Source organism: Eriocheir sinensis, unplaced genomic scaffold (assembly GCF_024679095.1).
Source record: "Eriocheir sinensis breed Jianghai 21 unplaced genomic scaffold, ASM2467909v1 Scaffold1175, whole genome shotgun sequence".
In the NCBI taxonomy this organism is placed as follows: domain Eukaryota; kingdom Metazoa; phylum Arthropoda; class Malacostraca; order Decapoda; family Varunidae; genus Eriocheir; species Eriocheir sinensis.
In genome coordinates this window covers 1-55000 of record NW_026110491.1, presented here as the reverse complement: position 1 = coordinate 55000, position 55000 = coordinate 1, and the positions used below count along the sequence as shown (strand labels likewise).

Here is a 55000-nt window from a genome sequence, read left to right as displayed (position 1 = left end):
GGGAAGAGAAACTAGGGTTTGAAAATATCTCTTCACGGAAACACACTCTAAGCGACGCTTCGACGAAGAGGGAAGAGCTTCACTGAAAATTCCGCCGTTAGACCCTTCTTTTCTTGTATTAAATCAACTCTTTTATCACTCATTAATTACTCCATAAATGATCTCACCGTCTCGTATCCCTGGTAGCGTGATCCGGCTTAAGTTGTTATTGGAGACTGGTGTTCGGGGATAAACAAGGGAAAAAGAAAATATACATTTATTTAAAATTAAATGAAAGTAATTGCCTTACGCAATATTCTATGCTCAGACGATCATAACACTGGCATATTCAGCAATGGATGCAACATATGACAAACGACATGTCTTAAACATAATACTACAATATGTGCTCAGTTGTTGCCAATAATAATAACATTCGTCGTTCCACACGCAGTGGTTTGTATCTCTCTGCTTACATCACAATCATTATGTACTCTCTTCACAAAATCCTACTACACATTCCTATAGTATAATCTACTACAAGTCACGGAAGCACCAAATACCACACCCAGTGGTTTAACTTTGCTTTACATCGCAAACAAATAATCACAATCCTGTCCCACTCACAATCCTACTTCACATCTCCTACATTATAATCTCCAGGACAATACAGTCGGTTTCCTTAGATTCTCAATTTCTACTCACGACTAAGATCACAACAGCCATTCTCGGCTGAGTGAGTAGCAGGTCTGCTTGAGGCGAGAACCAAGCTCGGTCTACCCATACCACTGATTTCTAGGCCACATTTTTCTTTGCTTTAGGCGGACTTACATCCTTGACACGCCCTTAATTTTCTACATAACCAATGGCCAATACTTCCTGTCACACCCATCTGCTCGCTCATTATGTTGTATTGTTTTACTTCTCCTGCTATTCGTGAGTCAGTCTTAAGACACTCCCTCAATGATTTTTCTGTTAAATTATTGGCTCATAACATGTCGCCACAACTGACGTCACGGGTCAGAGTCTTTTTCAATGGTTGTTCACACTTTCTGACCACGCCCACTGGGCATCTGTTTTCTGTACCTGAGTCTGGGTATCTGTTTTCCTTTACCCTCGTTGTTTCCCCTCTTTGGTACTTGAGATGTTTACACTTATATATATATATATATATATATATATATATATATATATATATATATATATATATATATATATATATATATATATATATATATATGTGTCACCCTTTTTGTTAGTGTTTGTCCTGTCACATGTTTACAGAGTTGTATACCTGGCTTTCCTCTCTGGGTATCTGTTTTCCTTTACCATCGTGGTTTCACCTCTGTTGTACTTGAGATGTTTACACTTATATATATGTCACCCTTTTTGTTAGTGTTTGTCCTGTCAGATGTTTACACAGTTGTATATCTCACTCCTCTGTTTCCTCGTCTTCTGGGTCCTGACAGAGGAGGAGGAGGAGGAGGAAGAACACTAAAGAACACAAAGAAAGAATAAACAACAGCAGACCTGGTCGTCTTTAAGAGGCAATTTGTGACAAGCTACACTAACTATCTAATCAAAAGTGGAAGATGAAGGACAGCAAAGGCGAAGGCTCCTTCCCACCCCCCCATCCCTCCAGCCAAAGCTGGCAGGAAAGGTAAAAGAACCATGCAGCATGAAAAAACTGCATGGAAATTATGTAGAAAAGAGGAAAAAACTATACATTCATTTAATACCCTGCATATTATAAATCTGAAATTAGTGGGCAGCTAACAGAAGTTTTCAGGAAGTCACTAGACACAGGGATGGTGCCTGTTTCCTGGAGGCAGGCACACGTTACTCCAATATTTAAGAAGGGAGACAAATCTTCTATGGAAATTATAGGCCGATTAGTTCGACGCCAGTTATAGGTAAAATGCTTGAGTTAATAATAGCTGATAGTATTAGGGACCATATTGACAGACAATTTAATTCACGACTCACAGCATGGGTTTATTAAGGAAAGTCGTGCCTCACTAATCTTTTATCCTTTTACAATAGAGTCAACGAGGCAGCTGACAATGATGAGAGTTACGATGTAGTTTATCTTGATTTTAGTAAGGCCTTCGATAAGGTACCTCACCAGAGACTGTTAAATAAAGTCAGGGCTCATGGAATAGGAGGGAATGTTTATGATTGGACTAGGGCGTGGATTAGCGACAGGAAACAGAGGGTTACCATTAACGGTAAAAAAATCAGAATGGGGTAATATTATCAGTGGGGTTCCTCAAGGTTCAGTTTTAGGCCGGCTTTTATTTATTATCTACATCAGTGACATAAACAATGGGATAACTAGTGACATAGGTAAATTTGCAGATGACACCAAAATAGGACGCGCTATTAGGACAGGGGAGGATGCTAGAGCGCTGCAGGAGGATCTCAACAAACTGTCAGCTTGGTCAGAGACATGGCAGATGAATTTTAACATCATCAAGTGGAGCGTGCTGAGTGGAGGAACACGCAACCCATTACACGGGTATATTTAGACTCCACAGCGATAGGCAGATCAGAGTGTGAAAGGAATTTGGAGAGAGAGAGAGAGAGGAGAGAGAGAGAGAGAGAGAGAGAGAGAGAGAGAGAGAGAGAGAGAGAGAGAGAGAGAGAGAGAGAGAGAGAGAGAGAGAGAGAGAGAGAGAGAGAGAGAGAGAGAGAGAGAGAGAGAGAGAGAGAGAGAGAGAGAGAGAGAGAGAGAGAGAGAGAGGCGAGGGGACGAGGACATTCCAGACGCAGAACAAAACAATGCAGGAGCGCGGCGCCTAACAAGTTTCCTGGGGCAGCGGGCGGCCAGCTGACATTTATCGCGAGGGACTGGGTGACGCCTGCAAATCTAAAGGTTCGTACAGTGTCCCCTTACTGGAGCAATCACGAGAGCGAGGCGGGAAGAGAGAGAGGACAAGAGAACAACAACAACCGGGAGACCATCAAATGTAGGACAGGTTAAGCTAACGTTGCTGTTAAGCGGATTAGCGCGTTGCTGGGCTCACCATCACTTTTGGCGTTGTGAAATTAGCTTGTAGAGCAAAATCAGTGGATTCATATTCTCAAGCATTCAGATTTCATTAGGCTTTCATAGAGGTTGTGGGTAGTTTCAAAAGCTTTTTGGCAGTTCAACAAGACTTTAGGCGTTGTGAATTTAAAATGTAGCTGAAAATAGATGTTCTGGATCCTTATCCTCAAACATTCACATTTAATAAGGCTTTCATAGCGGTTGTGGGTGCTTCTATGGGTAGTGATAATGATAGTTTGAGGAGGCTTCTGCACCGTGAATGTGAAAAACACTTTCGAATACTTCAGACGATGGAAATAAACGCAAATGTAAAATAATTTACTTCGACCTAAAACAAAAGCACCGCCTGAGAAGATTTGAGCAGAAGAAAATAATCACTCATTTGCACCGTGTTATAAATATGGTTCCTTGAGTTAACGTAACACGCTCTTGACTGATTGGTGTTAGCGTGGTGATGAATCCATTAGCACCACCACCACTACCACCACCACCACCACCACCATTTCCTATTTTCACTATATACCATCACCACAACCACCAAAAACAACCACCATTTCCTATCTCCGCCACCACCACTACCACCGAAGTCAACAGTTAAATACTATTATTCTCTTCGTTTCCCCGTCAAAATGATTTTTCCTTCACTCTATCGACGCGGCCATTCACGGGTGAGGGAAAGGTAGGCCGATAAATAGCCCGCTCGAAACTGTGTACACAATTACACATTTTGCCCCCGCCGCCGTCGAAAGCTTTGTTGATGTTGAATCCAGAAACTGCTCAAATATTAGCCGGGAGAGAGCGGCGAGGCGGGGCGCGGGGTAGTTACGGAGGCGGAGAAGTACAGGCTGGCAGAGTCGCCGCCGAGTTTGGGATTTTCTTTTTTGAAGGCTGTTATTACTGTTATTATTGTTATTATTATTGTTCCGTCCTTTTAGAAGAGTGTGGCGGAGGTGGGGACAGTGTGTGTGTGTGTGTGTGTGTGTGTGTCGCCTCCCGAGGTGTCATTAGAGTTCAAAGGCTGCAGCTGTGTCACGCCATCAACATACACAGTCACTGGACGCCCCGGGACACTCCGAGATGCCCGTGTCAGCTGACCATCGCCGGAGCGACGCCGGGGCGCGGCGAGCACTGCACACCCTGCGGGGCTCCATCACGCTGTTTCGCCTCGCACTGTAAAATGGCCGCAACACAAGTGCCCCGCCATGCCAGGGGCTCTCACAAGCTTACCGCTCCTCCGTCATCTTCATGCTGATGTTTTTTTTTTTTAAACACAACACCCACTAGGAGGAGTGCCAAAAGAATGCAGCCACAAGAAAGCCGTCCACGCTAGTGTATCCCCGTGAATGAGGCACAGCGTAGCAGCCATCACGTCACGGGCTGCCGCTGCGCAGTCGCCCCGCCCTCCGCCACCGCCGCCACACAGCCCCGGCCCTCCGCTGCCCTGCCCGTCCTCCGCTGCTGCCCGGCGGGGTGCCACCATTGGCCTAAAGCTCACATTACCTCGTCTCGGTGTGACAGGCGCCAGTACCGGCACAGTAATGGGTGAGAGATAAAGCGCAAAGTGGCCTCTGGTGACCTGCCCACCGCCGGGCGACACCAGTCGGTCACCCTCGCCCCGCGCCCCGCTCCATGCCTCTCAGTCTCCGGCCCTGGCCTCCTCTGGCCCTCGTCAGTGCCCTGGGGACACAGTAACAGTCACTTACGGCTGCTGGCAGCTCGTCTGCGCATAAAGGGAGGCAGTAAAAGTGACGCTAAAGTCAGAACACAACGCCGGGGTCGCCCGCGAGTGGACCAATCAAATCACACGGGGTGTTGTGCTCCCTCAGAGCAGAGAGCGGGGAGGGAGTGGAGGGGGGGAGGGCTTGGCGACGCGGAACATAGCCGCCACGCGCTGGGACCCATATAGCCTTATACAAGGAGACTATAGAACAGGAGAGGGGGCCTCTATGGGAGACCGTGGGCGGGTGGTGGTGTATGTCGGTTGCAACAGATGGCGCAGGAGCAGCTTTGTTTACATTCAGGCGCCTCCCCCCCTCCAGACCCACCCCCAGCCCACAGAACCCATCGGCAGTGTTGCTACATGGGATCAAGCAGCAAATGTTGCTACTTTTTTTCTTCAGTCTGGTTATTTACCATTTTAAATAAAAAAAAATAAAGGTAGATAAATATCAAAATGAACATTAGGAACTATGTATATATTTACTAGGTTGACTGCATGTCATGAGTAATGCTATTATTGTTATATTATTATACCGCAATTATATTACTTTCCTACCTCCTCATCCATTCATCCATCCATCTCTAGATTTGTCCCTCCGTGGAGGGACCATAGACCATTGTCGGGTGACAGCTAGCCCATGAGTTGGGCTGCAAATATGGCAAGACAGTCTTAATTTTCCCTATTCCTTCCTTCCGTCCTTCGTTGTCTTTTTTTTTTTATAACAGACAGAACGAAGGACGAAAGGAAGGAATAGGGAAAATTAAGACTGTATTGCCATATTTGCAGCCCAACTCAACAAATCTAGAGATGGATGGATGAATGGATGAGGAGGTAGGAAGATGAAGGAGGAGGGAGGTCTGGCAATCCCCCGGCCGGGTGTTGCCATACCGCCCACACTTATCATATACCTCTCAAAGGGTGTATATATCATCATTTTATAAAGAAATGGGCTTCCTCTACTCGCAAGTCGCAAAGTTATATTTCAAGTTAAAAAACGCGATTCTTTTTTCTTTTTTTACAACAAAGGAGGCAGCTCAAGGGCACAAAAAAAAACAATAATTAAAAAAAGCCCGCTAATTGCTGCTCCCATAAAAGAATCAGAAGAGGCGGGCAAAAGCAAGGTTAGATTCGGGAGGAGAGGTGTCCTGATACCCTCCTCTTGAAAGAGTTCAAGTCGTAGGCAGGAGGAAATACAGATGAAGGAAGATTGTTCCAAAGTTTACCAGCGTGAGGAATGAAAGAGTGAAGATGCTGGTTAACTCTTGCATAAGGGGTTTAAACAGTATAGGGATGAGCATGAGTAGAAAGTCGTGTGCAGCGGGGCCGCGGGAGGGGGGGAGGCATGCAGTTAGCAAGTTCAGAAGAACAGTCAGCGTGGAAATATCGATAGAAGATAGAAAGAGAGGCAACATTGCGGCGGAATTTAAGAGGTAGAAGACTATCAGTAGGAGGAGGAGAGGTGATGAGACGAAGAGCCTTAGCCTCCACTCTGTCCAGAAGAGCTGTGTGGGTGGAGCCCCCCCACACGTGAGATGCATACTCCATATGAGGGCGGACAAGGCCCCTGTATATGGATAGCAACTACGCGGGGGAGAAGAACTGGCGGAGGCGGAGACGTAAATATGATAATATTGTTTGCGTTTACTACACCCCCGAGACAGTAGTTATTTAACAACAAATTTAGCGTCACACAGAGCGCGGTAACCGTTTGTAAATCCGCGCCCTAACCCCTGACATCATCGATTAGTTTGTAGTTATTACTGCGCGAGCTTTGTGAATCTCAATGTTTTCAAAACTACGCACTAGGGGACCCATACTTATAAAGCTAACACTTCGTCTCAGGCTCGTCTTAAGAGCCCAAACCGGCGCTGTTGAGTCCTATATCCTGGGTGTTAATCTGAGACGCTGGGCGAGTAGCAAAAGTTGGTCCCAGGCGGGCATAAGTCCTGGGTCTTCATCTGAGGCAGCGACCTTCAAATGTAAACATTACCGGGTGTTGCCAGACAGCCAGCGTGCCTCATCAAATCGTTTTACATTCAAACGCTCACTATAGTCATACAAAACCTTATTATTATGGATATGATGTACTTCTATTCAATACTTTCACCATTTTAAGGAATCTTACCCATTAATTTTCATATGAGATAACTGATCTCGCCGTTGTTGGCAACTTTACTTTCCCCACTACCCGTGGCGGCTGGAGCCCCAGCTAGGGTACACACTCACCTCTGAGACGAGACATAAGTCAAACGCCTTACTTCTTTATAAGTATGGGCCCAGGACCCGCGGACGCCAGCGCGGACCCCGAACACGAGTTATTATATTCACAGGCAAGAGCAGTTTGGTAGTGCGATATAACAAGAGGTGTTCAGTTAGTTTTCCCTTATGTTCCCTTATTTTAGCCCCATTTATTACCCTGTTTTACCCTATTTAATCTGATTCTACCCTATTTTACCCGATTTTCCAAATTTAATGCTATTTTACACTATTTTCCTTTAATTTAGCCCCATTTATTACTCTATTTTAGCCTATGTTACCCTATTTTAGACCGTTGTACCACATTTCCCCTATTCTAAGCTATTTTCCATTATTTTTACTATGCTATAGAGTGAAAAAGCGTATAAATTTGACCGACACCGTCACCAATAGAGACACCAAGACTTCCCGTCACTAACCATTACTATGTATGTTTTCACGTCTCTAATGAACTCACTAAACAAACAACTCCATCTTTAGCGTAGCCTCAACACACAAGACTTCCCCCTCAGGGTTCTAATGGGTGTTTTTCTAGGTTCATGGTACAGAAGAAGGGTTAAGCTCTTATACCAGGGCCACAAATTACCAATGGAAATGCTTAAAACTTCTACGGAAGCCTTGTCAAATATTTGTGTTTGGGCGCCGAAATGTTTAATATGACGCACGCACGGCGCTGGCCTCGTCTCTACCGCAGCGAGTCTTTGTTTAACACTATTAGGAGACTTCCGAGTCGTCTAATGAATGGGAGAGATCTGTGCTTGCTTCTTTTTTGGGTCCTTCTCATTTTTTTCCAGCCCCGAGTGGCGTTAGTTGGCAGTTCTTTGCTTTTTCTTGTTGCCGTTTCGTCCGTGGGCTCCTTGACGAGAGCTTCCGATTTTGTGTCAGGACGAGGGCTGCTTTCACATCAATTTTTTGTCTCTCCGTCTCTCTGTCTCTTTCTGTCTCTTTGCCGCAGAGAGAGAGAGAGAGAGAGAGAGAGAGAGAGAGAGAGAGAGAGAGAGAGAGAGATGAATGTAGGTAACAGACTTGCACAACACACACACACACACACACACACACACACACACACACACACACACACACACACACACACACACACACATTGATAGCTTCATTTCACCTTCTTCAAACTAAAACATAAATGGTCATAATCGTCTCCGTGGTGGTCGCGCAATGGTCGTGGAAATAGTCGTAATTGTAGTCGTAATCGGAGTCGTGGGAATGATCGAGGTGGTCGTGGCGGTGGTCGCAGGGTCTTGTGAGTCGTCCACTTCATGAGAGCACAAAAGAATGACGGGATCGATTCCAGCTAATTTGGCAAAGTTTGGGCAGCACGAACCCTTGACACGGGGCTTGAGCCGACGCTTGGAAGGGAATATTTCTTCGTCTTCCTTTTCTTCCTTTCTTTCTTTTCCCTTCCTTTCCTTCTATTCTGGTTTCTTTACATCTATAGCTTTTAAAGAGAGAGCTATAGGTGAGGTTGTAGTCGTAGTCGTAGTCGTAGTCGTTTTAGAAGTAGTAGTAGTAGTAGTAGTAGTAGTAGTAGTAGTAGTAGGAGGAGGAGGAGGAGGAGGAAGAGGAGGAGGAGGAAACATGGAAACATGGACTAGCAGGCAGCAGAAAGCCTGTTGGTTCTTTACTAGGCTGCCTGCTTTCAGTGATTTACTCAATCCGTTTGCCATAGGAGTGGCTTGCAGGGAAGGATTAAAGCACTTGTGTACCTACTCTTGGATACGTTCAGTTCACTCCCGATGCAGCAAAGTGCCGATCAATGCGTTTCTTGAAGGAGTTGATGGTCTCTGCGCTAACCACTTCTGCAGGAAGGCTGTTCCAGTGGCGAATAACTATTCGAGAAATAACTCCTGCCGATGTCGGCATTGTATCGCTTTGCTTGAATTGTTTTTCCGTTGTTTATTGTTCTCAGGCTAGTTTGTAGCGTGAAGAGTTTGGAGTGATCAACGTTGCTGAGCTTGTTCAGGTACTTAAAGACTTGTATCATGTCTCCCCGCAGTCGTCTCTTTTCCAACGTGAAGAGGTTAAGTCGCTCGAGTCGCTCTTCATAGGGCTTTGTCCTCAGTGATGGTATCATCTTCGTGGCGCGGCGCTGTACTCTCTCAAGTAATTCAATATCTTTCCTGTAATTTGGAGACCAGAAATGCACGTCGTATTCCAGGTGGGGTCTTACCAGCGAATTATACAAGGATAACATAACTCCCGGCGTCTTGTATTCGAAGTTCCTCGCTATGAACCCAAGCATTGTATTGGCTTTCTTACAGGCGGACTTGCAGTGTTTTGTTTGTTTCAAGTCACTGCTGATGGTGACCCCGAAGTCTCTTTCCTTTTGCACTATATGTAGTGGTTCGCCACCCATGTGGTATGTGTGGTTGCTGTTTCTGGATCCGATATGCATTACTTTACATTTGGTAATGTTGAAGGACATCTGCCATTTTTCTGACCCCCGAGTGATCTGGTCCAGGTCCCTCTGGATAATTTCGCAGTCTGCTGTCGTGAGGGCCTTCCCACCCACCTTTGTGTCGTTGGCAAATTTTGAGAGATTGGATTTTAATCCTAGTTCTAGGTCGTTGATATATATGATGAAGAGTATGGGTCCCAGCACTGACCCCTGTAGCACTCCACTTGTGACCGGGAGCCACTCGGAGGCCTGTCCGTTGAGTACAACTCGTTGTTTTCTTCCAGTGAGCTAGTCTTTGATCCACGCTGTCAGATTGTCGACTAACCCCGCCGAATTAAGTTCCTTGAGGAGTCTTTCGTGTGGCACTTTGTCTGATAGTCTAGATATATAACATCATTGGGGATATGATTATCCCAGTTTTCATAGATAGCTTGGAAGAACTCCAATAAATTGGTTAAGCATGAGCTCTTATTCTTGAAACCGTGCTGAGCATCGGAAATAATGTTGTTATCTTCAAGGAACCTAACGAGTTTGTCTCTGATGATCTTCTCGAGAATTTTTCCCGCCACTGAGGTCAAGCTGATTGGTCTGTAGTTTAGAGCCACGCTTTTGTCTCCCTTTTTGTAGATCGGTGTTACGTTCGTTTGTTTCCAGTCTTTTGGGACTTTGTTTTGTTGTAGTGACAGATTGTAGATGGCGGTGAGTGGCTTGAGGATTTGCTGCTTGAGTTCCTTGAGCAGCCTGGGCGACAAGTCGTCGGGTCCGGTGGACTTGTTTGTCTCGAGGTTGTGCCAATTTCTAGGGATGTGATTCCCATCGGCGGGGTAGGGCTCTCGGGTACGGACTGGGTGTTCTCGACCGTGAACACAGACGCGAAGTTTTTGTTTAGGATCTCGACCATTTGTTTGCTGTCCTGTGTTAGTACGTCACTTTCATCTTTTAGGGGACCGATATTGCTTTTTGTCTTCTTTTTGGTTCTTATATAAGTGAAGAACTTTTTCGGGTTGGACTTGGCTTCGCGTGCAATTTGCTTTTCATAGTCGCGTTTACGCTGGTGAATGAGAGTTCTGCAAGCTCTAAGGCTTTGATGGTACTGTTCGCGTGCCTCGTCAGTGGTGTTTTCCTTTAGCAAGTTGTATTTTCTCTTCTTTAATTAATCGCCCGTCGAACTTGGGTAGTCATCCATGGTGGGCTTATGGCATTATTTGTTCTTCTAGTCTTCATGGGAACAGTTGTTCTCTACGTCCAGGAGTTTGTTCTTGAAGCCGTTCCAGCGCCGCCCAAAGGAGTGAGGTTCATGGGCTCCCAAGTTGTCTGGGTTAGCAGCTCACGAGCGAGATTAAAATTGGCTCTTTTGTAGTTTGGAATCTTGGACGTGTTTTCGGTGAGTTAGGAGGAAACATTGAAACATGGAAATGCAGGCAACAGAAAGCCTATTGGCTCATTACGAGGTTGCCCGCTTTGGTGATTTAATCTGCTCGACAGCCACTTGGGGCCTGGGGAGCAGAAGAAAGCACCTCGACATTGAGGAGCAGATGAAAAGCACCTCGATATTGAGGAGCAGATGAAAGCACCTCAATATTCAGTTCACTCCTGACGCAGCGAAGTGACGGTCGATTCTATATTTGAAGGAGTTGATGGTATTCGCATTTACTACTTCTGAAGGAAGATTGTTCCAGTGACGAATGACTCGGTTTGAAAAGAAACTCCTTCCGATGTCTGTGTTACATCGACTCGACTGAATGGGTAAGCCGTTTTTTCTAGTTCTTAGGTTGGTTTGCAGTTCAAAGAATTTGGAGTAATCGACGTTATTGAAGTTTTTCAGATATGTACTTGAAGACTTGAATCGTATCCCCTCGCAGGCGTCTTTTCTCCAATGTAAAGAGATTAAGTCGCTTGATTCGTTCCTCGTATGGTTGAGCCTTTAAGGTTGAAATCATCTTTGTGGCGCGTCGTTGAAGCCTTTCCAATAAATCGATGTCCTTTCTGCAATTAGGAGACCAGAACTGTACTGCATACTCGAGGTGCGGTCTTACCATGGAATTATACAAGGAGGAGGAGGAGGAGGAGCAGCAGTAGTAGTAGTAGTAGTAGTAGTAGTAGTAGTAGTAGCAGTAGTATTAGTATTAGTGGTAGTAGTTCCGTTCTAAGTCATGAAACTCATTTTTGTACTACATTTTCATAGGTTTTTCTCTAGTAATATAATTGATTTTCTATAGCTAGTTATTTTTAGTCAATTTTTAGGTTTCACCAAAATCAGGCAACTCTAATTTTACATGTTTATTTTTCTTTTGTCAAGTAATGGGATTAGTTTTTCTCTATACCGGCTTATTTCGCTGTTTCTTTTTGTTTTGTTTTGTTTTCCTGCGCGATGCAACTCCAGTTTTTAATACATTTTCTTTTTCACTACATTTTCTTTTCTTTCCTCGAGGAAGATAATTAATTTTCAATACCGGGTTATTTTCATTATTTCTCATTCCCACATATTATTTAACTGTTCTCATCCTATTTTGTCTTTATTTCTTAATATACATAAGAACATAAGAACGTAAGGAGTCTGCAAGAGGACGGTTGGCCTATACAAGGCAGCTCCTGTACACTCAACCCCACCCTACCTCACCATCCATGGCTTTATCTAACCTCTTCTTGAATGTATCTACGGTATTGGCACCCACAACATGGCCCCCAAGCCTGTTCCATTCGTCCACCACTCTATTGGTGAAGTAATTCTTGCCTATGTCTTTATTAAACCTGAATTTGTCTAACTTGAAACCATTGCTACGCGTCCTACCTGGCTCTTTTACTATCAAAATCTTATTGACATCCCCTTTATTAAAGCCCTTCATCCATTTATAGACCTCGATCATTTCTCCTCGCAACCTTCGCCTTTCTAGCGAGTGTAGATTTAACTGCTTCAGCCTGTCTTCATAAGACAAGTTTCTCACCCCCTGAATCATCTTTGTCATCCTCCTCTGTTCAGATTCTAACATCTTGATATCCTTTCTATAGTAGGGGGACCAGAACTGAACTGCATAATCGAGATGAGGTTCAACTAGTGCTAAGTAAAGTTTGAGTATGACTTCAGCGCTCCTATTGCTTACGCTCCTTGAGATGAAACCACGTAGTCTAAGTACTCTGTTTACCCGATTTTTAGCCTGAATGCATTGAGCCCTAGGACGGAGGTCAGCGCTCACTAGGACTCCTAAGTCTCTCTCACGCCCAGACCTACTTAGAGGAGTGCCATTTAAGGAGTAATTGTGTGAGGGGTTATTCCTACCTACACTCAGAATGCTACACTTCCCGACATTTAATTCCATCTGCCACTTCCCCGCCCAATCATATAGTCTGTCAAGCTCATCCTGGAGAACGCTAGCGTCCCTGTCTGATTGGACTACTCTACCGATCTTGGTATCATCTGCGAACTTACTGACATCCCTACTAACTCTTGTGTCCAAGTCATTGATGTAAATAATAAAGAGCAGAGGACCCAGCACCGACCCTTGTGGGACGCCACTCGTAACACTGCCCCATTCAGATTTTTTACCATTAATTTGCACTCTCTGCTTCCTATCATTAAGGCACGCCCTGATCCAGTTCAAAACTTTCCCATCTATGCCGTGAGCCTGTAATTTTAGCAATAGCCGGTGATGGGGAACTTTGTCGAACGCTTTACTGAAATCTAAATACTACAATGTGTCATAATTTTCATCTTGGCAACCGCTTCGATTACTTTAGTGTAGAAGGACAACAGGTTAGTAAAGCAAGACCAACCCTTTGCGAATCCATGCTGTGAATCATGAATTAAACTATGCTTTTCTAGATAGTCCCGTATGCTCCTGGCTATAAATGACTCCATCATCTTTCCTACAACTGATGTTAAGCTAATTGGGCGATAATTTGAGGTGGCTGACTTGTCTCCCTTTTTGAAAATCGGCGTCACATTAGCTACTTTCCATTGATTGGGCACATACCCAGAATTTACCGACATCGATATCGGTAAGCGGGCCACTGAGGACCTCCTTGCACTCTTTCAGCACCCTTGGGAATACTTCGTCTGGGCCCGGCGATTTGTTTTTCTTCAACCTACCAATCTCATCCTGGACTACTTGCCTAGTGATGATCACATCCCTCAACTTGTCGTTCCCTTAGCCCTCATATACCTGAACTCTCTCCGGAATGGTTGTTAGATTTACTTGCGTGAAAACTGAGAGGAAATAGTCATTCATCATTTGGCTCATATCTTCTCCATTCTCGACGAGGTCACTTGTGTTTGTTTTCAACGGTCCAATTTTGTCCCTTGTTTTCGTTCTGTACAATTTGAAGAAGCCCTTGGGATCGCTCTTGGCCTCGTTGGCTACCCTAATTTCATAACTTCTTTTGCTAGGCGGGAGTTCCTCTTCACCAACCTGGTTAGCTCAACATACCTACCCCTGAGGTGGGTCTCTCCGTTCTTTATTTTCCTATAAATTCCTCTCTTTAAACCTATCTCATGCTTGAGTCTGCGGGTCATCCATTTGGGGTTGTTATTTTCCTTCCTACGTGCTTGGTAAGGGATATGCTATCTCTGACCCTCTGCAATTACTCTAACTAAATTATTGTAGGTCATTTCTACATGACTCCCCTGTCTTTCCGGCTCCAGCCCTGAGATCTGGCCCTCATCCAGCCCTAAGGTTCCCCAATTTACCTCCTCAAGGTGTCTTCTAAACCCCTCATAATCAGCTTTTCTAAAGTCAGGCACCAACACAGGGTTGAGTTCATGGGTCACCGCCCAGTCAAATTTAAACCTAATTTCCTTGTGATCACTGCCACCTAATTCTCCCCCAACATCTAGCTCACTGATCATATTCTCGTTGTTAGTCAGGACTAAGTCTAAAATGTTATTTCCTATGGTGGGCTCATTTACTGCCTGATTGAGAAAATTATCATGTATTATTTTCAGAAAATCCTCAGATTCTAGATCACCCACCACGCCTTCCTAATCTATATTCCTATAGTTAAAATCCCCCATTATGCAGAAATTTTTGCTCCTGCTCGCCCTGCCTACCTCTTGCAGTAATATATCAGTGTCCTGCCTGTTAAGGTTGGGTGGCCTGTAAAGAACAACTAGAATTAGTTTGTCTTCCCCTTTGTGGACGTCCACCCAAACTGATTCTGAGTCGCCATTTGTTTGAACAGAGCTGTTAGCGGAATATTTAGGTGTGTCTTTAACATAAAGTGTAAACCCCCTCCCCTTCTTCCCTTTCTATCTTTGTGAAACATCTGATAACCATCTATTTCATAGGCGGTGGCTGAACAGATAGCGAGACGGCCCCGCGTTCAGGAGGAGGTTCAATCCCCGACCGGTGCCACCAAGCTGGGATTTTTCAGCCGCCGCCGAGTGGCTTAAAACTATCCACATGCTGTCCAGAAGACCACCTATCAACCCAGACTCTAGATTCTAGGATTAAAGATGAGCTCCGGGAGGGCAGCATGAGCCAATGCAAGATGACGCCACTATAAACATTCGACTGCGCCAGAACGGGCTGGGCCGACCATCAGAACCCACCGAGAAGAAGCCTTGGACCGACCATCAGGATCCACCGGGAAGAAGCCTGCCGGCGCAATAGGCCAAGACGTTAAAAAAAAAAAATCCGACATGAAGTTTTTGTTTGCAGTATCCACCCATGTTTCCGTGATAGCTATAATGTCGAATTTCTCGACACATGCTTTCCCCTTCAGTAGATCTATCTTGTTCCTGAGACTCCTACTGTTGGTGTAATAACCCGTTCGCCCGTCCTTTCTTACATCCTTTCGATCGCCCCTGCGCCCCCTAGTCCCCCCTCGCCTACTCTAAAAAAATCCTGTAGGGTGCTAAGTGATCGCTCGAGGGAGTCTGTGAGAACCTTCACCCCCTGAAGCGACAGGTGCACTCCATCCTTGGCATACAAGGTGCCTTTATCGTAGAAGAGGTCCCAATTATCCAGGAAAAGCCAACCATTTCGCTTACAGTGGGCCGCCAGCATGCTGTTTACTGCTAAGGCTCTGGAAACCCATCCCTCACCCACCCCCTCCTCGGCAACACACCACAAACGGCTGGCACCCCCCCCTCCCCCCGAAGTCTCTCACTTTGGCGAACGATTCCCTGAAGCGCCGAAATATCTCTTCGCTACCCACTCTACCAATGTCAATACCCCCGAAACTGCAGAAGACGATAGGCTGTGTCCCCTCCCCTGCTAAAATTTCCTCCATTCTGTCAGAGACGTGCTGGATGCCCGCCCCGGGAAAGCACACTCGTAGCCTATTTTCCTTATCCCTTGAACAAAAGTACCTGTCAATGAACCTGACTTGAGAGTCCCCAACCATCAGGACTCTTCTCTTAAAAACTGTCAGTAGACGGAACGGAAGCCGCTACAGGTGGAGATGGAGCGGCGGAAGAGGAGGAGGAGGAAGGGGAGGAGGAGGAGGAGGAGGAGGAGGAGGAGGAGGAGGAGGAGGAGGAGGAGGAGGAGGAGGAGGAGGAGGAACACAAAGAAACACAAAGGAAGAACAAACAACAGCAGACCTGCTGGTCCTTACGAGGCTGTTTGTGACAAGCTACACTATCTAATCAAAGGTGGAAGATGAAGGACAGCAAAGGCGAAGGCTCCTCCCCACCCCCCCAACCCTCCAGCCAAAGCTGGCAGGAAAGGAAAAAGAACCATGCAGCATGGAAAAACTGCATGGAAATTATGTAGGAAAGAGGAAAGAACTACCATTACTACTACCACTAACCGGGCGATAAAAGCGGACAAGGACACCAGTATTCGAAAGAACTTAACGTTATTACGACAATGAGTAATATCTTAGTTGCTGGTTGGATTCAAAACACTTGTCTAATCTATTCTTGAAGGCCGTAACTGTTGTACTATCAACGACATCACAGGGTAGAGAGTTCCAAACATTAACAACTCGATTGAAGAAGAAGTGTTTAGCTTCGTGCGACGAGAATCTTTTACCACTTATCTTCAAATTGTGATTTCTTCTTGTTCTATTTGATCGATCAATTGTAAAGTAATCTTCCGCATTAATATTACTGAATCCTTTGAACATTTTAAACACTTCTATTAGATCGCCTCGCATTCTTCGTTTTGATAGGCTGAATAAATTTACTTCTTTAAGCCTTTGTTCATATGACAAATTTCTCAACCTAGGAATCATCTTTGTTAATCTTCGTTGAACCCGTTCCAACTTTTCTATGTCTTTTCTGTAGTAGGGAGACCAAAACTGTACACAGTACTCTAGACGAGGTCGAACCAACGAATTATACAGTTTTAATATTACTTTTTCCGATTTATTATTAAAGACTCGTCCGATGAAGCCAACCAATTTGTTTGCAGTTTTAACTACCTCTGAACAATGCTGACCGGGCTTTAAATCGCTTGATATAGTGATTCCAAGATCCTTTTCTTTTCTTACTGCAGAAAGTTGTTGGCCATTCATTACGTACCGAACGCGACTGTTATTTTTTCCGATGTGCAACACTTTACATTTGTCAACGTTAAATTTCATTTGCCATTGATTGTCCCAACGTGCAAGTCGATCTAGATCTGATTGTAAAGCTTCTTGGAGGGTGGAAGAGGCGAGGAGGAAAGGAGGAGAGGAGGAGAGGGTCGAGGGAGGGCAAGATGTGGACGGGAGGAAAAGCACTAATGTAGACCCCCGCTACAATCAGGGGTGGATCAAATACAATTGTATTTGTATTTTAATTGTATTTAAATACAATTTTAATGTATTTGTATTTGTATTTGTATTTTGACATCCAGAGAAAAAAGTATTTTGTATTTGTATTTGTATTTTGGCACCCAGAAAAAAAGTATTTTGTATTTGTATTTGTATTTTGGTACCCAGAAAAAAAGTATTTTGTTTTTATATTTGTATTTTGGCACTCAGAAAAAAAGTATTTTGTATTTGTATTTGTATTTTGGTACCCAGAAAAAAAGTATTTTGTATTTGTATTTTGGCACCCAGAAAAAAAGTATTTTGTATTTGTATTTGTATTTTGGTACCCAGAAAAAAAGTATTTTGTATTTGTATTTGTATTTTGGCACTCAGAAAAAAAAGTATTTTGTATTTGTATTTATATTTCAAGTCAAAACCATTTGAGGAGGATAAATACTGTTAAGGAAATAGAAAAAGAAATAATGTTAAGCCGCGTTAAGGCGGAGGAGGAAACAGATGAAGGTTGAAGGCGAAGGAGGAAAGGATTAGCGTCAGATCACGGGGAAAGCGGAGTAAGGAGAAGAGAAAAATAGAGGAACAGACGACTAAAGAGAAGTGGCAGCCCAGTACAAATGTTAGAAAACTTTAGTGGGCCGTCCTCGTGAGTCAACACGCTCACTGGTGTTCTCCCTCAGCAGGTGTGTGAATGCAATGTACCTGAAAGACGTTAATTGGTGAACCAATTCTTACTATGTAAAATCAATCAATCAGTCAATCAGAGAAAGAAAATATAATTAAAAAGAAAAATTGGAAGTAAGAAAGAAAAGGGAAAAGGATGCTGCGCCGGAAGCCGCGGCGAGGATTCCTTATGATGCTTGTGCGCGTCCCCGAGGCCCATCGGTCCTTCATCCAAGAACCGATAAACGCGGTGACCGGCGCCTTCACGGCATTTATGATTAATTTTATAATCCAGTCTGGTAGTTTTAAGAAGCGAGTTCTTGCATCCGCCCTATTCGAATCGGCGGGGCGGTGGAGCGCCAGCGAGCCCAAGGTCTCCCAGGCGCCCGGCAGGGCGCCTCGGCGTCCATCGGGACCCCAACGGAGGTGCCGGAGATCTTTCGGCTACAACGCCGGGCAGGTGGGGCTCGTTAGCCGTGGTAGGCAATTCACCTAGGAGAGCAAACTCCGAACAATAAACCCGGGCAGGTGAGGTTCGTTAGCCATGGTAGGCAATTCACCTAGGAGAGCAAACTCCGAACAATAAACCCGGGCAGGTTGGGCTCGTGAGCCGTCATAGGTAATACACCTAGGAGAGCAAACTCCGAACAATAAACCCGGGCAGGTGGAGCTCGTTAGCGAAAGCAGTTCATCTAGGAGAGCAAACTCTGATTACAAACCCGGGCAGGTGGAGGTCGTTAGCGTGAGCAGTTCACCTTGGAGAGCAAACTCCGATTACAAACCCGGGCAGGTGGAGGTCGTTAGCGAAAGCAATTCATCTAGGAGAGCAAACTCCGATTACAAACCCGGGCAGGTGGAGGTCGTTAGCGAAAGCAGTTCACCTAGGAGAGCAAACTCCGATTACAAACCCGGGCAGGTGAGGTTCGTTAGCCGTGGTAGGCAATTCACCTAGGAGAGCAAACTCCGAACACTAAACCCGGGCAGGTTGGGCTCGTGAGCCGTCATAGGCAATACACCTAGGAGAGCAAACTCCGAACAATAAACCCGGGCAGGTTGGGCTCGTGAGCCGTCATAGGTAATACACCTAGGAGAGCAAACTTCGAACAATAAACCCGGGCAGGTTGGGCTCGTGAGCCGTCATAGGTAATACACCTAGGAGAGCAAACTCCGATCATAAAACCCGGGCAGGTTGGGCTCGTGAGCCGTCATAGGTAATACACCTAGGAGAGCAAACTCCGAACAATAAACCGGGGCAGGTGGAGCTCGTCAGCCGTGGTAGGCAGTCTGCCTAGGAGAGCAAACTCCGAACAATAAACCCGGGCAGGTGGAGCTCGTCAGCCGTGGTAGGCAGTCTGCCTAGGAGAGCAAACTGAACAATAAACCCGGGCAGGTGGAGCCTCGTCAGCCGTGGTAGGCAGTCTGCCTAGGAGAGCAAACTCCGAACAATAAACCCGGGCAGGTGGAGCTCGTCAGCCGTGGTAGGCAGTCTGCCTAGGAGAGCAAACTCCGAACAATAAACCCGGGCAGGTGGAGCTCGTCAGCCGTGGTAGGCAGTCTGCCTAGGAGAGCAAACTCCGAACAATAAACCCGGGCAGGTGGAGCTCGTCAGCCGTGGTAGGCAGTCTGCCTAGGAGAGCAAACTCCGAACAATAAACCCGGGCAGGTGGAGCTCGTCAGCCGTGGTAGGCAGTCTGCCTAGGAGAGCAAACTCCGAACAATAAACCGGGGCTTGTGGTGCTCGTTAGATGTCGTAGACAATCCACGTGATGGGAACACCAAAGAGAAGGAAAATAAAAAGGAACATCTGAAAAAGGAAAATATAGTAACAAAACATCAAGAAAATAAAATAAAAAATACAGATCATCCACCTTCAGGCCCTAACATCTCTAAAATTATGGGTGAGTCTTTTCTGGGGAGAAAGAGGCTCATCCAGACCAAGGAACATCAAAAAGGGATGATATAGAAAGGAACACCAAAAAAATGGGAAAAAGAGAACAAAACATCGCAAAAGAAAATTAACAGCAATAACAGAACAACGTCAAGAAAAGTAACATACAAAGAAACATCATCCACCATTCGGCCCCAAACTAACATCACCAAAATTATGGGTGGGTCTCTTCTGGGAGGAAAGCGGCTCACCCAGACCAACGAAGAACATCAACAAGAGGATGATATGAAATAAAAGAACATTAAAAACACGAAGAAAAGAAATAAGAAGAAAAAGAACAGAAAAAAAACATCGGAAAAGAAAAACAAGAAGAAAACACATCAAGAGAAGAAAAATATAAGAAACATCATCCACCTTTCGGCCCCTAACTAACATCACCAAAATTATGGGTGGGTCTCTTCTGGGAGGAAAGCGGCTCACCCAGACCAATGAACATCAACAAGAGGATGATATGAAATAAAAGAACATCAAAAAAGAAAAACAACAGCAAGAAAACAAAGAAAAAGATAAAGAAAAGAAAAGGAAAAAGAAACAAAAAGAAAAAGAAAAACACCAAAATAAAATAAAACAAAAACAAAAAAATAATCCAAATAAATAAATAAATAAACAAATACAGAATACAGTAAAATTAACGAACTAACTAACTAATTCAAACTGTCTAACTATTAAACTACCTATCTAACTACCTATCTAACTAAGGGTACTATACAAGGGTACTATTGGACTACCTATTAACTAACTAACTATCAAATCATCTAACGATCGAACAAGTATTTGTCTGACTCTTTATCTATTTATCTGCATGGCTATCTATCATTATGTTTATCTATCCATCGTTTTTTTTCTTTTTGCAGTTAAGGAAGCAGCTCAAGGGCAAAAGTAGATAAATAAATAAAAAATCCGCATAAATAAAAATAAGTTCTATCTCTATATCCTTTATTTGTTTATTTGTTTATCTTATTTGTTCACCTTATTTATTTGTTTACTTATCTACTCCGTCATCAGTCATGGTCAGTTCTACCTACACGTTTTCCTGCCACAATTTTTTTTTCATTGTGTAGTCCTTAGTTCCGGTCCGACCTTGAGCTGGAAGGGAAGGACGGGGGCAGGGAGACAAGAAGAGGGAGGGAGGGAGGGGGGAGGTAGGACAGAGTAATAGGAAGAATTTGGATTACAATGGTTCCCCCCCCCATCCCCTTCTGCAGCCAAAAAATAAAACGAAGAAAAGCGTCTAGTAAAAAAAAAAATAATAACAAATGGTAGCTAACAATGATAAAAGAGTTTGCTAAAAAAAAAAAAGGAAATCGATGAGGTAAAGACTTGGCAGTTTTATTTATTTATTCATTTTTTTTCAACACAGAAGACAGAAAGCTCAAGGGCCAAAATAAGAGGATACAGAAAAAAAAAGATCGCTACGTCGCTGCTCCCCAATCTTTATCCTTTTGATTATCTGTGTCTTGAATGTGGCAGAGTAAGAGACTTTGTATAACTACTGATATTTGTACTCTTCCGGGAATACCCCATTCACGGTGCTCAATAATGATGATAACAGTATAGCAGCAAGTAGTACGCAGTAGCTAACGAGGCGGCACCTTTTAGCACTTCAGTTTCCGTCACAACCTTACGGCACATTTCTTAAACTTCGTCGAGCGTTTAAAACTCATTCTCCGCTCTCTATTGTTACGTACTTTACAGAGAGAGAGAGAGAGAGAGAGAGAGAGAGAGAGAGAGAGAGAGAGAGAGAATAGCAGGGGTGAGGAAAGAGTGGGAATACGCGTTTCAGTCCTGATTAAGTGTGTGTGTGTGTGTGTGTGTGTGTGTGTGTGTGTGTGTGTCCTTGAAAAAAACCTGAACCTTTTTTTTCAGTCAAGTTCAGCCTTAACACAGAGGCGGCCATTTCGATGACTACGCAGAAGACGTTTAAAAAAAAAAAAATAACGACCAGTTTCAGTGATCACTTGACTCGGGTCTCCAAGCGCTGCAAGACCTTGGCGAGAGAGAGAGAGAGAGAGAGAGAGAGAGAGAGAGAGAGAGAGAGAGAGAGAGAGAGAGAGAGAGAGAGAGAGAGAGAGAGAGAGAGAGAGAGAGAGAGAGAGAGAGAGAGAGAGAGAGAGAGAGAGTATATGTGTTAACCATTGCACTTAGCCATGACGCCAAAGGAAGACAACTGAAGGTAAAGTTAAAGGCTGGTGCATACGCTATTCTTCTCACGCTATCTTCTCACGTAGTTGACTGCTCTTTCGGCCACCTCTTCGGATTCTTACAGGAGAAGCGAGAAGCGGACTTTTTTATTGTTGTTTCCTTTTTGTGTGCCCTTGTGCTGTCTCCTTTGCTGTAAAAAAAAAAAAATAGCTGTGTGTGGCTGCGGTAGGTACTCATCTCACACATACACACACATACACACACACACACATTCCTGGAGGCCGAGATTTCTGAAGGGTGAAAGCAAGCAAGAAGTGTCGAGGGAGAGCAAGACGCGGTAGAGTGTAGACCCATACCACAAGCACACACACACACACACACACACACACACACACACACACACACACACACACATACATACACACACATACAAGTACATACACACACTTCTGGGAGCCAAGACTTGTTAGCGGTGAAAGGTGAGGAAGAGAACGGAATCGAGGGAATGCAAGATGTGACGGAACGGAAATGTAATAAAACATACATACATACATACATACATACATACATACACACATACACACATACATACATGCATACACACATACATACATACATACATACATACACACATACACAAAAGCACTGAGAAGCGTAATGGCCGTATTCTTAAACACTGCGGCGCCCTCAAGACACAAATTTTTCTAAGGCTTTCGTAGTAGGCGTTTTGGGCATTTGCAGAGGACGTTTAATGACCCTGGTGGTAGTTTGACCTTCCTCTGAACCATGAACCTAAGCATCACATTTGACAAAGAATTCATATACGTTTTGGGAATTTCAAGGGGTAGTTTAATGACCCTGGTGGTAGTTTGACCCTTCTTCTGTACTATGAACGTAAGCATCACATTTGACGAGGTTTATAGGCGTTCTGGGCATTTCCAGGGGTAGTTTAATGACCCTGGTGGTAATTTGACCCTTCCTCTGTACAGTGAACCTAAGCAACACGTATGACAAAGCTTTCGTAGGCGTTTTGGGCATTCCCAGGGGTAGTTTAATGACCCAGGTGGTAATTTGATCCTTCCTCTGTACCATGAACCTAAGAAACACATTTGACAAAGCTTCTATTGGCGTTTTGGGCATTTCTAGGGGCAGTTTAATGACCCTGGTGGCTTGACCCTTCCTCTGTACCATGAACCTAAGAAACGTATTTGACAAGACTTTCGTAGTAGGCGTTTTGGGCATTTCTAGGGGTAGCTTAATGACCCTGGTGGTAGTTTGACCCTTCCTCTGTACCATGAACCTAAGAAAAACATTTGACAAGACTTTCGTAGTAGGCGTTTAGAGCATTTCTAGGGGTAGCTTAATGACCCTGGTGGTAGTTTGACCCTTCTTCTGAACCTTGAACGTGAAAAAAACACTCATTTGTACCCGATTAATCTCCTTTTCGACCTCTGGAAATAATTGATGTGATAGGTGGAAGCGTCTGAGAATACCGACCTCAGAATCACGGGATGGAATTTAGGGAACATTTTCACTCGGTCGACTTTTGTGTAAATAGTTGTTGTGAAAAGGACGTAAAAGGCGGCTTTGTCATCTGTCTTTGAGGTGGAGGCTGCCTTTCCTGATGACCGAGGAGGAGGAGGAGGAGGACGAGGAGGAGGAGGAGGAGAAGGAGGAGGATGATGATGATGATGATGATGATGATGATAATGATGGTGATGATGATGATGATGATGAGGAGGAGGAGGAGGAGGAGGTGGGGGAATATAGAAAGGAAGAGAAGGTTGAGGAGAAGGACGAGAAAATGGAAGACGGCAAAAAAGAGAAAGTTTACGAGGAAAAGGAGGAGGAGGAGGAGGAGGAGGAGGAGGAGGAAGAGGAAGAGGAGGAAGATGCTTTATACACTTTAATCGCTGTTATGTGTGTGTGTGTGTGTGTGTGTGTGTGTGTGTGTGTGTGTGTGTGTGTCTGCAGGAGTGGGCGGGCGTGGTTTCCTTCCCTCACACACGCACGCCTAGTTAGTGTTTCCCGCTATGGACTATTGGTTTCCGATGATTGTGTAAACAGTAAGGCGGGGCGGGGAAGGCCATGAGGAGGAGGAGGTGCCGGGCGAGCAATGATCCCCGCCCGACCTGTTCTGTCACCGAGGCCAAGATGATTGACCAGGACTGCCTCTCTCACTCCCGCGCGACGCCTGGGAACACCATTGCGCCTTGGACGAAAGAATATGAAGGTAGGAAAAGGTATAAAACGTTCAAATTAATCCTTATTCTATCTTTTCTGTCACCGAGACCAAGATTATTAACCAGGACCGCTTCCCTCAGTCCTGCGCGACGCCTCAGAACATCATCGCACCTTGGACGAAAAAAATACTTGGCCTAATACAATGAGAGTGAACAAAGGTGAAAAACATGAAGTTAATGTTTACAGTTCACAGTAATTAACACGGTGGATCTTTTTCTCGCATTTTTACGTAAAATTCCAGGAAATACTAGATGAGTTATATTTCCAGGTATTAGAGAATTTTCGGAGTAGCGATGTAGAATTAGCTCGCTGCCGTGAACCAACAAAGAGGGAAGGGAGGAGAACGGTTCTCCGAAGATGGCAAGGTGATGTTAGCCAAACGAGGACCGCTTCCACTCCTATCTATAGTTGCAAAGCAAGCGAGTGGCTGAGTGGTCAGCGTGCTGGCGCGGCGTTCAAGAAGACGCAGGTTCGCGTCCCGCCCGCCGCGACAAATAAGCTGGTCATTTTTTAGTCACCGCCGAGTGGCCGAGGACTACCCACATGCTGTCCTGAAGACCATCTCTCAATCCGGACTCTAGATTCTTTCGAAAAGATGAGCTCCAAGCATGAATCGAGCAAGATGGCGCCACTATAAACACTTGCCTACGCCACAACGGGCTGGGGGAGACCACCAGGCTCCACCAAGAAAGCCTACCGGCGCCTTAGGCCAAACGTAAAAATAAATAAATAAATAAGTAGTTAAATAAATACTATTGGATTTTACCGTTCGGTGAGGGTACGGCAATGTTTAGAGCCATACGAATGAGCGGCCAGTGTATACATGCCAGACGTGACACCAGTGACGCACACCAAACCCTCCACGCGCCGGTGAGTCAGGACGGAACAACACCGCCGCCAGGAATATAATTATGTGGAGTCCCGGAAGAAAATTATCCGTCTTTAGTTCCCTAATTACTTTTAATGAACCTAATTTGTGAATTTATCGAAGACAATAGATGTTTTACAGTTAATTGACTAATTTGTTAATTAAACTATTCTAATGAAGGGAGGGAGAGCAGGCGCGCGGACACGCTCTCTCTCTCTCTCTCTCTCTCTCTCTCTCTCTCTCTCTCTCTCTCTCTCTCTCTCTCTCTCTCTCTCTCTCTCTCTCTCTCTCTCTCTCTCTCTCTCTCTCTCTCTCTCTCTCTCTCTTATATACTCTTTTTTTATGGTGTCAAGGCTTCTGGAGGATGGACCTTCCCCCTTTTCCTAATTTTCTTTCTTTGCTTTCTCTTTATTTCTATTTGCTTTTTATACTCTTATCCTTCTTCTCTCCCCCTTTCTTCTCCTTATCTTAATATTTCTCTTCACATCATTTTCTTACTCCATTTCTTTTCCTCAATTTTCTCCTGCATACCTTTTTTTTCTTGCTCTCTTGCTATCATTTTTAACCTTGATCCCTTTTCCTCCTTTTCTTAATCTCCTTTGGTCTTCCCGTTTAATTCAAGGCTGTCGTACCATCTCCAAGACGTCGCTATATATCCGTCATAACACTACATCCACCACGACGGAGACCGAAGGAACACACTCCTCACTCGGCTGCCACTCAGTGTTCCGCCGAAATAAAAAAAACGGTACATGATTTAATAAATGACAACACAGCAGCAGCCAATTAGCCAAGATGTCGCTATATATCCGTCATAACACTACATCCACCACGACAGAGACCGATGGAACACACTCCTCGGCTGCCACCCAGAGTTCCGCCGAAATTAAAAACGGTACATGAATTAATGAACTTATGGCAACACACAGCATCAGCCAGTTAGTCAGCCAACACTGTAGTCAACACGGCATCCTGTGGTAATTATAGAGACCAGCGTTCGTACAGTTCACATGTACATCCTTTCACAAGCAAAATAGTGAACTGCCAACAAAATACGTCCTGGGCCATATTCTCAAACCTTTCGGCGGCCCAGCACACATACTTGACAAGGCTTTCATAGGAGTTTTGGGCATTTCCAGGGATAGTTTAATGGCCCTGGTGGTAGTTTGACCCCTTTTCTGTACCATGAACCTAAAAAACACTCATGAGAACCCACTTAATCTCCTTTTTGACCTCTGAAAGTAGTTGATGTGCGGGGTGGAAGCGTCTGAGAATACAGCCCCTGCAGTCTCCTCGGTGGCGGGAACAGACGGGGACACTTGAGCCGAGCGTGGCGGGAATATGGTCAAAACGAGTGCCTTCCCTCCTCCTCCGTTTAATGTTTCGGGCTTCACCTTTTCTTCTCCTACTTGTCCTCCTCATTCCCCACCCCCCCTCCCCTCCTCCTTCTCATTTCCCACCTCCTCCTCCTTCTTCTCCTCCTCGTGTTTGTCCTGAGCCAGCGCTAAACAAAACACTACAGCCCGTATTTTTAAACATATCAGCGCCTCAGTTCCCCTGTTTGAAAAGCCTCACGTAGTAGAAGTTGCTGGGATAAAGGTCAGTGCGATTTTTATTTAGTTAATCATCTTTTCACACTGTCTACTGGTGCAGGAAGGTTGTTGCAGTGGCGGAAAACAATTCGAAAAAGAACTCCCGCCGATGTCTGTATTCATGGACTATTTCGTGATGCTGGGGATAGTTTTACGCGGCTTATGGATCTTAAAACGGAAAAAAAACACCCATGAAAACCCGGTCACTCTTCTCCGTGGCCTTGGGAAATAGTCGAAAAGGGAGACGGATACGCTTCAGAATATGGACCTGTTGGCGGCAGTGAGTGTTCTAAGCGCTAATTGGTTCACGGATAGAGAGGCCGGTATTACAAGACACTTTCGCTTCTCACATCAGTTATTTCTAAAGGTCAAAGAGGCGATCAATCGGGTTCTAATGAGTGTTTCTTTAGGCTCATGCTACAGAGGAGGGGTCAAACTACTACCAGGGTCATGAAACTACCCCTGGAAATGCCCACAACACCTACGAAAGCCTTGTCAAATATGTGAACTTGGGCGACTTTATTCACAAAACATACACAGGTCATGGGCACAAACGAGACACATAGGAAACATGTTTGTGTGTATATGCGTGTGTGAATGTTGTACTGTGTAGGCAGCATTTATGTGTTGGTGTAGTAAACCTACGCGTCGCTATAGACCAGGACTCGTACCCTCAAACGTTTCGGGTTCTTGTTGCTACTATTTTTCAAGGCCCCAGAGAAGACAAAACAGGTTCTCATAAGTGTTTTCCCAGTTCATGGACCTACATCCTACGCGTCGCTATAGACCAGGACTCGTATCCTCAAACGTTTCGGGTTCTTGTTGCTACTATTTTTCAAGGCCCCAGAGAAGACAAAACAGGTTCTCATAAGTGTTTTCCCCATTCATGGCACAGAAACCTTGGAAATCTACAACCAAGGAATTGAAACCACCCATAAAAATTCCTACAACTTCTACAAGAGCCCTTTTAACTAGATGTACTAAGGTGTCGAAACGCCCAGTGTTCGTAGTTTAATTTTCATGCACACCCTCCCAAAAGCAATCTCGCAAACTCTAAGTAATATTTATCTTCACTAACGCCAAACTGCTCCAGGATCTTATAAGCTGAATCTTCATTTACCTGAAAAGAGAGAGAAAAAACACGATGAGCTTCATTACCAGACAAAAAAAGAAGACCTATGATACCTTAATCTTATAATAGGCGTAGTTTCTGCTCCGCTTTGAAGAAAACTGCAACTTAAGAGCTGCCACTCACAGGAAATTTCCCTGAGTGGCGGTCAGAAAGACACACACGCCGTGGGTATCAACACTGCACTCACACACAAAAAAAGCTAAAAAAAAATGCCGTGTGGGCGAGTTTAATTAAGGGCAGCGTTTCTACGGGCGCAGTTTAGTGAGACGGGCCGCGGAAGGGTCGAAGAAAGAGCTGTCAGCGCTGCCTACCGCCTGTATGACTTGCTGGTGTGTGTGTGTGTGTGTGTGTGTGTGTGTGTAGCTTTTTTTCTTTATGATTTGGTATTTCGTGTAAAAGTTCGAATTTGCTGTTTCTTTGTTTTCTCTATGGATCAGTGTGTGTGTGTGTGTGTGTGTGTGTGTGTGTGTGTGTGTGTGTGTGTGTGTGTGTGTGTGTGTGTGTAACTATTTCTCATAATACGGTACAAGTTTACCATCAAATTGGGAATAACAAGAAAATAACTAAGTGTTTCATAATATACAAAAACTACACAAAACTTAATCCCTCCCCACACACACACACACATACCCCCCCTCCCACACACACATACATCCACCCCCCCTCACTCCCCCATACACAAACGCTATTCACAAAGACTTATGCATTAACTGAAGTTCCTCGGGTCGGGGTTTACTGTGGTGCGAGTTGTAAGCAGGCAGTGCATCAAGCGGTCCAACTGGTTATGCCTTGTCTGTACCCGCGGGATTGCACCTAACACCCGACGCTGCGCTAAGCTCTTTCACGCACTCAAAATTTCCCTTGTCAATCTCCTCATTCTTCCTTCTTCCTCCTGTTCTGCTCTTTACTCTTTCCTCCATTTCTGGTTCCTCACTCCCTCCTTCCCTCCTCCCTCGTCTGTACCCGCGGGATTGCACCTAACACCCGACGCTACGCTAGGCTCTTTTATGCACTTAAATTTCCTTGTCAATCTCCCTTTTCTTCCTCCTCCTCCTGTTCTGCTCTTTACCCTTCCTCCATTCCTGCTTCCTCGCTCCTCCTTCCTTCCTTTCCCTTCCTCGTTCCAACGAGCCACTAACTAAGCAGGATTCGTATTCTCACACGCTTCAGGCTCTTAATACTAATACTTTTGAAGGCCACGAAGAAGCTAAGACAGTTCCTCATAAGTGTTTTCCCGTTTATGGCACAGAAACCTCGCAAAACTATCTCCAGAGTCCTGAAACCACCCATAAAAATCCCTATAAATTTTACTATAGAGCCTTTTAACTAGATGTACTAAGGTGTCGAAACGTTTGAGAATATGGGCGCAGATCCTAATAAATTAATCGCACACAACAAAGCTTTCATAACCCACTGATGAATAGAGGACGAGTCAGCCCTCACCACTGTAACACACGCCTGGCCTTCACACTCGAGCCAGGATGAACAAAAGGGCTATTACACTGGTCAAATTTTCCGTGGATCTTCAGTCAAACCACGATTTCTGCTGGCGTTGATCTCATATTTCCGCTGTTTTTCTGACGTGTCCGCGATCTCCCAAGGCTACGGTAGATTTCACCGAAGGACGACGGTTTCACTCACCATCATCTGCAGCAGCAATAACAAGAAACAAATGTAAACCACGCCAGCGGATATCGTGGTTTGACTGAAGATCCACGGACAATTTGGCCAGTGTAATAGCCGCTTAAAGAATGGTTCCTCACACCTCGGGGCTGAGAGGACCAACCAGCTTACCCCAAACACGTGGATATCACACCTCTGAGGACAATTAAGGGTAAGGAGATGAACACCGAGGCAACGCGCAGCTATAACGTACGCCCCAAACTTCACTTTACTTACTTATTATACCTCTAAGAAAGATGAACAGTGATAATCAACATGTACTGAGCCTCCTTCCTTAACCTCTCTACCTTCCTTTTACTCAGGGGACAGCAACAACACCAAGCAATGGGCGTCGTTAATAATAATCAGCATCATATTTCACGGCCTTCACTACCCACCCCATTCTCGCCTAGTTAGCAGAATGAGACGGGGGTATTTTTGTCCGCGGCAGTGTGACAGCATCGTTAGCGTGGCGGAGCCCTGGGCCAGACCTTCGATCCGAGGAGGACCTGTAATTAAGTCGCTTCCCGGCCGCCTGTGTCACTTCCTGGCCCCTCGTTCCTCTCTCCTCCCCTGCTCCTCCGCCTCCTCCTCACATGCACGACACAGCCAGCGACGCGTTAACTCGCCGGACCTCCTCGCTAAGTAGAAAGGCGAAGGACTCAAGCAAAAGAGACGCTGGCTAAAACTCGTGCAGAGAGAATAATGTTTTTTTTTTTGGTGAAGTGTTACGAATACACCCATTTACGAATACACTCCTTTGAAAAAGTCAGGGTAGGGCAGACACAAGCTGGAGTCACGACGCTGTACAGAGGCGGAGGACAACAAGAAGAAGAGACGTTGGCTAAAACATATGCAAAAAGTATAATGTTTGTTGAGGTGAAGTTTTAATACACTCATGTAAAAGGCGGTGCACATGCTATAGCTGCGCGTGGCGGCGGTGCTCATCTCCGTTCTAGTCCAGGCTACAGGAAGGTGGACCTTGCATTTCGATATATATAATGTTTTTTTGTTGAACCTAGTCAATTCGTGGGTGCTGGGAATCCAACCGATGTATGCCAGACTGTAAATGAGTTGGAGCATTTAGAGGTGAAAATTCAAATGGCTGACGAGAAATTAAGTTTTCGTCAATAACTCTAAAAATATTAGCTTAAGACCCTATATGTATTGAACATGAATATAAATATAAGTACTATGGATTTATTGTGTCAAAATTATGGCTCTATCTTACGTAGTTCTGTGATATGACTTTCATTATTTTATTTTCACGAATCAAAAATCAACACAGTATCATGCAGGTAGCTCAGCATTGAGAGAGATAATTTTGCAATTCTAGTCACACAGAGTCAAGTTGTTTGGTACAAATTTGGGTAATAATAAATTCCTGCGATATATATATATATATATATATATATATATATATATATATATATATATATATATATATATATATATATATATATATATATATATATATATATATATATATATATATATATATATATATATATATATATATATATATATATATATATATATATATATATATATATATATATATATATATATATATATATATATATATATATATATATATATATATATATATATATATATATATATATATATATATATATATATATATATATATATATATATAGGGTAATAGAAATACAATATTGAAGAGAAATTGTATGTAATGGCTCAAGGAAAGATAGTATATGGCTTAACTCCAAGTAAACATTATTGATCAGGCATGACGCAAGCAGAAATATTGGTTTGCTTATATTCAAATGGTAATAATAATATCAAAAATACACTTATTATAATTGTTGAGAAAGTCACATGGATAATTTTTGGCACATTCAACAAAGAGAGAACGATGATTTAATGAAGGTCAGTGATGGAAACTTTATAGAGAGTTTGTCTGCAGAAGTCCTACTATCTTCGTCCTCCCTCTTCCACTAAGCTCTTCCGGTGACACACTCTTCACAATGTTCTCACACTTCTTTGCTTTGCATTTGCAGAATTTGCATGCAAGATTGAACTTAGAGCAGTTGCACAGTGCTGATCTGTACCCGACTTGCAACCACAGCTGATGATATGTAGTAATTGTTAGGTATCACAGCCTGACCATATCAGGAAGATGTACAGGCTGAAGAAGAGAATATCTTCTCCAGCCAAACTCAAGGGGGCCTAACTCAGGAGGCGAAAAACATGCCAGCAGAATTTGAATGAAGCCTGATAGTGGGCACGAGCACAGTGTGTAACTTGAATGCCGGTATAGTAGGAGGTGCAAACTGCTCAGTTTTTGAGGAATTTTTCCTGCTATTCAATGTGTGAAGATATTAGTTCTGTTATATTGAGAGAATCACAGGAATGTTGGGTTCAGATGGTACTAACATAAGGCAGAGACAGGAGTTGGACAACTTCATCCAGGGGAGTTGGATGGATTTCCAAGCTCAATGGGGGTTAGCGAATGATTGTGCTTGCTTTAGAGCTGTTGTCTTGCCTATTCCAAAAAGGAAGATACAGAGTCACATCCAGTTAACGCATGCATTGCCAAGAGATTGGGTATGAACGGCGATCCAACTGTTTGCCCCCAATCCCCTTCATATACAGTTTATGTAATTCTACACTGTTCCAACATTTTCATGGTTTGAGTGAAGATACCACGAGCTGATCAAGGACTTTCCGGTTTTTCTGTCGCATGATGGGGCACATTGAAGAATTTTTGATGACATGCAGTCTTTTGTGGATACCTTGCATCAGCTGCATGCAGGTCACTCTCACAGTTGAGTTTGTTTCCACCACCACCTCATTCCCCCATTTGTCACTTCTTTATTTGGTATGTCTTAGCACAGTGTCTTTGAAAGAGACTTGTTCTTCTCTGTCTGCAGTTCTACAGGTATGCTCTCCTCCATCTGCTTGATTTTTGGCAGGTTTGTATATTTCACATGCACTCCACAGAACAGGCAGTGCTTCAAAACTGGAAGCTGTTTCACCTCTCTCATGCACCTGTCGTTTTTGGTTGAGTTTCTTGGTCTTCCTGTTTCCTTTTTTTGGAGGAATCGTTTGATATGGTCTGGGGAACAGTATGTGCTGATACAATTCTTGTGACAGAAGAATGAGCTACATCAGTCAGTTTTTCAGGGTGGTCTCCACGTTGCTGGTTTGCATTACGTACCGCCGCTTGCAATTTGATGATCTTTTGTGAGTTTAGGTTTGTTGACTCGCATATCAAACAAATATTCTCCATGACTGATCTGAAAGAAAAAAAAAAAAAAAAGAACAAACATACAACATGCAATACCCAACACCTGCCAAAATGTTCATGGCTACATTTATCTCCAGGTGAATTGTAATTCATACAGATATCTATTCATACATACAGCAAAGCTCTATATCGTGTTCACACAGAGCTGCGAAATTGATACCAAACGTCTGGCAATATACAAGTTTGTATTTGAGTTTAATACATACTTGGGTCGTATCTATAATATTTTCGGAGTTATACGCAAAAAACATATTTGTGGGTATATTGCCATAAAAAAATTGCTCTCAACATTTACAGTCTGGCATACATCTGATTTGGACCCAGCACCTCGAATTGACTATTAGGGACTAACCAAAAACATTATATATCGAAAATGCAAGGTTTACCACAGAGCCTATGGGGCTGAAGCCTGACTATTCTGTTGGTCCCTTTAGGGGGAGTACCTTGACCTCGAGACACAGGCACTTCAGCTGACGTGGGTAGTTTGGCACCGGGTTAACTAATTTTTCGTACAGTAAGGGAAGCAGTCAAGGGCAAAATATAAAAAAAAAGCCTGCTAAAACTGCTCATATGAAAAAATAAATAGCACTGAGTTGCCAAAAAGAGAACCTGCATGATAGACTGAGGTCCATTTTATCAAACCACTGCTCAATGAATCAGGGACAGGAAATGGGGTTAAGGGCAAAGGAGTTGGGCGACGGAGGTTGGGGGCAAGAGGGGGTTGGAGAGGGCAGAGGGGTTGGGGCAAAAGGGGTTGGAGAGGGCAGAGAGGGAGTTGGGGGAGAGGGGACTGGGAGAGGGCAGAGGATTTGAGGCGAGAGGGGTTGGGCGGCAGAGGTAAGGCAAGAGGGGGTTGAGAGGGGTAGAGAGAGAGTTGGGCAGGGGTCGGGCGGAGTAGAGGGGTTAAGGGGGCAGGGGGGTTGAAGAAAGGTCGTAAGGGTAGAGGGCAAGGGGCAGAGAGGAGTTGGGGCTGAGAGGGGTTTAAGGTAGAGGGGGGCAGAGAGGAGTTGGGCGAGAGGGGTCGCAAGGGCAGAGAGGGGTTGAAGTGGGCAGAGAGGAGTTGGGCGAGAGGGGTCAAGGGGTAGAGAGGGGCTGGGGGGGCAGAGAGGGGAGTTGGGGCGAGAGGGGCTGTAGGCAGAGAGGAGTTGGGGCGAGAGGGGCTGTAAGGGCAGAGAGGGAGTTGGGGCGAGAGGGGGTCAGGCGGGGTAGAGAGGAGTTAAAGGCGAGAGGGGTCAGGAAGGGCAGAGAGGGAGTTGGGGCGAGAGGGGTCAGGCGGGGTAGAGAGGAGTTGGGGCGAGAGGGGCTGTGGGGCGGGGCAGAGGAGTTGGGGTGAGGGGGCTGGGCGGGGTAGGAGAGGGAGTTGGGGCAGGGGGTTGTAAGGGGCAGAGGGAGCAAGGAGGGGCCGGGGCGGGGTAGAGAGGGAGTTGGGGGCGAGAGGGGTCAGGCGGGCAGAGAGGAGTTGGGGCGAGAGGGGGTCAGGGCGGATAGAGGAGCAAGGGAGAGGGGTCAGGGGCAGAGAGGGAGTTGGGGCGGGAGAGGGTCAGGGCGGCAGAGAGAGGGAGTTAAAGAGAGGGGGGTCAGGGCGGGTAGAGAGGCAGGTCGGGCGAGGGGAAGGCATGTGGATTTTATTATACTGAGGTCTATATTAATAAACTCCCGAAGCCTTAGTCCATCTATAAACAGCTGCTCGTGAAGTTGTCGGGCTTACAGGCGGTTATATTGTTGGTGGTAAAGGAGTGTTCTAAGTGCGTTAATCGGTTCACGGATAGAGAAAAGTCATATCCGCTAGGGTTACTTTTTATTGAGTCAGAACTTACATTAATACTTATCATCACAAGGACAAATACATATGATAGGTGTTTGTTTGTGTATGCGTTTGTGTGAATGTTTGTAGGTTAACATTTAAGTAAAGTTAGTATGTGTGGAACAATGTGTAACGGTGGGACAACAAGAGAACGTGGACGGACAGTCAAAGGCAAATGGGTAACAAGAGATAAACAATTAGACGCACAAGAAAACAGCGAGACGGGAGCACGAACGTAGAAAAACATTGACACAAAATAAGAATGAATAATGAGTCTATACTGCAACGCCCCATTTTCCGTTTTCTTTACTGGAAGAGAGCATGCGACTGCTTGGAGTGGTGGCTGCTGCTACAAGTACTCCCCCCCAGTGACGTCGAGGAAGGAGGAACGAATCTTCCCAGGTGCGGGGGGTGCTGTAGGTGACTTTTGATGCGTTGCAGGTGTGTAGTGTTGCAAGGTGAGTTGCGCTGAGTAGAGTTGTGTTGAGTAGTGTTCAGCTACGGTGAGTCAGAGCTGGAGCGAGAAGTGCAGTGACAACAGCTAGCTGGCAGTAAGCTGAGCTGATAGTTAGCAGTGGACAACAGCTACAAGGTAAGTCGAGCTGGGGCGAGTAGTGCAGCAGACAACAGCTACGGTGAGTCGAGCTGGAGTTATGCAGTGACAACAGCTACGGTGAGTCGAGTTGGAGTGAGTAATGCGGTGACAAATAGCTACGTGGTGAGTCGGAGCTGGAGTGAGTAATACGCAGTGACAACAGCTACGGTGAGTCGAGCTGGAGTGAGTAATGCAGTGACAACAGCTACGGTGAGTCGAGTTGGAGTGAGTAGCAAGCGTAGGAGACAGCTACGGTGAGTCGAGCTGAGATGAGAAAGCGCAGTGGAGGACAGCCATGGTAAGTCGAGCTGAAGTGTTGAGCAGCGATGAGTTGAGCAGCGAGGGGTTGAGCAGCGAGGAGTTGAGCAGCGAGGAGTTGAGCTGCGTATGTGGGCTGCGTAAGGTGGGCTGCGGTGAGTTGAGTGGGGTTGGCTGTTTAACAGGATCCTGGAAGGCTTGAATCCGTAATTCCTGAATCAAGTGAACCACGTAGACGGGTCCTGAGCAGAAGAGTGGTGCCTCAGCGACACCGCCGTAGCAGAGGAAGAGTTGCATGTCGTCGTCAGGTATGGTGAAGTCGAGCGGCGTGGGAGATGAGCACAGGGCACTGGCGTAAACGCGCCGGGCCTACGGCAGTCATAGAGAGGTGTCGAGGGAACTGCGTGTGAAGGCGCTTAGCTGGCCAGCGTGTCACGGGCCTCGGCAGTCGGTGAGAGCAGAAACGACTGCGCGTAATAAAGCGCGCCAGCTGCCAGCGTGTCAGGGGCCTGGCAGTCCGGTGAGGGCGTCGAATGACTGCGTGGTAAGGCGCCAGGATGCTGTGGCGAGCCGGGGGGCCACAGCGAGTTGAAAAGTTAGGGAGCAAGCAGTACGTGCCAGGTGTCGCGGCAGTCCGTGAGAGAGTAAACGAACTGCGTGTACTGCAGGCGCTGGCGCACGTGCCAGGGGCCTCTGTACTTTCGGGAGTGAACCAGTGTCTGCAAGGCACCGTAACACAACACCGTACGCTTAGTGGCAAAAGCACTGGTGACACTTAACTGGCTGCTGGGGACGTGCTGCACTGAACTGTTGCTGGACACACTGCACTATATATGGCGAGGATCCACAAGTGTGGTGGATAATCTACACGGCGGTGGTAGATCCAGGAGGTGTGGTACAATCCAGGGGGCAGCTAGTAATCCCAGTGGGTGTCGCATTGTGTTTGCGTGTCTCTCTCTGAGTCTGTGTAGTGTGGCGGCGTATACACTGGAGTTCTGTGTGTGTGGCGTGTACACTGTGTGTGGCACTGTGTTTGGAGTGTTCACTGAGCTCAGTGTAGCGTCACACGATGTGCGTGTCTCAGTCGCCGGACCAGCAGAAAAGCAGGGAGGAGGAGGGGTGGGGGGTGGGGTGTGGGTGAGCGCCGAGAAGCAACATAGCACAAGGCAAGATGCCTGGAAGGGCGCTGAAGATGCCTGGAGGAGGCGCACAGAGGGAGCCCAGAAGAGGCGCACAGAGGGAGCTCTGGAAGAGGCGCACAGAGGGTGCCTGGAAGTGGGTGCACAGAGGGTGCCTGGAAGAGGCGCACAGAGGGTGCCTGGAAGAGGCACAGAGGGTGCCTGGAAGAGGCGCAGAAGGCGCCTAGGAGGGCGTGGGGAAAACCCTGAAGGTGGCAACTACGCTCATGGCGTAATGTTTCTCCCCAGGACTCATGCTGAGTGCCCCACGAACCCCGAATGGAGGTGAGGATTTTTGCCCCAGGAGAGGAGGCGGACGAATGGACAAGTTACCTGCCCAGGTCCTCCACTTCCCAGGAGAGAGTGCCTTAAAACGGCACTGGCTATAAGCCACCTTGAACCATGCTAGCAACACTCCAGGGTCACCACAATTGCTGGTAGAAGAGTGTTCCCTAAGTGCTAATCGGTTCACGGATAGAGAAAGCCATATCCGCCAGGGTTACTTATTGACAGTCTTGGTTACCACACTCATCATCACAAGGACAAATACATATGATAGGTGTTTGTTTGTGTATGCGTTTGCAGTGAATGTTGGTTTGTGTAGGTTAACATTTGTTGGGGCACAAGTGAAATACACTGGAAAAATGGGGTCAAGAATATTTTTTTTTTATTACATATTTCATAGGAAAACTATCTAAAAAACATATACAGGCGACTATGAGAACAATGGGAGCGCCTGGGAAAACGTTTTAAAGGGACGCGGTGCGCAGACATTTACACGCCCGCGGATTCTTTAAATCTTATGCGGGCCATAAGAGTTTCTGCTGTATTTTCTTCACTTAGGCTTGGTGGGATACAGCGATATGGTGCAAGAAAAATACAAGAAGAAGAAGAAAGATGAGCAGAGGAAGGGGGGAAATATATGGCGCTGGTATAGCGCCTGTGTGTAGAGATACAGTTATGTATCTTTTTGGTGAGCAGTGCCTGAGTTGAGGGAAGGCGCTCTATTGCTGGTAAAACAAGACCCTCAACAATGATTTGACACTGTGAAGACACCCCAGCAGTGAGGACCCCTAATACGGTCCGCTAAAAGCGCGAAGAATCATCAACTCATGGGAATCCCACTGTCAGTCACTGGAGAAATACGGTGGTTGAGAAAAGAATGTATTTCCTCATTGTAAATACATTATATTGATAACTTTGACTATTACATATTATATATTAGTGGTATATGTTTGTAGTGCATATATGTAAAAATGAATGTAAAATTGTGCAATAAATAAATGCAATAACTAACAAAATATGTAATGTGAAAAACTTAAATCATGTTTTCTCTAAAAACCACAAAAAAATAACTTCAAAAATCAGTTCTGCAAAGCACATCTATGGAGCTTGATGAAAACTCATCATACACTTATACATTTTGGGTGCATCTACATTTACAAGTAGCGGTTTTTTGAAATATTGAAAAGAAAATGGTTTTCTTGAGCGTTTTTTGCAAAAATTGTTACGTAACGATTTCCATATGAAATTGCGACTAGCGATTACTCAGTGAACTATACAAAATTTAGCAAAACCGCTACTTGTAAATATTTCACAACATTCAACTACTACCATGCAAAAATTTCCCTCGTAACTCTAAAACGGAACCGTATTTTTTACGCTGATTTTAAAGTCTTGACTCTCATGAGGTCAGTGACCTGACCAATTAGCAGGTTCTACCTTTGGGATAGCATTCTGGAAACATGATTTTAAACATAATAGAGAAGTTTGAGGCAAAAATATTCGAAACTTTTTTTTATGAATATTTTTTACCTACTCTGTCTCCCCTCCCTTAAGTGTTGCGTATGGGTGAACAACAATGTGTAACGGTGGACAACAAGAGAACGGACGGATTACGTCAAAGGTAAACAAGTAACAAGAGATAAACAATTAGGACGCACAAGAAACAGCGAGACGGGAGCACGAACGAAAAACATTGATACCAAAATAAGAAATTTGAACAATGAGTCTATACCTGCAACGTTCCATTTTCCGCTTTTCACTTGAAGAGAGCACGCGACTGCTTGAGCGGTGTACGTTAACATCACCTCAGCCGCGGCGCCGTCACGCGAGGCGGACTCGGGCGAGCGGCACATTCCTCAATCTCTAAGGGTTTGTGGTTCCTGGAGTGAAGACGCTCGGCAAAAAATGTACCTTTCGAACTAACCACGGATGTTCTGGAAAATAATTCACCGTAATTCCCACTCAAAATTACCTGACTATTCTCAACCGAACTTAACCTAACCTAACTTCCTAACCCAACTAGCCCTGTTCAAGAGCGGGCGCGCCACATACCCGTGCAGAAAAAGGAAACACGCAGGCGGGTGCAAGAGAGAAACAAAGTGGTCTGATGCGATACGTAGAGTCAATGTGTCTTCTTGCAATATGTATAAAGATCATCACTAACTTCACAAAGACTGTTACACAGTGAACCGTTTATTTACGTCGTCATCTATAGGCATCGATCATCAGCAGCTTAGTGCTAACACTCGCGATGATAAAATGAATCAAACATGAACGATTATATTCCTGGACATAGGTGGGCATTCTTTTGACGCTTCCACCGCATTACATAATTTCTACTTTAGGCCAAAAGAGGTAAGACGCGTCCTCATGAGCGTTTTTCATCGTCTCATGATACACTGGCTTTTGGTCAAATCCAGTGCACCAGACTCATATAACTACCCTGAAAGCCCACGACTCCTGCGAAAGCCTCGTCAAATGTGGGTATGTGTTTGGGCGCCGAACAATGTTTAATAATATGACCAAAGACTCTGGGACGACACGCGCCTTACAACAACTGCAGCCGCACTTTGGCCACAGCACAGCGGGCCGTGGCAGTGTGTGGAGTCTGCAGGCCGCCGGGCACGAGGGTAACTTTATCGGCGCTCTCGCCACAGCCTTTGCGTAAGCGTTGCCGCGGCGCCGAGCCGACCCGTCACGACGCTAAGACCACAAAACACGATGCAAATGCAAAACAAGTCTGGAAAGCTTGTAAAACGATTATGTGGATAAATGTATTAAGAGTGCGGGCAACAATGTGCTGTGCGGTGCCTCCGTGTTAGGCAATAGGTGACGAAAGCTGCCGCCGCTTCCTCATACCTGAGCATAAAAGTTAAGCAGCAAACCATTAATCAGAGGCGTCAGTTTACCGGCGAGGCATCATTAATACCACGCACAGGAAAACTGGGCGACAAAATTATCTTTCGTAGAAGATTTGAGGAGTCTTGCGAAGCCACTGTTTTGGCTTCCCTTGAGACAACTTGGCCCTCGAGGTTCGGGCCTCAAGACGCCAGCTAAAGCCGTGGAGCCTGGAGCGGACAGTGGCCACTGGTGCATGATTTCGCTGCTTTTGTTCAATGACCCTGCTGGGTATGGTGGCTGCGGCCCCTCCTCCAGTGCCAGTGGCCCGCCGCCGCCCTGCACACCCAAGGGAGCTCTGCTGCGGATGTGCTTACGGCCCAGACTGAGCGTGCGGCGTGCGACCTTAATGACCGCCCGGCTGGTTTCTTTATCAACTAATGACAGGATCCATTCTGTCCGCGGCCGCCCGAGCGTGTGCCGCCACCCAGGGCTCTTTGACACGCGGCGAAGTGACGCTGCAAGGTTTTGTCAATCTGGTTGGCAAGGCAACTTCGTCTATTGTGAAATTATAAATAGTTTTATCGCCGCGCTGATCACATCTGCGGCCTTTGCGCTTAACGAACGCTAAGTTTTGAGTCACTTCTGAAAAGTTATCTATTTTATGCTGTCCTGATAATCATACACGCGCGCACGCACAGGCAACGACGACAACGACAATGAAAACGGGGAAATGTACCTCAGCTCTCTTTTCCTATTTACCGTCTCCGTCTGTATGGAATGACAACTCGCTAAGTATCATGCGTATATCTGACAAATGAAACCGGCAAATGTAACTTCCAGCAATCTTTTCCATTAATATTTCCGTTGATACAGAATGACAACCACAATAAGTATCATGCGTATCTCAGACAACGAACGGGTAAATATAACTCCGCAATCTTTACCATTTACTATTTCAGCCAATAAAGATTCCTAATCCTCCTCCCTTGTCTTGCCTTTGCTTCACCTCTTCTTTCTCTTCGTCTCTTTCTCTCTCTTCCCTTCCTCTCCCTCTCTACTTTCCTAGCTTTTATCCTTTTCTTCATCTCTCCATACCTTTCCTCTTGTTCCTCTCCTCTTTCTTTTGCCTTGCTACCCCTTTTTAGGTCTTCTTTCCTGTCCTCTTTCTCTTCCTTTTGTCCTCTCTCCTCCTCTTCTTTCCTTTCTTCTCTCTTGCTCTCTCTTCCTTTTCTTTCCTTCCTTCCTGCCACTCTCTCCTCCAATTTCTTCTTTTCTCTTTATTTCTCCATACCTTTCCTTCCCCTTTGCATCTCTCTCCTTCTCATCTTCCTCATCCTTTTCTTCTTTCATCTCTTTCTCTTCCTTCCTGCCTTTCTCCTCAGTGTTCTTCCTTTTCTTCGTGTATCCACATCTTCTCTCTCTCTTATGCATCGATGCAGCAAATAAAGCGAACAGAATGTTGGGCTTCATTAAAAAGAAACTTTTTATTTAAGAACAAAGATGCAATACTTCCGCTCTACAATAGTTTAGTCAGACCTCACTTCTTGAATATGCGGTACAGTTTTGGTCTCCCCACCATGCAAAGGACATTGCTAAACTAGAAGGTGTTCAGCGTCGAGCAACAAAATGATCCCTTCCTTGCGAAACAAATTCTACGAAGAAAGGCTTTCCACCCTAACATGTTCTCTCTTGAGAAACGTCGCCTGAGGAAAACTGATCGAATGTTTTAAAATACTTAATGGTTTCACGAATGTAGACAGAACAAAATTGTTTATGATCGATGACACTTTGAACGAGGAACAATGGCATAAAACTCAAATGTAGACAAATAAATTCAGACTGCACCAAATTTTTCTTCGCCAACGTTGTAGTGCGAGAATGGAATAAGCTCCCACCGTCAGTGGTCAAGTGTAACACGATTGACTCCTTTAAAAACAAGCTCGACCGTCACTTCCTTCAACTTAATATTAACTAAAGTAGAAAAGCAATGTTTTGGAGCCATCAAATTAATGTAGAATCACTTAGGTTTAAGGACAGACCACCTAGTCTGGACCATGGGGTCTGTGTGGTCTGATTTTCTATGTAATTCTATGTAATTCTCTCTCTCTCTCTCTCTCTCTCTCTCTCTCCCTCTCTTCTTCATCTCTTTTCTCTTCCTTCCCGCCTTTCTCTCCTTAGCGTTCTTCCTTTTCTTCATTTCTCCATGTCTTTCCTTTCCTTGCATCTCTACCTCTCCTCTTCCTCATCCTCTTCATCTCTTTTTCTTCGTTCCTGCCTTTCTCTCCTCAGTGTTCTTCCTTTTCTTCATTTCTACATATCTTTCCTTCCTCTTGCATCTTTTTTCCTCTCCTCTTCTTCATCTTATACTTCTTCATCTCTTTCCTTCCTGCCTTCCTTTTTTCTTCATTTCCTCCATATCTTCCTCCCTTGCATCTCTCTCTCTCTCTCTCTCTCTCTCCTTCCTTCCCAAGCCTCACGCGCTAAGGAAAAACAATGTCACACAATTCATGCTCGGGGCCACAGCCACATCCATCACGGGCGTCGCTTTTTTCCTGTAGCGGCTGTATCAGTGTTCTTTATGGCCAATAACTGTGATTCATGGCTCGGGCTCGATTCAGACACGCCGCCGTTGCTGCTGCCTATGTTTCTTTCTCATCTTTTTCGCTCATCATCATCTTCATCTTCTTCAGTCATTGGTAGTTCACTCAGGGTAAAGGTTCTCTCTCTCCTCTTTTTCTTGTTCTTGTTTATCTTCTCCTTCATCTTCTTCTCCTTTTCTTCCTCCACCTCCTTTTCTTTTTTTTTCTTCATCGTTGTTTTTATTTTTCCTTCTTCTTCTTTCTCTCTTTATCTCTCTCTCTCTCTCTCCATCCTGCTCGGTAAATGCTCTAATTCCACATCTTCACCTGGTCCTCCGTCTCAACTGACTTCTATAATTTTTAGGCTGCCATTCTGTTACTTCCATTATCTATCTGTTAGCAGTTCTTCGCATGCACGACACGACCTGCTCTCTTATTCACTCTTATTGTTACTGAAAATTAACGCCACTGGAATCTGGTACCTGTAAATCAATGTTTCTTACGTGCCATCTTCGCATCATCACCAAACCACCACCACTTTACTTCAGAGACAACTTAACTCCTAGGATGCGGATTTCCTACCAGAAGACATCACCAAGCTACAGGACTGAACAAAAGTGGCTGCTACAATTCAATGAAGAAAATGTAAAGTCATGCACCTTGGGAAGGGATATCCAGTACACCAATACCACATGGAAAACACTACACAATCCACCAGAGTGGCAGAGAAAGACATGGTAATTTATTTTACCATGCCACCGGTGAAAGTCATATCCGTGCCAATCGCAGCCGACGGGTCAAGAACCAAAACTAGAATGTTAAGCATGTTCACCTTAATGTTAATGTGGAAAGAGCCACGAATAGCATCTGATACACGAGGTGAAATCTAAGCCTTTACGTCTCCTCACCAAAGCACATGCCTAATGAGCTCCCTGACACCTCACGACACCGCCGGCACTGTGATCGGCGCACACCCAGCCTCGGGGTCACGGCGGAGGCGTGTGGGTGTCGGTGAGGCTGGTGCGAAGGAAATGGCCTGTCTTCCACATAATGGCCACTTGGGCTTACCGTGTGTTTGCTGGGAGTTTGCCAGACACACGGCCGTCATAACAGTGGCGTGACGGCGATTTGTCACACTGAGGAGCGAAGGGCTATGCAAGCGCTAAGAGTAAAGGGCTAAAGGAAGGGCAAGGAGTTTGTTATTATCAGTATGTATGTAACAGTGTGTTAGTTCGTCATATTAAAGGAATGTGACAGGCACCCATTAGCTTATTTTACAGCGGCGTGGTGAGCGTTGGCACACCGAGGAGCGAAGGGCTAAGATAAGGTAAGGTAAGGTAAGGAAGGAAGGAAGGTAAAGTAAGGTAAGGTAAGGAAGGAAAGGTAAGGTAAGGAAGGAAGGAAGGAAGGAAGGAAGGAAGGAAAGGAAGGGAAGGAAGGGAAGGTAAAGGGTAAGGTAAGGAAGGAAGGGAAGGTAAAGTAAGATAAGGTAAGGTAAGGTATGGTAAGGTAGGGTAAGGTAAGGTAAGGGAAGGAATGGGAAGGGAAGGAAGGAAGGTAAAGTAAGGTATGTAAGGTAAGGTAAGGTAAGGTAAGGTAAGGTAAGGTAAGGTAAGGTAAGGTAAGGCAAGGTAAGGTAATTAGGTAAAGAAGAGGAGAAGGCAAGGAAGGTAAGGTAAGGTAAGGTAAGGTAAGGTAAGGTAAGGTAAGGTAATTAGGTAAGGTATGGTAAGGTAAGGTAAGGTAAAGGTAAGGAAAGAGGTAAGGTAAGGTAAGGTATGGAAGGTGAGGTAAGGGAAAGTAAGGTAAGGTAAGGGAAAGGAAGGGAAGGTAAAGTAAGGCAAGGTAAGGTAAGGTAGGGTAAGGTTTGCATGGCTATAGATGCGCGTGGGCGGTGCTCACCTCCGTCGTACTGGCCCCTGAGTCTGTGGTGGAAAGAGCCCATCACCCTGGACGCATTATTCGAACTGTTACTGGTCGGTCCCATACCCACAACCAGCCAATCAACAGTCAGATGTCAGCCACACGGAGCCAGTCACGTTCAGAGACACGCCAGTCCTCGTCGACAGACCGACTTGGTCGTCTAGATTTCGATCGCCGAGAGAGTCGGTCTGTTGGCCCTCGTTACGGGCCGCCTTTGCAAGGCCCGTGCTCCCTCGTGCAAGAGGGAGCAATCTTCCCCAGTCACGACGCAAGAAGGCTTGGACAATGACGTCATAAAGTTTCTATGTAACAAATATATGAAATCAATATATTGTTGCCTTATTATTGACAACAGTGTGTGAGTAGCAATAGTCCAAAAAGAGTAGATGAAAAGTACTTTTAAAGCATTTTCTTGCTTGAAGCCAAAGACATCTCTGTTAAAATGATGATGAACGATGCAAAGTTGCTATGTACCACTTTTGCTGTGAGGTATGCAATGCGCCGCTGCTCTACCAAAGACGATACAAATTATTCCTGCTCACTACTACTGTATATAATTAGTCAATGCAGTAGTATTTGGTGTGCTATGCAATGATTTTAGATCAACAGGTCTACATTCACATTTGATATGGTTATGAACACAGTAGCATATGTGATTTTGATGAAGACTGGAATGTCCGCATGCAGCAAGAGAGAGAGAGAGAGAGAGAGAGAGAGAGAGAGAGAGAGAGAGAGAGAGAGAGAGAGAGAGAGAGAGAGAGAGAGAGAGAGAGAGAGAGAGAGAGAGAGAGACGCGATCATGGAAACATACCTCGCCACACTACAAGTTTTACTTTTATCCTTGTAGCCAACTCATGTCGCGTAAAAACATGTTTGCCTTTTTCATCATTGGACAGGAGAAAGATTGCAGATTATGACTGTGTTGAAAACAACTCAAACTGACTAAAAATAAAGGAAATAATGCGAGTTGAAGTCAAAGACGAGTTATAAAGGTTTATACCACTTTTTATTCCATGCCAATTTTCCATATAATTATTAAGCTACTGTAAAAACGAACAGTGCCACTTGATAAAGAAAATTCTCCTGAACATGATGGCGTCAACAGATTATCGATACGTTAGAAAGGAAGGGAGGTAAGCAAGTTTTTATACGAACTTATTAAATTGTAACATTAGGCTATATGTGTTTTTACGCTACGAAGCCACTCGTCTATCGCCTATAATTTTGCATAAAGGCTTGCCTACCTTCCTTCTTTTCTAACTTACAAGAAATCTATTGATACCTTCATCTTCAGGAGAACTTTCTTTGTCAGGTGGCATTGTTTCTTTTTACAGTAGCTTAATAATTCTATGAAAAAAATTGGCAGGGAATAAAAAGCTACTGGAGGAGTGGTGGGGTGGAGGCGGCGGTGTCCGAAATGGCCTAATTTATTTGCCCAACCAGAAAAACAGAGCTCAGTGCAGGGTGAAGTATATAAGTGTACGCAGTGAAGTAACCAAGGGTGAAGTATCTAAGTGTCAAGAAGTACCAAGGAGGACCTAAGCAGCGATACAAGGCGGAACAGCTCGACAGAAGAAGGTAACAGGCAAGGTGGCTCGTTACTGCGGTGCTCATTCCCAGCGAAGCTTCAGTCTGCCCAAACCTACTCGTACGCGCTGAACACACTCCCTTGGCATATTCTTCGCCGACATTGCAGACAGCCTATTACTGTAGTCTTATTCTTACTCTCACCTCCTATGAACTGAATCACATACGATTGAGATCAACGAGGGAAAAAAACACTCTTGTTACACTAGAGACTTGAGCATCACTTACCCGACACATCCTTGAGTCATCCAGTACCAATAACTTCTGCAGAGGTTACGCCACTATTCCATCTATCTTCAAGCTCACAAGGGGATCCATATAAACTCTTGTCCTTCCTGAAGTGATTGTTGCGCCCATCTACCACACACAAAGCCATATTAATCCCCCAAAATCGAGATACTACACGGACACTCTCCTCTCCACGGCCACAAGCAGACTCCTCTCAGTTCTCAACCCTCCCAGCTCCTCCCCATGACGTCAGGTGCACAGTTACCAACCTCAATGCTCGTGTTCAAGGCCTCTTTCTCACGAGATCACTGGTGGCCGTCACCAGGTACCTCACATTCTTTTCAATGGCGCCTTTCACACGAGGCCACGGCAGCTGCCCGGTGGCGTCACCGGGTTTGACGGTGGCTCGCTCGCGTAGCAATGGCCGCCACCCGTAGTGGCCGCCACTCACTGTAAAGCATTGTTGCCAATGGGAGCTTTACGGAGCCACCGGTGGCCGCCACTTCCGTCCAATGGAAGGCCAGGTGATGAACATAGTGTTGATAAATGGGCTCTGTAATGTATTTTCATACACATGGAATGATCTGAGGTCAGGTCAATCATGTCAGGTGAAGAATGCGTTGAGGGGTAAATATGATATCAGAAACTGAACATCATGAGTCATGTACGAGGAGTTATTTCGCGCAACACCAGCCTGGGGCTGGATTCATCAATCTTACCAGCCACGCCTCCGGTATCTCTCACATTTACTGGAGCGCTACCGCAGCTGCGGCATATTTCAAACACGGCATTCATCAACGCTTTGGTAACGCTCCGGTAACTCCCACCCTAGCAACGATTGGTTGGGCTGGACAGCCAATCACGTGCGACCCTTGATGCTGTGTTTCAGCTTTCACGTGTCGTTTGTTTACTAATACACAGACTTCAAAATCAAGACATGTGTATTGTACAGGCGTAAATACTGCCTTAAAACAAATAATTAGCGTTGTAATCCCTCAATTAGATGGGTTTTTTCACGAATGAAGGCACGTTAACTGTATATTTATCTTTGAAATAAAAATATAATCGCTTATACAATATTCTGCACGTGTCTGTTACCTTCATAGTTTTCCGTCATTTGGTGAGCATTCTGTTGTGTATGGATAATAATGACGAAGGTTCGGCGACGCTAACGCCAGCAGCGCGCCTCACTTTCAACACATGGCGTCAGCTGTGAAGAGAAGGCGGCCCAATTTTTCCACCGAGGATGTTTTAGCCCTCATCACAGCGGTGCGGCAAAGATAGCAAACCATCACAGGGCCGCTGTCATCTTGCCTCACCGCTGCAGCCAAACAACGAGCTTGGGAAGCTATGGTGGAGGAGGTCAACGCCGTGAGTGGGGTCGGGCGCAGTGTGGAGGAAGTGCGCGTGAAGTTCTCCGAATTCAAGTGCCACATCAAGAAGAAGCTCGGAGACTTAGGACTGGCACAGGTGAGAATACATCCTCTGCAGTGTTTTAACAAGCAGTGAAAAGTCATGGAGGGACAGTTCTCCAGCCTGTTATAGATTTCACACTTGAAATTTGGTTCCTTATTACCTTATTAACTTTTATTATCTGATGTTCCCGATTCATTTGTATATTATGCTATACAACAAAACTCGTTCTGATGTTCCTGGCAACATTGGGAGGCATATTGGAGTGTCTCGGTGTTAACAAACATTAACTTTGTTGAAGTTACTGCAATGATGTTTGTGTTATACATTTCATTGAATTTAATCTGTATGTAATAATAGTATATTTTCCTCCTTGGAACTTTTCTGATAACTGCAATTTAATGTAGTTTTTATATTCTTTATGTCCTTCAATAGAAGTAGCCGTCATGGGTGACTTTACCTCTAATTCGGATAGGATAAAAGTGTAACCTCCAGGTTTGGCAAGGAAGTTAGCCCGTTTCGGACACCCCCTTCTCTCCCGACCGCTCAACCAATAGCTTTCGCGACTTGGTAATGACCTGACCTGAATGGCTGGCTTACATAAAATGTCCTCTCTCTCTCTCTCCGCCAGCTACTTTTCCTACTATCACCTCATTAAGTCTCACTACTTAATGACCTCCGCCGCTCCGCCACCTCTCCCTTTCTCCGGCTTTTTTTCCTTGTTTCTCTTATAAGTGATTACTCGCTCAAGACCTTTCTTCCTTCCTTTCTTACTCTCTTCCTTCCTTTTTTTTCTTTCTGCTTTCTTTCTTTCTCTCTTTCTCCTTCATTCTTCTGATTCTTTCTTTGTTTCTTTGTTTTTCTTTCTCTTTCCCCCTTTTCTCTTTCTTCTATTATTCTTCTTCTCTCCTTCTCCCTTTCATTCTTCTTCTTTATATTTTACAACTTTCTCTCTCTTTCTTTTTTCTCTTTTTTTCCTTCATTTTTTCTTTCTCTCTTTTCTTCTCTCTCCTCAATTTAGTTCTTTCTTCTTAATTCCTCTTTTTTCTTTTGTTTCTTTCTTTCTCTCTTTGTTTTGCTTTCTTTCTTTGTTTCCTTCCTCTTTCTTCTTTTTTTCCTTCTTTCTCTCATTCTTCTTTTCTCTTTTTTTCTCTCTTTCTCCTTTCCTTCTCTCTCTGTTTGTTTCTTTCTCTTTATTTATTTTTTCATTTATTGATTTCTCTTTCTTTCTCTCCCCTTTCTTTCTTTCATTCTTCTTTCTTTATTTCCTTATTTTTTTCTTGCTTTCTCTATCTCTTTCTCCTTTTATTCTTTCTTCCTTTCATTCTTCTTCACACATTTTGAGGAGGAAGGGAGAAGAGAGGAATGGGGTAATATGGGGGTGGAGGAGGAAGAGGAGGCGGCGAGATCATTTTGGAAAGGAACCTTTCTCTCTCTCTCTCTCTCTCTCTCTCTCTCTCTCTCTCTCTCACACACACACACACACACACACACACACACACACACAGACATGAGTTCCTGGCCCCGCCTAGGCTTGTCACTCCTTAATGAGTTTCACATCTCCGCCCATAAGTGATTGCTGCCTCTCTCAAGGGACAGCCACGCCAGGAAACATTTTTTTGTGAAGCAAAGAGTTCCTACTGTTTGCAAAGGTGTGTGTGTGTGTGTGTGTGTATATATATATATATATATATATATATATATATATATATATATATATATATATATATATATATATATATATATATATATATATGTGTGTGTGTGTGTGAGTTTGAGAGAGAGAGAGAGAGAGAGAGAGAGAGAGAGAGAGAGAGAGAGAGAGAGAGAGAGAGAGAGAGAGAGAGAGAGAGAGAGAGAGAGAGAGATTGAGCGAGAGAGAGAGAGAGAGAGAGGGGAGGGTGAGGCATTGTCAGGCGTCATCCACTCAGGTCAGGTCATGACCAGGCTGCACAGCTATTGGTGGAGTGGTCGGGCGGCGTGTGCGAAGCTGACATTTCCAGCCTGGAGGTTACACTTTTATTGTATCTGACTACTGAACCTACTTTGTATTCTCAGTTGGCCTTGATATATCCCTCATCAATAAGATAAAAGTTCCCCAAAATCCTTTAGTCATTTATATTAGAAGCAAAGCTTAATGCTCATTCTGTGGGTCCTCTTAGACTAGCTAAAGGTTATGCAACTGCTGATTGTGAGGAATGGCAGACATTCGCTAGAACATTTTCTGTTTATATTACCTATGAATTAAATAATTCTCTCTCCCATCAACTGCCTGACTCTTCCATCACTAACATACCACCAGTTGGGCCCAAATGGTGGCAGTTCAAGAAGACATCCTTCTTGAAGTGAGGAGGCTGAGTGGTGCTATGGATAAGGTGGCTGCAGCCTTGGAAAAATTGCAGTTACCTTTGTCAAAATAAAGTGACAGTTCCAATTAGGTAGGTTTTTATTAACTAGGCTTCTTTAGTTAGAAGCAAATGGAATTAACCTTTTTTATTTTGCCTTTGTGGCATAACATGAATTATACTATAGTCCACTCTGTTAAGGTGGATCCTTAGATCTTACCTTAGTGTATTAAGACACTGCTGACTGGCTGTTGGCAGGAGGGCATCTGACAATTTTGGCTCCAAAACACTATCCTATAATCAAGAAATATTAGTATTCCTTTACTTAGCTCATCTGATATAGATAAGTTTGTTTTGTTGAAAACATTGGAATAAGCAGTGATTCCACAACTATTAACACAACTTTCCATCCTCAGTTGTTAATAATTATGGTGAGTAGAAGTCAGAGAACAACATTTAATGATTACTATACTTTCATCTTTTATCAATATTTCCAGCCATTGTGGATTCACAGCTGAAGTGAACGAACTATAGCTATAAAAACATTCTAAATCAATCAGTCAAAGTGTCTGCCCTTCCATTTCTCAAGTATTAATATTCCTTTTGAATAAAAAGTCTTTCCTTTTGTTAATGCAGCAATTATTTTGCACACATACGTATGCAGAAAAACACCAATACAGTAAAACTCCAATCATCCGAAAATCCCAGTGGTATGAATTTGTAGTTTGTATATTTTAAAGTGACTTAGAAGAAATGTTAAAATGAAAAACATTACAAAAAAATACATAGAAGTATCAAAGATGCCAAGCCGTGGGTACAAGAGACAGGAGACTCAGGTGAGGTGTGAATTAAGTCTGCGTGTTGCCCTAATGTACAGGTGTCATCTATAATCTATCTATCTATCTATCTATCTATCTATATAACTACGTCTATCTATCTATCTATCTATCTATATGTGTGTGTGTGTGTGTGTGTGTGTGTGTGTGTGTGTGTGTGTGTGTGTGTGTGTGTAAAAGTGCGCGCAGAATGTATGGTAATTGTTGTTCTGTATAGTGTCATAATGTTTAGGTTAGTTCAGGTTGTTTTGGGTGAGGAGACAGCATGAGGAACAGTGCTGACAGTAACGCCACCACCCTCAGAGCAAAACAAGCCAGGAGGTTGTTCAGGGTGGAGACAGCGTGAGGAATGTTGCTGATGACGACACCACCGCCCTGAGAGCCGCCAGCGAGAGAGAAGAACAAACTGGCGTATGAGGTGGCGGGCTTTGTTTAGTGCTTTTTGTGGCGACTCACACTTTCGCTGAGATATATATACACGCAAGTTTGTATAATATATTTTTAACTGTCTTTTATGTACACGTAGGTTAAAATTATAATATACAAACTTACATGTATATACAATTTCAGTGAAATGAGTGAGGAGTCACCACAAACCCTGAGCACCCAAAACAGAAACCCTGCCACGGTTAAAACACCTAATCATCAACCTTCCCAGCGACTACTGACATATCCTGGGTAAAATTCACGAAACTAAACAGATATAATTGCCTTCTTGTAGCAACCTTGCAACAATAAACCGTCAATCATCAACCTTCCCAGCGACTACTGATATATCCGTGGGTAGCACCATGAAACTAAACAGATATAATTGCTCCTTTGTTGTATAACTTTGCAACAATAAACCATCAATCATCAACCCTTCCCAGCGACTACTGATATCTGTGGTAGCACCATGAAACTAAACAGATATAATTGCCTCCTTTGTTGTATAACTTTGCAACAATAAACCATCAATCATCAACCCTTCCCAGCGACTACTGATATATCCGTGGGTAGCACCATGAAACTAAACAGATATAATTGCCTCCTTTGTTGTATAACTTTGCAACAATAAACCATCAATCATCAACCCTTCCCAGCGACTACTGATATATCCGTGGGTAGCACCATGAAACTAAACAGATATAATTGCCTCCTTTGTTGTATAACTTTCAACAATAAACCATCAATCATCAACCCTTCCCAGCGACTACTGATATATCCGTGGTAGCACCACGAAACTAAACAGATATAATTGCCTCCTTTGTTGTATAACTTTGCAACAATAAACCGTCAATCAATCATCCCTTCCTAGCGGTGTTCAGACAGACATGACAGGGAGATCATGTGGGTCGGGTGGAGATAATTTAAAACGTCATTATTTCTTCGTCTATGCCAGTAATGACCTCAAAATGAACTGCTATCCCTCCCTGCATCCTGAGTCTCTTTTCCTACTTGAACCAGTACCGTTGATAACCAATACATGAGCAGAAATTCCTTGTTAATGATTAAGTAAATGGTCGTGTTCAAGACAAGGATCGAGAATATGAGGGCCAGGTCAAGGTGGAGCTAATCTAAAGCGTCATTATTATTTTTTTTTTTTGTCCATGCCAGTAATGACCTCAACATGAACTGCTATCCTCACTCCATCCTGAGTCACACACCTGCGTCTCTTTTCCTACTTGAACCATTACCGTTAATAACCCCGAAATCGACCTCTTTCGGCCACCTTTGATTTTTTTTTTTTTGTAGGAGCAACGTTATGCGGCCTTTTTTTATTATAATTTTTACATTTTTTGTGCCCTTGAGCTGTCTCCTTTGTTGTGTATGAGCGGCTGTCCAACTCTCATGCAAGAGTTAGCCAGCATCTTCGTTATTTCATCACTGTTACTGATGCTAAACCTGAAGTAGCCTTTCCCTAGTTTGCATCAATACACTGCTCCAGTCGTTTCAGAATAAATTAGCCATTTCTATTCTTTTTAGGTCGTTTTACGAACAGTAGGTAATTATAGTTTTGTGTATTATAATAATTGCTACTCGCTCTATCAAGACAGCTCCCCAATCGTTGAAGAATAAGCCATTACGATTTTTATCTCGATCCTTACAGAGACAGTATCTATTATAGTTTTGCAGCAGGCTTTTTATCTTATTTGGCATTCGCTCTTGGCTGCCTCCTCTGCTATAGGGAAAAAATAATACACGGGTAGCCTACTAATTGTTTCTTATGACCCTGTGAAGAATTGATATTTTTTTCCTCTCCTTGTATGTGAGCCGCGCCTCCGCCTCCCCAATACACTCAAATAAGCCTATACACACCTCAAATTACACTTATACTCATTCTTACTGCATTTTTTTTTTTTTTTTTTTTTTTACGTTGTTGCCTATTGCGCCGGTAGGCATCTTCCCGGTGGGGCCTGATGGTCGGCCCAAGGCTTCTTCCAGGTGGGGCCTGATGGTCGGCCCAGCCCGTTCTGGCGCAGGCGAGTGTTTATAGTGGCGCCATCTTGCATTGGCTCATGCTGTCCCCGAACTCGTTCTTGATTCGCTTGGACGGCTTCCTCTAGAGTCCGGGTTGATGGGTGGTCTTCAGGACAGCATGTGGGTAGTTTTGCCACTCGGCGGTGACTGAAAATCCGAGTGGTAGCGTGAGGATTCGAAACCCGCGTCGTCCATCACGCGGCGAATGTGGGTCCAGTACGCTATCACTGGCCACCGCCTACCCATAATCATCATTATGAACCATAGGAGAGAGGTATTTTGATCGCCCAACGACTCACAGCATGTTTTCCTCAATCTATACTCTCCGTTCCTCTTAAAACTTCGTAATTGCCAATATCGCGAATTATAAATTTCCAGACTACACTTATATACGTTATCAGCGCCTTTAATTACTTATATATACCTATGAAAGGGACATTTGCCAGTAGCCTAGTTTGCCCGGGGTGAGGGTCGGCAATTTTCAGGCTAAGGTCATCCTATAATTCCTTGTTTCCGCGTTTTCATTTTATTTTATGCGGGATTTTATACTTTCTCGCAAATCACCATGCGCTTTTTTTTATCTATAATCTCTCTCTCTCTCTCTCTCTCTCTCTCTCTCTCTCCTCTCTTCTCTCTCTCTCTCTCTTCCTGTGTGTGTGTGTGTGTGTGCGCAGAATGTATGGTGCAATTGCTGTTCTGTTTAGTGTGTGAATGTTTAGGTGAGGTCTGGTTGTGTTGGGTGAGTAGACAGCATGAGCTAACAGTTGCTGGTAAGGCAACGCCACCATCTTTCAGAGCAAAGTCAACAAGCCAGGAGGTTGTTTAGGTGGAGACAGCATGAGGAATGCATGATGACGACACTACACTGCCCTGAGAGCTTCCAGTAGCGAGGGAGAAGAACAAACTGGTGTCTGAGGTGGCGGGCTTGCTGGTGTTAGTGCTTGTGTGGCGACTCACACTGTTCGGGCTGAGATATATAACGTTTCAAGTTTGTATAATATATTTTTAATCTGTCTTTTTATGTACATCATGTAGGTTAGAATGATAATATACAAACTTACATGTATATACAATTTCAGTGAAATGAGTGAGGAGTCACCACAAACCCTGAGCACCCAAAAACAGAAAACCCCAAGCATACGGTTAAAACACCCAATCATCAACCTCTTCCTCTAGCGACTACTGACATATCCGTGGCAAAGAATTCATGAAACTAAACAGATATAATTGCTTCCTTTGTTGTATATAACTTCACAACAATAAACCATCAATCATCAACCCTTCCCAGCGACTACTGATATATCCAGGGTAGCACCATGAACCAAACAGATAATAATCAGCCTCCCCTTTTGTTATAACTTCTGCAACAATAAACCATCAATCATCAATCATCAACCCTTCCAGAAGCGACTCACTGATATATCCGTAGGTAGCACCATGAAAACTAAACAGATATAATTGCCTCCTTTGTTGTGCATAACTTTGCAACAATAAACCGTCAATCGAATCATCCCTTCCTAGCGGTGTAAGTCAGGGGACAGACATGACAGGGAGGATCAGTGGGTCGGGGTGGAGCTTATCTAAAACGTCATTATTTCCTTCTGTCTATGCCAGTAATGACCTCAAAATGAACTGCCATCCTCCCTGCATCTCCTGAGCCAATGGCACCTGCGTCTCTTTTCCTCCACTTGGAACCATTTATCACATTGGGTCTGAATTGACCTCCTTTTCAGCCACCCTGATTTTTTTTTTTTTCGTAGGAGCACAGAGAGGGCCATTATAGTTTTTTGTGCCCCTGAGCTGTCTCCTCGGTTGTAAAAAAAAAATGAGTTATTGTCCAACCTCTCATGCAAGAGTTAGCCAAGATTTTCGTTATTTATCACTGTTACTGATAAACTCTGGCTAGCCTTTCCTGTTTGCATCAATAACACTGATCCAGCTTCTTCGTTTCAGAACAAAGGCCATTTTCTATTCTTTTAGGCCGTTTTCACAACAGGCGTCATAGTTTTGCTGCTTATATAATTGCTGCTC

General features: G+C 44.5%; 2 long non-coding RNA genes across 6 annotated transcripts; one reads left to right on the top strand and one right to left on the bottom strand.

Moving 5' to 3' along the window:
- The first annotated feature begins 18293 nt into the window (after positions 1–18293).
- On the top strand, positions 18294–20338 carry LOC126989455 (uncharacterized). 5 transcript variants are annotated; one of them, XR_007743292.1, is made up of 3 exons: positions 18294–18436; positions 18563–18960; positions 19232–20338. It is a non-coding gene; the product is annotated as an uncharacterized LOC126989455 (long non-coding RNA). The 5 variants fall into 5 exon arrangements; XR_007743291.1 differs by lacking the exon at positions 18294–18436 and having other exon boundaries at positions 18558–18688; positions 18893–19096; XR_007743290.1 differs by lacking the exon at positions 18294–18436 and having other exon boundaries at positions 18628–18756; positions 18893–18983; positions 19187–20338.
- LOC126989456 (uncharacterized) lies at positions 18572–19047 on the bottom strand. Its single transcript, XR_007743293.1, has 3 exons — positions 18925–19047; positions 18789–18856; positions 18572–18720 (listed from the first exon to the last, which is right to left on the bottom strand). It is a non-coding gene; the product is annotated as an uncharacterized LOC126989456 (long non-coding RNA).
- Positions 20339–55000: the final 34662 nt, after the last annotated feature.